The 70997-nt window shown below is 34.4% G+C and overlaps 7 protein-coding genes and 1 long non-coding RNA gene across 12 annotated transcripts; 3 read left to right on the top strand and 5 right to left on the bottom strand.

Moving 5' to 3' along the window:
- Nucleotides 1–13007: 13007 nt before the first annotated feature.
- Nucleotides 13008–14696, top strand: LOC136208158 (uncharacterized protein At5g39865). Its single transcript, XM_065998971.1, has one exon. The coding sequence runs from the start codon at nucleotides 13338–13340 to the stop codon at nucleotides 14520–14522; it is 1185 nt and encodes a 394-aa protein (XP_065855043.1). The 5' UTR covers nucleotides 13008–13337; the 3' UTR covers nucleotides 14523–14696.
- A 3515-nt stretch (nucleotides 14697–18211) lies between these two features.
- LOC136209405 (protein FAR1-RELATED SEQUENCE 7-like) lies at nucleotides 18212–26470 on the bottom strand. Of its 3 annotated transcripts, XR_010677519.1 has the most exons (6): nucleotides 26231–26470; nucleotides 26056–26129; nucleotides 19589–21950; nucleotides 19341–19493; nucleotides 18585–19164; nucleotides 18212–18476 (listed from the first exon to the last, which is right to left on the bottom strand). XR_010677519.1 is itself a non-coding variant. In XM_066000860.1 (5 exons), exons 3-5 carry the CDS (start codon nucleotides 21941–21943, stop codon nucleotides 19081–19083), a joined length of 2592 nt encoding a protein of 863 aa, XP_065856932.1. In that variant the 5' UTR covers nucleotides 21944–21950; nucleotides 26056–26129; nucleotides 26231–26470; the 3' UTR covers nucleotides 18212–19080. The 3 variants fall into 3 exon arrangements, 1 of the variants encoding a protein (XP_065856932.1); XR_010677520.1 differs by lacking the exons at nucleotides 26056–26129; nucleotides 26231–26470 and having other exon boundaries at nucleotides 19589–21753; nucleotides 21827–21920; XM_066000860.1 differs by having other exon boundaries at nucleotides 18212–19164.
- Nucleotides 26471–28890: 2420 nt separating this feature from the next.
- On the bottom strand, nucleotides 28891–29765 carry LOC136209424 (universal stress protein A-like protein). Its single transcript, XM_066000885.1, has 3 exons — nucleotides 29546–29765; nucleotides 29235–29454; nucleotides 28891–29134 (listed from the first exon to the last, which is right to left on the bottom strand). Exons 1-3 carry the CDS (start codon nucleotides 29760–29762, stop codon nucleotides 29041–29043), a joined length of 531 nt encoding a protein of 176 aa, XP_065856957.1. The 5' UTR covers nucleotides 29763–29765; the 3' UTR covers nucleotides 28891–29040.
- Nucleotides 29766–33674: 3909 nt separating this feature from the next.
- On the top strand, nucleotides 33675–34484 carry LOC136209273 (uncharacterized). The gene is made up of 3 exons (XR_010677441.1): nucleotides 33675–33913; nucleotides 34066–34158; nucleotides 34246–34484. It is a non-coding gene; the product is annotated as an uncharacterized lncRNA (long non-coding RNA).
- Nucleotides 34485–46828: 12344 nt separating this feature from the next.
- Nucleotides 46829–48040, bottom strand: LOC136208481 (universal stress protein A-like protein). 2 transcript variants are annotated; one of them, XM_065999393.1, is made up of 3 exons: nucleotides 47780–48040; nucleotides 47116–47338; nucleotides 46829–47040 (listed from the first exon to the last, which is right to left on the bottom strand). In XM_065999393.1, exons 1-3 carry the CDS (start codon nucleotides 48006–48008, stop codon nucleotides 46947–46949), a joined length of 546 nt encoding a protein of 181 aa, XP_065855465.1. In that variant the 5' UTR covers nucleotides 48009–48040; the 3' UTR covers nucleotides 46829–46946. The 2 variants fall into 2 exon arrangements, with proteins under 2 accessions (XP_065855465.1, XP_065855466.1); XM_065999394.1 differs by having other exon boundaries at nucleotides 47116–47317.
- Nucleotides 48041–50724: 2684 nt separating this feature from the next.
- Nucleotides 50725–57528, top strand: LOC136209517 (DNA-directed RNA polymerase V subunit 5A-like). Its single transcript, XM_066001008.1, has 4 exons — nucleotides 50725–51181; nucleotides 55308–55484; nucleotides 56781–56894; nucleotides 57184–57528. Exons 1-4 carry the CDS (start codon nucleotides 50870–50872, stop codon nucleotides 57307–57309), a joined length of 729 nt encoding a protein of 242 aa, XP_065857080.1. The 5' UTR covers nucleotides 50725–50869; the 3' UTR covers nucleotides 57310–57528.
- A 1843-nt stretch (nucleotides 57529–59371) lies between these two features.
- LOC136209403 (pentatricopeptide repeat-containing protein At2g35030, mitochondrial) lies at nucleotides 59372–61512 on the bottom strand. The gene has a single exon (XM_066000856.1). The coding sequence runs from the start codon at nucleotides 61510–61512 to the stop codon at nucleotides 59605–59607; it is 1908 nt and encodes a 635-aa protein (XP_065856928.1). The 3' UTR covers nucleotides 59372–59604.
- A 275-nt stretch (nucleotides 61513–61787) lies between these two features.
- Nucleotides 61788–66226, bottom strand: LOC136209404 (uncharacterized). Of its 2 annotated transcripts, none has more exons than XM_066000858.1 (3): nucleotides 65924–66226; nucleotides 65105–65169; nucleotides 61788–61856 (listed from the first exon to the last, which is right to left on the bottom strand). In XM_066000858.1, exon 1 carries the CDS (start codon nucleotides 66083–66085, stop codon nucleotides 65939–65941), a length of 147 nt encoding a protein of 48 aa, XP_065856930.1. In that variant the 5' UTR covers nucleotides 66086–66226; the 3' UTR covers nucleotides 61788–61856; nucleotides 65105–65169; nucleotides 65924–65938. The 2 variants fall into 2 exon arrangements, with proteins under 2 accessions (XP_065856930.1, XP_065856929.1); XM_066000857.1 differs by lacking the exon at nucleotides 61788–61856 and adding an exon at nucleotides 64123–64196 and having other exon boundaries at nucleotides 65924–66225.
- Between the last annotated feature and the right edge of the window lie 4771 nt (nucleotides 66227–70997).

Genomic DNA, 70997 nt, shown 5'->3' with positions numbered 1-70997 from the left:
GTGGTCAGCTTCGTCTGCAAGCTTTAGTTTAGAGAAGGACTTGCGTTTCACTCAGCTTCTTTGGTCAGCTTCATCTTTGAATATTTGTTCTGAAGCTTGCTTTTCTTCTGTTCTGCGGAGTTTCACTCCACTCAGCCTATGCTGAGTTCTCATGCTGACTTCGCCCTGTCTTACTTTTTGATTCTGTTTTCATTTATACTTATACTCACCATTGAACAAACATATTAGTACAATTAAATCAAAGCACTTAAATTTAATTGCCTCTTAATCATGGATTAACTTAAATAATTTTGTCAAATCAAAATTATGTGGAAAGGTGTTTCAACACTTTACACTAGTGAGTAACTTGAAGCTTCTCCACATTATTGATCCAACCAAGGGGTGGCTCGGGAACCAAACCAAACTTGCTCAAGGCGGCTTGACTAATGATATTCTCTTAGCTTCCTCCATCAATTATCACCTCACATTTCTTCCCAAGACTCAAGAATCGAGTTTTAAATAATTGATGTCTTAGGTTATGCTTTTCCTTATTAGACATTAGCACCCTCATCCCCAAATGAACAACACGCTCATCCCTAAAAGTACCACTCTCAAGCAGGTCACATATAACACCCTCATCACCACCACCACCACTACCACCACCACCACCACCACCACCATCATCATCATAAGTAACCCCATATCGGTTCCACTCAACATTGACAAACTCATCCTCATCATAATCAAATTCATCATCACCATTTAGCTCATTCTTGGAATTTTTCTTCTCTTTATAAATCTCATTTTCGAACTCATCCTCTTCCTCCTCAATCTCATTTTCAAACTCGTTCTTATTTTCCTCAAGCAAATCTCGCTTACCACAAGTTACTTTCCCATTATCTATCTCTTCAAGCTCGTCACTACCCTCATTTGACATTAACACATTTGTCATATAAAACTCCATATTCCTAACTTCCATTTGCTTATCGCCATATCTCAAGCCGATTACTCCATTTTTCAAGTTTCCCAACCTAAGTAACATGATACTTCCTAACATAGTTGATCTACCAACATATCTCTCATCACCATATCCTTTAACCTCCATACATAAAGTGATTTCACCCTTCTCCTCAAGGAAAATATCAAGCCCAAAGTCACTCTCCCCTTCTTCAAGACCAATACTCTCACTTCCCCTAAGCATACAAGTGAAGTGATGCCTAAAGGGCATTTTATCAAACACTTAGGGCACCCTTTCCAACATGAGCTTTCTCAATATTACCACATACAAAATCAACATCCCCAATGTCCTCACCTATTGACATTTTTTCCTCCTCATTCATACAAGAATTCAAATTCTCACCTACAATTTCATTACCCACCAACTCAAAATTAAAATTTAAATCATCATTAAAAACATAAATATCCAACTTCTCACTAGTAATTTTTATTACCGGTAAATTCAAAATGAGAAAATAAAAAATTAAGATTTACCTCTTTAGAGTGTAATGGAAGAAAGATTAGCGATGCCTCTTTAAAAGGTACGATTGGGTCTTGTTGGCATGATGAGAGAATTTATTTCCTTCTCCATTTAGTTGCTTCAATAATTGCTCCAATTCTCTTCTTAACTCTTGTCTAAGGCTTTCTAACATGTTCTTCGTATTTTGTTCTTCATTTTTTTTATCTCTTGTCTGATGCTACTAATTTTCCTATCCAAATACTACATGGATGTTCTTCCAACTGTGACGGAATCAAGTGCTCGAAGAAGTCTAGGATTAGAAGATGATTAAAGCTCTGATACCATATGATGCAGAGTAGGGTTGAGAGTATAAATTGTTTGAAGGTTTTAACCTTAAATAATAAAAAAGAGATTCTCAAGCTAAACTTGCAGGAGCCTAAAGCTTTAAATTGATAAAGGGATGAACCCTAGCCTTCATTTTGATAAAAAGATGCATTACAAGATGAAAATTAAGCTTTATATACTCACCAAGCTCTACAAATGAAACTACAATAAAGCCCCTAAGAGTACCTAAATTTAACATAAATTAAAAGGGGATAGATGGGACAAAGCATAACGCAATGCAACTTAGTAAATACTAGATGACAGAACCATAATTAAGCTGATGATAGAAGTATAAATAATTAGTGGCTTAGTTGTAATTATGTGGCAACTAGAAAGGAAGCGGCTTTGCTAGTTTTAGAAGTTCACACGACGTGTCAGAACAGTCGCATGTCGTGTGAATTGAATTTTTAGGATCAGACGCTCATAGCTACACGACGTGTTGATTCTTGACACACCATGTGAGCTTCTCACACGATGTATTGATAACATGATGCACCGTGTGAACTATGTGTGAGCATGGATTTTTCCAGCTCTAGTGATGAGTTTATGCTGCACTCTAGCTAACAATTAGTGTAGGTGGGCTTCACACAATGCGCTGTGCGAGATACGAGCCAAGGATATGGGCCCCGTTTTTTGAGTCATTTTAGTTTGTTTTACCTTCTTTTATCAAATCTATTTTGATTAATCATTTCTGAAGTCAAAAAATACTCGAAGTAAAAATAATCTTCGATCGAAGACCTGTTCCTTGATCGAGGACTAGGATCTTCCATCGACGATCCTTGATGGTTTTCGGGCAGTTTTTAGTCAGTTTCCTGGAAGTTTTCGTCCACTTCCCATTACTAAAGGAGGAAGAAACTGTCAGATGAAAGAGACAGAATAGAAAACACATTTTTGAGAGGAAGAACCAAACTCTTTGTGAAATTGAGTGAAAACCACTTGAAAGCACCTGAAGGTGAGTGGAAGTGAGTGAAAATTGTTAGTTTTCTACATTATTCTTAGAAAAATACAACTTTTGAGAGATTCAAGCGCCCAAAACACACAAATTACAAGTTTTAGTTCGAAGAAACACGTTTATTACAAATGTTCTTCACTAAAAACGTCAATTATGAGTTATTACACTTCCAGAATTGACCTTTTGGGGTCAAATATACTCCAAATCGGAGGTCTTTTCGGTCTAAGTACATGGGATACCACATTTTGATCATTACCGCTACTTGCTGCACGGGTCCGGGTTGATGCTTCAAGTCTCAATCAGGTGTTCGTCGGCCTACCTAACACCAATAAACTGGAAAAGCGTTTCAGAGATAACATTTAAAGGGTTTTAAAAGCCTGTTCCCTACTGTCTGCTAATTGTTTGTTTATTTTCATATTTCTCCCCTTGTTTTCTAGTTCTGACACTAAAACACAGGGTCTGCCCGAAAGGTCTTCCTCGATCAAAGATGTCTTCTTCGATCGAGGATCCACATCGTCGATCGAGGATCTCCCCAGATCGGTGAGAGAAAACTTTTTGGGTAGAATCATATTTTCTTGTACGGGTATATTAGGTTTTCTATTTATTTGATAAATTTAATACATTTTAGCCAAATCTTCAAATGAAGATAAAATCAATCCCAGGATAGAGGTATTTTAGGCATTTCTATTGAAATATGTCTAGACATCTAAATTAGGCTTCAGAATAAATGCATGCTACGTGTTAGATCTTAGGAATAAATGAGTCCTATTTGATCGAGTCCGACGTCGTATAGTTTAAATCCGAAAGACGGGTCCCAAAGCACTCTCAGCTAACCTTTATTGCCTTGCAGGTTTAATAGATTTAATTCCTAGGACTAGATTTAATGTATTAGGGCAGAATGATGCCATTTGTGAATTGATGTAATAATTTTATATTCCAGTATTTATTTATCGCTTTCGAACAATCAAATGATATATAATTGAAACTGGAATAGAATTATTTGAAATAATTATAAACTGGAATATATAATTGTCCTCTTTTTTTTTTATAAACCATTGTATTGTCCTCTTATTTCTATAGGCAGATATCTTCATATTTGAAAAACTCAAAACACATTATAAGACATTAAAATAATTGTTTCATATTTTACTAAAAAACCCTCAAAAAAAAAATTTATTAGAAAGATATTGGACAACAACAATGAGAATTTTTTTTTTAATTATTGTACTAACTTTTGTTATTAATTAAAATTTGTATCTTTTTTTTCTTTTTGCATTTTTTCATTTATATTCATTTTATCAATATTCTTTCCTTTCGAGTCAATTTTAGTGTAGCGAAATATGTTAATAGCTTCAATAACTTTTTAGCATAATGAAATATGTTTTTTTTTTGAAACCAGAAATATGTTAATAATAGCTTCGATAAACATCTAAATAAGATAATTATATATCATTCATTATATATTGTTCAAGTATTTGTTTCTAAATAATATTTTTTCCGAAGCGTAACGAGAGTGACAGAATAGTTTTAGTTATTATTAAAAAAATGGGCTAGTTTATTAATTAATGCTGTTAAAATTAGGTAAAAGAGAGATTTATTTGCGAAAAAAAAAAACTAAGGACCAAATTTTAATGGAGTTTGTTAGTAGCAATAATTGAAGGCAAAGAGATGGATGTGTTAGTCATTAATGAATTTGGCCCGTAGATAGCAACTATTTATGTGTATACATAATTAAACAATCAACTTAGATATATATTGCCTTAATGTTATGGCTTTTTTTTTTTCTAGATTCTAGAGAACACAAGTTCACGCAATCCAAACGAACATAAAAATCGAAAGTATCCAATTTTTTACCTTTAATGTGGTATCAATTAATTATATCCTTAACTTGCAACTTTGATTAACTTTATCTTTAAATTATTTATATTCTATATGCATTCAAGGATTTTGTTATCTTCATTCTATATATCTTTGATAACAGTCTAAATTTCCTTGCCCGAAATATCTTCTGGGATCGGCGTGATGCCAAAGTCAATATGAGATTTGAGAATACGAATAATTAACAAAAGCTTTAGAAGACTTAGTGAATATAACTAGAATGCATTGGAGTTAAAGTATTTATATAGTTTTTCCTAACATTTTATCATTAATGATGATGCTATATCTGAATAGTCACATCATCAATGTCTAATGACGATTAAGTGTCATTTAAATGTATTAATTACCAACTTTAACGACGTTAATGGCAATGTCCATTGGTCTCTTTTGAAACTGTTCATAATAGACGTGATGGCAGATGTATGTTGAGTGAGATGGGATGGAAGATCCTTCTCATTCAACTTCCTTTGTTTGTGTCTTGCTCGGGTGGCGTATCTTATTTCATTCTACGTGATGTGACATAACACTCAAGATCTTTTCTCTTCCTTCATTATTACGTTTTTGCCCCAGCGATAATATTCGGATGTTATCAATATCCATCGTGTTATTGGTACCTAATCAAATATACATGTACCCACTCTAACTACAATTATACTTTATGCAAACGTGGATTTCGTTATCTCCACTTAACTTGTCCATCATGTTATCACTCATTAGTAACAAATCAAATATATACATATGAAAAAATAAAAATAAAAAAGCTTAATGTATGTTTACACCCTTAAACTTGGCAAGTTTTGCCTATTGGCACCCTGGACTTTTTAAATAACCTATCACACACTTATAGTTGTCTTTAAAAACCTATCACACACTTATAGTTGATATTAAAAACCTATGACACACCTAAAGTTGGTTCATTCGGACCTTATGCACACAAAATTATTGATCTGCCATCTTTGACATATGAGGGGAGATAGCGAATGAACTAATACGCTTTTCTTTTTTCTATTGCATGCACAATGACCTCGTCTGTCAAAGATGACAAATCAGCGATTTTGTGTGCAATAGGTCAGAATGAGTCAACTTTAGGCGTGTGATATGTTTTTAAAACCAACTATAAGTGTGTGGTATGTTTTTAATGCCAACTATAAGTGTGTGATAGGTTATTTAAAAAATTCAGAGTGTCAATAGGCAAAACTTGCCAAGTTTAAGGGTGTTAATATGCATTAAGCCAAATAAAAACGGTTGCTTGAAATATATAGTGTGTAACTTTATTAATTTGATGCAGAACATGCGATATTTTTTTCTTTTTATTTACATGTGTGCATATGTCGTCCATATATTATTGACGAGTGATAATACATGACACGAGTAAAGTAAGATATTAAGATTCATGGATGCGTAGAGTGTTTCTTTAGTAAAAACTGAAAATTGGTCAACTTTGAACGGTTAGAGATAGAATTAGTCAACTTATAAACATTAGTGATATAATTGCACTATTTATAATGTTAATACGAGTAAACTTGAGAATTGTGTTGTGAACTCAGTTGATATTACTTCAATGCTTAGATAACATAGAAAATGAGATCAATGAGGAGTTAGAGACCAGCAACCTCACTCTGATGCTAAAGTTAGCAGAGTTTAGGAAAAGTGAGCACTGAACAATTAAGTCTAAATTGTAGAGAATGTGTGCATGTACAGTAGTTGTGTGATATCTAATCACCACGATCTTACTAAAATTGTCTCCTTTGATTCCATGCACGGAATCAGTGACCTTATCTAGAGTGATTTTGGAACTCTCCTCCCATTAGTTCACATGTCCTCACATTTTGCACATTCTAATTTATTTCGATCCGGATGCTCTTTATGTAACACGTGTGTATTTCTTGGGTTAAACACCAATTTGGTGCTCTTTAAAAAAATAATTATTAATACGTAAAAGCTAACGGACGCTCCCGGAACGCTTGATAAGAAATATATTTTACTATTTTTTATATAAGTGGTTTGACACAAATTAATTAATTAAAGGAAAAGGCTTAAATAATTATGCCAAAATAATTAAAGTAATTAGGAATAACATTTTCCAATACAATAACATTTAATGTGTGTTATATAAAAAAAATAAAAAATATATTTCTTATCTAGCGTCCGTTAATTACATCCATTATGATTAGAAGATTTCACCTAAATACCATAAAAACACTTTACCCCCCAAACTAGAAGTACTTTGTCATAGAATTTTTCACACCGAGGATAAAAATAAAATAAAATTCATAACAGCTAAAACATTGATAAAAGAACTCGCCCCTAAGCTAGAAGTAGAACTTTGTCAATACACTTGATAACTCTGAATGGGCCAAACTGGGAAAAAAACAGCAGATAAATTGGACCAAATTCTTAAAATCAATAAAATATAACATTGTTATTTTGAAAATCAGAGATGCATACCATTTTAGACCTGTAGAGATAAGATCTAATCATCCAATCAACGTAACAATACAACATTTAGATAGAAAAATGTCTAAAGATCTTAGTGGCTAGATTTTCATCCAGAGTCCTCTACTGATAATACCTTAGCCATTTGAATTAGGATCAACTTGAGTGTCCATTGAAGTGGATATGAAGCTATATTTGATAGTGCTCCAAGCACGAACTCTACTATATGTATCATTTGGTGAACGAATACCTTGCTGAACTCAAATTCCTCATGTTTATTGGAATGAGAATACGAATCCATTTCAAAAGAGTCATCGGATGGTGCATAAAATTGACCTTGGTGCATCTAATCATGAAATTATAATCCAAGAAGCTTATGAGTTTTTAATTTTCCAATCAATAATCAATATTCAATCTTGCACTTGAGTAGTACAATGCTAATCAGAAGAGACGATGAACAGAAAAAGAATCTGATCAAATCTTACAAGAGAAACTCTAATCAGAAGAGAAAGATGATGTTTGGTACCCTGAATAACAAGCTAATCACGTTAATTCTTTAACCAGAGTTTTAATTCATAGGTTTAACACAAGTTAACAGAGTTTAAAGAAATTAAATATAATTATGATTAAAATTACACATGTAAAAAAATAAAAAGGGACACGTAAGGGGACAGATAGGTTGAGACATCAGATTATTTTTCAAGTTTGGCATATGAAGCTTGATGTGTCACTCTCTTAGTATTTGATACCAACTTAGCTTACGCAATAAGAACGATTTTCCTACAAAAAAAAAGAGAGAAAAAAGGAACGGTTACACCTACAAATTTAAGACGTGACTCAGTTTGGTTGTAATTAAGAAATCTTTTAAAGAAATTAAATAGAATTATGATTAAAATTACACAAGGAAAAAAAAACAAAAAGGGACACGTAAGGGGACAGATAGGTTGAGACAGCAGATTTTTTTCCAAGTTTGATACATGAAGCTTGATGTGTCACTCTCTTAGTATTTGATACCAACTTAGCTTACGCAATAAGAACGATTTTCCTACAAAAAAGAGGAACGGTTACACCTACAAATTCAAGACATGATTCAGTTTAGTTGTAATAATTAAGAAAGTTTTTAAAGAAATTAAATATAATTATGATTAAAATTACACATGTAAAAAAATAAAAAGGGACACGTAAGGGGACACATAAGGGGACAGATAGGTTGAGACAACGGATTTTTTTCAAGTTTGACACATGAAGCTTGATGTGTCACTCTTTTAGTATTTAATACCAACTTAGCTTCAGCAATAAGAACGATTTTCCTACAAAAAAAAAAGAAGAGAAAAAAGGAACGGTTATACCTACAAATTCAAGACGTGACTCAGTTTGGTTGTAATTAAGAAAGCTTTTAAAGAAATTAAATATAATTATGATTAAAATTACATATGTAAAAAAATAAAAAGGGACACGTAAGGGGACAGATAGGTTGAGACAACATATCTTTTTCCAAGTTTGACACATGAAGCTTGATGCGTCGCTTTCTTAGTATTTGATACCAACTTAGCTTACACAATAAGAACGGTTTTCCTACAAAAAAAAAAGAAAAAAAAATAAACGGTTACACCTACAAATTGAACACGTGACTCAGTTTGGTTGTAATTAAGAAAGCTTTTAAAGAAATTAAATATAATTATAATTAAAATTACACATGTAAAAAAATAAAAAGGGACACGTAAGGGGACACATAAGGGGACAGATAGGTTGAGACAACGGATTTTTTTCAAGTTTGACACATGAAGCTTGATGTGTCACTCTTTTAGTATTTAATACCAACTTAGCTTACGCAATAAGAACGATTTTCCTACAAAAAAAAAAAGAAGAGAAAAAAGGAACGGTTATACCTACAAATTCAAGACGTGACTCAGTTTGGTTGTAATTAAGAAAGCTTTTAAAGAAATTAAATATAATTATGATTAAAATTACATATGTAAAAAAATAAAAAGGGACACGTAAGGGGACAGATAGGTTGAGACAACATATCTTTTTCCAAGTTTGACACATGAAGCTTCATGCGTCGCTTTCTTAGTATTTGATACCAACCTAGCTTACACAATAAGAACGGTTTTCCTACAAAAAAAAAAAGAAAAAAAAGAGAAACGGTTACACCTACAAATTGAACACGTGACTCAGTTTGGTTGTAATTAAGAAAGCTTTTAAAGAAATTAAATATAATTATGATTAAAATTACACATGTAAAAAAATAAAAAGGGACACGTAAGGGGACACATAAGGGGACAGATAGGTTGAGACAACGGATTTTTTTCAAGTTTGACACATGAAGCTTGATGTGTCACTCTTTTAGTATTTAATACCAACTTAGCTTACGCAATAAGAACGATTTTCCTACAAAAAAAAAAAAAGAAGAGAAAAAAGGAACGGTTATACCTACAAATTCAAGACGTGACTCAGTTTGGTTGTAATTAAGAAAGCTTTTAAAGAAATTAAATATAATTATGATTAAAATTACATATGTAAAAAAATAAAAAGGGACACGTAAGGGGACAGATAGGTTGAGACAACATATCTTTTTCCAAGTTTGACACATGAAGCTTCATGCGTCGCTTTCTTAGTATTTGATACCAACTTAGCTTACACAATAAGAACGGTTTTCCTACAAAAAAAAAAGAAAAAAAAATAAACGGTTACACCTACAAATTGAACACGTGACTCAGTTTGGTTGTAATTAAGAAAGCTTTTAAAGAAATTAAATATAATTATAATTAAAATTACACATGTAAAAAAATAAAAAGGGACACGTAAGGGGACAGATAGGTTGAGACAACATATCTTTTTCCAAGTTTGACACATGAAGCTTGATGCGTCGCTTTCTTAGTATTTGATACCAACTTAGCTTACACAATAAGAACGGTTTTCCTACAAAAAAAAAAAGAAAAAAAAAAGAAACGGTTACACCTACAAATTGAACATGTGACTCAGTTTGGTTGTAATTAAGAAAGCTTTTAAAGAAATTAAATATAATTATGATTAAAATTACACATGTAAAAAAATAAAAAGGGACACGTAAGGGGACAAATAGGTTGAGACAACGGATTTTTTTTCAAGTTTGACACATGAAGCTTGATGTATCACTCTCTTAATATTTGATACCAACTTAGCTTACGCAATTAGAACGATTTTCCTACAAAAAAAAAGAAAGAAGAGAAAAAAAGGAACGGTTACACTTACAAATTCAAGACGTGACTCAGTTTGGTTGTAATTAAGAAAGCTTTTGGTGCTATTTACTTCTCCTCCGTGCATCAGTTTGGTTATGTCTTACAATTGGACAAGTTTGAGGGGTTATGTTTTACAATTGGACAAGTTTGAGGGATAAGTTGTTACAATTGAAAGTTCGTAGGGGGCAGTTGCAATATTTGGACAAGTTCATGGGGTTATTTGTGTATTAGGCCTTAAATAAAGTGAATTACTATACCTAGCCCTTGATTCCCCACTTAGCCTTGGGAATAGTCCGAAATACCCTTTGGACAAATTTGAAAAATCTCAAAACCTCTCAAACACCCTAATGTCTCTTCGATCAAATCCGGACAAATTTATCAATGAAAGCATGGATCGGGGGAGGGGCGGAAAAGGAAAAGCACTAATGGTACGAATTAATGTTTGATTTTGGTGATTTTTGGTTGTTTTTTGATTCATTTTGAAAGATTAGGGGAATCTTGAATCGGGGGGTGGGGCGTGAGGCTATCACGCCTGCACCTATGGTGCAGCGTATGAATATCACGTCATACGAGACGGTGTGGTATTGATGTATCAGGCCGTAGACGGAGAGGGGCTGGGACACAGCACGTGCGAGGGGCTTCGATAGAGCAGGCTGTGTTGGATCAGCCCGAGTTTGGGGGAGAGGAGGCGGATGATTCGGCAGACCGAGATCCTGGTCTTCACCTTGTGGATCAGTATTTTCAGGAGAGAGCCGAGGCACAACGACAGCCGGGATCTGATGGTGATGATGATGGTGATGGTGATGATGATGATGATGTGCAGCCGACCCAGGGCTCGAGCAGACAGCGCAGGGGTTTGTCGACAAGAGTGGCGATAGGATCAGATTGTCCCATCTCTAGGAGGTTCACGACGGTGTCAGAGGGGCAGCTGGACTTTCTTGGGGGTCTGCTACACTTGCCATGTTATATCGGCAGCTAGGGATAGCGAGTAGAGGAGAGTGCTCGGGTATTTGTGGATGTTTGACCCTACTCGAGGCGTGGATATATGAGTATTTTCCGGTGTTCCGGCCCCATCGACTACCACTCCAGATCCCAGATGATTCTTCCCAGGTGTGCAGATGGAAGGTCGGGGTTCCAGGCAGGAAGGTCGCCCGACTCGAGACCATACGTGCACAGTTGGACCGCATGACGACATCCGAGGTATTAATTAAAATTTTAGTATTATTTATAGTACAATATTATTCATAATTTTAGTATTATTTAAAATTTTAGTATTATTTATAGTATAATATTATTTAGTATAGTATTATTTAAAATTTTAGTATTATTTATATATAGTATTATTTAGTATTGTATTATTTATAATTTTAGTATTATTTAGTATAATATTATTTATAATTTTAGTACTATTTAGTATAGTATTATTTATAATTGAATATTATTTTTTGCAGGTGACGTGGTTGCCTTATGGTCCAGTCGTCGATGACGATCAGCTACGAGTCTCCTACGCCGGTTGTATACGGTGTAGAGACATCGTTGAGCCGTATATGCCTAATCAAGTCCTACGTCAGGTCGGTTATGTTCAGCCTATCCCGGCTGAGCGTATTAGACCTGATACGCATTCCGGCCATGGAAGTTTATATCGTACAGACTCGCGCATTCATCTATCACAGTTGATGATACCTGGCGGAGATTTTCATTGACTCGTAGTGTTGATCGGAGGAGATGCCAGTCAGTTGGAGCCGATCCCACTGCTTGTGATGCGAGGTACATGGAGTGGTACAGACGATATTCACATCCTCATCTCCTTCATGCCCCTTGGGATGTACCGGTCCAGCATGCTCGCTCCAACAGCGAATATGTAAGTTTATTATTATTTTGTTATTTATTATTGGTTTACATATGTTTGTTTTCTAATATTTAATTTCCTGCAGTGGGTTAGCCGTTTGTGACGTATCACTGAGCGGTCGGTCGCCGGACGACATGATGAGGAGGCTCCACTTATTAGGACTGATATGGATTAGTTTATGAACGAGTGGCGCCGGATGAACTGCTATATGTTGTCATTTACTGGAACTTATTGTTTTTAACACATTTTAACACTTTTGAAAATATATGTAATATTTTATGTATATTAATTAATTTTAATGTTAATGTTGTTAATTTTTATGTCTAAAAGGTTAATCCGCAATAAACCGTCTAATTCGAGTAATCCGCAATAAACCGTCTAAACCGCAATGAACCGTCTAATCCGAATAATCCGCAATACACTAAGGTGAGGTGTGATTTCCTCACATCCGTGTGGCGGGAAAGGAAAAAATCTCAATTTCTCACCCTAAAACTTTAAAGGATATTTTCATCCTTTTACGAAACTAGAGGTGGAAAATTGAGGCTATGTTTAACCACCAACTAAATAAACAAACTCTCAACTTTTGTTTTTCTCAATACACTTTTAACCCATATTTCTTCCAATCAAAACATGTGTACAACTTCTTCTATTTACGTGATATAAACATTAAAGATAAAATAAATTTTAACTACCAATGTTACATAGCATTTTTTATATCTCATGCCTACTCAAATTAATACCAAAAGTTGATCACACATCTTACAATCAACTTTAGGTGATTAATAAATAATTAGTCCTTAGGAATTGTACAAAGTAGAAATTAATAAGTATAAAAGAAATCACATTTCCCAAACAACATTTTCTTCCCCAAAAAGAGCATTAATTATCATCATCTTCCCCACCCAACTTCCCATGAAAGCTCTTTTCTTCCAACTCTATTCCAGCTTCCAAAACCCTCCACTTCCTCTTGTGTCACATTTCATTTTCTTCTCTATCCAAACCCAACAAATATCCAAACTTCCCCATATGCCCATCTCCATCAATCCTCATAACACAAACAAAAATCCTCTCATAAAAGAAACCCCCAAAGACAAAGACAAAGACAAAAACCACAAAACTTAGAACAATTCAAAGGAAGGAAGAAAGAAAGAAGGTAGTGGCATTATCAATTTGTCTCCATTAATGGGTTGCTCTGCTTCAAGACCCTCTACCTTTCTTCAAACCAAGGAAGATAATAACCTAGCTTCTTCTTCTTCTTCTTCTTTGGAGAACACTTCATCTTCTTCTTCATCTTCTTATTATTCACAAACTCCTCCTGTTGTTGCTAGGGCTTTCTCTCTTCAAACCCCTCTTGTTCATCATCCTCCTTTAAGAAAAGGGGATTCTCATCATCTTGTTTCTCTTACTTCTTCCACTTATGGCTCTCTTCTCCTTGTTAAACCCAAGTTAACTCCTCCTCCTCCTTTTCAGCCTCAGTCTCTGCCCAAACCTACAATCCAAGACAAAGGTGAGTCCTTTTCCCCTGATTCTGTCATCAACACTTGGGAACTTATGGATGGACTTGATGATGATTTGGGGTTTCAAATGGGTAATCAATCTATTTCAAAATCTACTTCTTTTCAGCATCTGGGTTTTGATTCTTGTACTGCTAAAAACCTCAATGCTTCTTTTGATTATGCGAAACCTAATCAAATAGAGAAAACCCCAATTCCAATTCCATTATCAAATTCAAAGCCACTCTGGAAGCATTTATCTGAGGAATCATTCCTCTCTAACATGGATCCCAATGTGGTTTCAAGCTACAGGCGGGCATTATCATCCAGGCAATTAGGGGGAAACACTAAAAAAGAGTCCAAAACTGTAGGATCAAAGGGATCTAGTCCTATGAAGAATAAAAATGGTAACTTTATTATGCAAAACCCAGATGAGAAAATAGTGGTCTATTTTACAAGTTTGAGAGGAATTAGAAAGACATATGAAGATTGTTGTGCAGTGAGAATGATATTAAGGGGGTTTAGGGTTCCAGTAGATGAAAGGGATATATCAATGGATTCATCATACAGAAAGGAATTGCAGAGTATGCTTAAAGGGAAAGCAATGAGGTTACCAGAGGTTTTTATAAGGGGAAAACATGTTGGTGGAGTGGAGGAAATTAGGGAATTAAATGAAGCTGGTGAATTAGGGAAATTGTTTGAAGGTTTTCCTGTTAAAGATCCAAAAATGGTGTGTGAATGTGAGAATTGTGGAGATGCAAGATTTGTTCCTTGTTTTAATTGCAATGGAAGTAGGAAAGTTTTTGATGTTGAGCTTAGAAGATGTTCTAATTGCAATGAAAATGGACTGATTCGTTGCCCTAGTTGCTGCTGAATTCATCAATCTTCCCCAAATTGATTATTAGTTTTTGTTTTTTTGATTGCTAATGCTGTTGAGATTTTATATGGCTTTTTATTTTTGTGATGTTCAGCTGTTGGGTGGGTATTATTGTTGTTCATCATTTGTCTCTTTGAACAGATTGAAATAAAACAAGTAATCTTATTTTTCTTTTCTGTGTTCAAGAAATTTACTGTGTTCAAGAAAAAGGTGGGCTCCGATAGGGACAGAAAATCCCCGATTAGAATCTTTGTTCCGGTTTTGTCTCCGTAGGTGGGGACGAGGCGAGGACAAGAATAGGCATTCCCGTTTAGTGGGGATCGCCGTACGGGTCTCTAATATGTTTTCATGGGTATTCGCAAATTCTCTAATTAATTCTCCATTTAACATTTATTTCTTTTATTTTTACATATTTTGTTGTGATTCTTTTTAGAGATTAATTTAAGTCAAAAAAATTTTCTGCCACTCAACTCAAATTTAATTTTATTATTTTTCGTTATACTACATCAAATACCAAGAAAATAGAGAAAAAATATAATAAAGTTTTATATATTAAGAAACATAATAAAACAAGAAGCGGAGATCCCAGCCGGTGAGGGACGAGGACATAACTTTCCCCGTTTAAGTTTCAGAGATGGGGACGGATAATCCCAAGTAGGTCGGGGAGCGAGGATGGTGAATGTAATCCCCACCATGCCCGCTAGGGGTGGACACGGTTCGGTTAACCGGTCCATTAGGCAAAAAAATTAACCGAACCATCCAAACCGAAACCGGTCCATATCAATCGGTTAACCATACAACCGGTTAACCATTAATTTCAGTTAGGCTTTTCGGTTAACGGTTTTTAACCAATTCTCACCAGTTAACCAAAAATCAACGGTTAACCATAATTTTTACCCAAACCTAAATCTTTAAACAATATTAAAATACACATAATTTCAAAAATTCAAACGAAATGAATTCATATAAAAGTTCAGAATTCAAACATAAGTACCGAACTAAAAAACAATTCATCAAGTTTACATTTAAAACATAAAGAAATGTAAATAATATTTCATCAAAGTACTTATTACAAGATTAATCCATCAAGTTTACATTCAAGTATAATCTATGCTATATATTTATATTAATATATGTTATAATCTATGTTAAAGACTTTTTTTTAATCTTATAATCTATGTTATATAATTATATATTAATTTTTTTTAAAAAAATTTATATTTATTAAACGGTTCGGTTAACCGTTAACCCCGGTTTTTGAAACTCTAACCCGAAACCGAAACCGGTACCTATATTTTTTTTAACCATTAAGAAAACCACCGGTTCGGTTAACCACTTTTTTCGGTTCGGATTACCGGTTTTCGGTTCGGTTACCGGTTTGACCGATTTTTTTGCCCACCCCTAATGCCCGCCCCGTTTACATCCTGAACTAGACCGCCTAGCCTCCATATACGTTCTCAAAATTGAGAATTTGTTCTGATTTTTCCTACTTAGGCCCCTGGCCTTTTTTGTCTGTTGACCAGGTGATCAGTACAAAAAACGTTTTTTTTTCATTATTGTTTTGATTTTTTTGCTTTATTATAATTTACTTTTGAACATTAATATATTATTATGGATGAATTATGTTCAATATTTACTTTAATGACACTATTTAATAGTTTTCGGTGAATTTATGGACATTATATTTTACTTGTTTCAATGATATTGTTGAAATAATATTTTTGAAACATTTTTCATAAAGTATATTACAAATATAAATGTTAATCTATATAAAATCATTTTACAAATAATATAATACATATTTTAATTGCATTTATATAAAAATTTGTTCATTCATGTAAATACAAAAATACAAATTTGATTAATTTTCAAATAATCTCCAATTAATCTTTAAAAACTTTATCTGTCCGACTAGGGCTTGAGGATTTTGTATCTTACTTTTTTTTCATGATTCATTTTTGCTTAGATCTCCCAACTAACTTAACTACTCTTCATTATTCATAAACCTACAAATTGAATCAATTTAATTGAGCACTAGATAATCAAAAGCTGTATAGATTTATTAAATTTGCAAGGGTGGAAACAAAAGATTAGGGGACTAAATGTATAAAAATAGCAAAGTATAAGGATTTAATTTAGGATGGTGCTTTATTATCCTTGGAATTATTGTTCCTTCCAATTCCATTTAAATATAATATAGTCAGTCAGTCCAGATGGTTATTTAAGTGGAAAAATGGACCAAATTGAACTGATTCAGTTTTCAGTTTCTGAAATGTGCATCTTTTGATGAATTATTATTTATTAAAATAATAGAAGAAGAGGACCATGCCATAAATAACCTGACACCAACTATATCTGTCAAATATTTATGCATGTACTGCCTCATGAGAATTCTTGTCCTAAAACAATTGGGAGGTCTTAGGTTTGGTTATACACCTAATCTCTTTAATTTTGTTTGTATTTTTTTTAGGGTAATTAATTTATTAGTCCCTATATTTTGACAAAACACACTGTTTAGTCCCTGTATTTTCAAAAACACATGGTAAGGTCCTTAACCTTTTTATCAATGAACTGTTTAGTCCTTCCGTCTGTTTGTTATATTTTTTTTACCGTTTATGACTTCAGAAATGACTAAATTACCCTTTACTATTTACCTTCAAACTTTAGAAGAGAAAGTCTAATTTAAAAGAAGCTATTTGTATGGAGAACAAGAAAAAGAAAAGACCCAATGCATACGAATTTGAACGATTAAGAAGAAAATCAAGAAGAAGAACATTCAAAGTTGATTTCAGATGCATTAGAGTTTAAAGGAAATGAAAAGAAGAACGCAAATCCAAATTGACTAACAAAATCTTCATGAGAGTCTAACGGCAGGGACTAAACAGTTCACCGAGAAAAATGTTAGGGACTAAACAGTTCATTGAGAAAAAAGTTAGGGACTTTATCATGTGTTTTTGAAAATACAAGGACTAAACAGTGTGTTTTGTCAAAATATAGGGACTAATAAATTAATTACCCTTTTTTTTAACATATTTATACATTTATTACTTAATTATACATGAAAAATATAGAAACTAATAAATAATTTACCTTATATTTTCTTCTTTTAATTTCTTTTTTAGAAAACATTCAGATCAACCAAATCACTTATCAAATGATACCTCATTAATAAAATTGTAATAATTGTTGGAAATGAAATAAAATTTGAATTAAGATATTGTAAAGCATTCAAAAAGTTACGGTCTTTTTAAGTTCTTTTAAGTTTTTTTTATTAAGAGGTAAAGGAAAGAAAACCTGGAACATCCTAACAAGGTTGGCACCCCAGATAACTACCCCCGAACCCAAATCAATAAAAAAGAAGCAAAAATACAATCAATGTCAAAGAGTGAATAGTCAAATCTAAACAAACCGATACAAGTCTCGACCGTTACAGTTATCCCAAATAAACCTAGAACAAAATTGAGGATGTGAGTCCTACCAGTGAAACTCCGAACTGATCGTGCCAAAGTTGACCAACGCATCTACAACCTGAATACCTTCCTGAAAAAGGTGTGACACAACGATATACCAGGCTCTTTTAAGTAAATTCATTTTGATTGAATGAAAACAAAGATATATTATTTTTCAATTTCACATCAACCAAATCACATCTATAAAACTGAAAAATTTGCTGATTAATACATAGATTGGCATCAAAATTAAAATCTATTATTGTATATTAGATCATTAATAGATTTTGTTGATCACTCAACATCATTAGTATACATTAATAGATTTAGTTGATCACTCAACATCATTAGTAATCAGATGGACCTCAGATGGACCTGAATGACCAAATAAATTTTAGATTCTTTTCCGGTGTTGTTCCTCTTTCTTCAAGTGCTTTCATCACTTGTTTCTTCTTAAGAAGCTCAGCAATACTGTTGCGGTCTGCACTGGACAGTTCCATTCCTGCAAAATCGAACACGATTTCGATTCGTAACAACACTTAGCTTTAACAACCCAATAAAGAGATATAAATGAAGGTAAAAGAGATTTGCACGCTAAATTGCTAATTACCACCACCAGTCAATTGGTTTGATCATCATAGGATCCATCCGCAAGATATACATTCACGAAATCAGTAATTCCAGAATCATTGACGCGCCTTTCTCTTCTTCCATTGATGTCAATTTCCCAAACGCTGAACATGTCATTCCCGAGATGGATCATTCAAGCATGCTAAAGAGTTTTATGAACTCCAATATTCCTTTTCTTTTCTTACAGAGCATGCGTTTAGTTCTCAATCGCCTTAGTGCAATCTTGATACGCCAGTTATCAACTAGTATATCAAATTTCGGACACACTAGGGAAATGGTGGAGCATGTGATCTAAAGTCTCCATGCTCCATCTGCTTATAGCACTCACCATATCAACAGTCACATCGCTGTTCCGCTGATTCTGATGGCAGGCTTGATTTCAAGCTTGCTAATAAATACATCTCATCTTTCAGGATGTATGAAAATTGGGCTAAAACTCATTCGCGTTAATTGCTCCATAATATTTCATCCTTATTTCAGGCCAAGCTATCTGAAGCTCTGAATCTTTGATCAAATAACAATAATGAAGGTTGTGGATGTTGGAGATCAAGATCCACTCCCTACGATAAAAATCACAATAATCAGTAAGCAAAGTTGCAACCAAAATTAAATAACATAACATGTAACGCCGTTTTTGTAGCATAATTTCGATTATCTACTGTCCGGTCTGAGTATTATTTGTTTGAGTGTTGCAGTGAAGCGAACTCCATGACTGAATGTATAAATCAAATAATACCTGAACTAACAGAGTTTTGTGAGGTGAGTCACGCTGGTCCGAACAAAAGTTAGTTTGTTGGCACATATTAGGATTATCTTGATGGTTCATGACTGGATTGTGCTGCTGGTACATGCCCCGAACTCCCTGGTTAGCCTCAAAATTATACAAGCCCTGCATAGTTCACTTGTAAGGATTCCTCAATTGAAAGTAGCAAACCAAAAATTAAAACAAAATGGATCAAGCCGATATAAACTATAACAGCTCACCTGCAAAAGAGGATTAGGTGGAGGGGCTTCAGTTGAGACACGTGTTTCAGGGGTATTAGAAGCAGCAGTTGCAATATATGACGTAGTTGGTGGTGCATTTGGGGATCTTTTTTTCTTACAGCTTTTTTCCTTCGTATTTTTCATCCGAAGCCTATCGGGAAAAATGCTCTCCTCTTCCACACCTGGTAATATGTTCTCCTCATCCTGACCCTCAGCCATTGTCTCATCCGACAAGGCCTTGGCATTTTCACTTTCAGAGCCATTTGTAGCAGTGCAACTTGCAACGATACCATGAGCCTCCTCAATATTCAATGTCAAGATCTTTACCACCCCTTCAATCATCTCATCAAACTGTCTTAAAGCAAACTGAAACGCTTCCTCTGATTCAGCAGCTCGAGCTGATAACTGTAGTAGTTTGTAGCACAATACTTTGTAACGACTAGCTGCAACCAACCTGGGATTCTCATGTACAGAGACTTCACTTCTAGCTCTCATAAGACCAATGCTTGCATCTTTTGTCCATCTCTTCAATATATATCGTGAAGGTACCACCTTTATATTCCTAGTATCCAGCACTTTCAGGGCATGGCCACATAGAAATCCGACGTTTTCGAATTTCATACAACTACAAAAGACCGTGTCATCTGAAGGATTGAATGTGACAGAGCATTCTTGAGTTCTTCCAAACATACTTACTTTGTACTCCAGAAAAAGCCCATTCTCATTGCACTGGCCAACAACAAAATTTAAACATCTCTCATATTCTCTCTGAAATATTTCAAATGCCTCTGGGGTGTAAATATCGCTTGCATGCTTTAATAGAACCACATTTCCCATTAACCTTGGCATGCATCTAACCATCTCATTGTTAGCTTGTATTTCTTTGAAGCGTTGCTCATCCACGATTCTCTCAAAAAACTTGAAAAACTGGAGTATATCTGGCTCGGAGCTTAAGTGATTTCTCAAAGTCATATGTAAATCCTCAGCCACATAAGAGCCTTTGGCATCGATGAAAAATGTGTTTTTGCCATATATAATAGCCCACTTCTCTCTTTCTCTAAACATCCATCTTAACCACTCATTTTTCTGTAGACCATATTTGTCTAGAAAAGCCTCCCACGCATGAATGAATTCTTCCTCATCCTTGTGATCATAGATGCAACTTCTAAAATCACAGGAAAAGGAATCAGTATCCTTCAATGAATGGCTTAGATGCTTCAGAGAATTCTGGTACATCTGCCAAACACAGATATGATGACTTGTTTCAGGCAAGACAGCATTTATTGCTTCAACAATTGCAGCGTCTTGATCAGTGAGAATAAATTTTGGCTTCTTACCAGACATTGCCTCTATAAAAGTATTAAATAGCCACTTGAGCGATTCAATGGTGTCATCGAATAATAGTGCAGCAGCAAATATTATAGGTTGATTGTGATGATTCAATCCTATAAATTGTACAAATGGCAGAATACCTTTATTTGTTCGGTAAATTGTGTCAAAACAAACAATGTCACCAAAATGGTAATAATCCACTGCCATTTTATCATCAGTCCAAAATATGTTGCTAACTTTATCATCAATATCGACCTGTATTGCATGAAACAGCATAAGATTTTCAAAATGCTGCCTCTGAAAATAACGCAGTAACCGTCCTGCCTCTCCCCTTTTCATATCCCGTAACCTCTCAGAATGTAGGTAATTGTCGAAATCCATGGCTAAAATATCAAGAGATTCACATGCATCTAATCGTTTGTTCACAAGTCCAAGTGCAGTATTTGATTCTGTAACCAAATTGTTTTTAGAGTCAGCTTCGACAGCTTCAGCCAGATATAATTCCTTCTGTAATGGTAATGTTTGAGGACTATAAGGGTTTATGTTATCATGATTGTGTTCTGCTTCAAAATGTGTCACCTGGTATTTACCAGCAGGTTGACTAGTGATGATCATATGTGCCAAGCAACCAGTTCTTGTTTCCTTTCGGTGCTTCTTCACATTGATATCTCTCTTGTCTTTTCGCCGATAGCCTTCCTTAGAGCATGTAAACTTTCTCGATACCACGAGACCGTGCACCTTACTTCTATTTACCCAATCTTTCCGAACACTGAAACCGACCAGTCTAGCATACTTGTTGTAAAAATTATAAGCATGTTCATCTGATTCAAACTCTGTACCAATTTTCAGCACCCCATCAGTAAGAGAATCAACTTCGGAGGATGGACTATATTGAGTTCCACTAACCTGGGGCACATCTGGACTACAACAATCTTGATCCATATTTAAATCTAAATTCTCTGATGTCTGTAGTCCAATAACCATGTCGTCACCATGAAGTTTACCAAGCTCATCTGTGCTCATTTTCCTTCTGAAAGAATAAGGTATTAATACAATATCACAGCAGAGAAGGGGAAAAAAAATATCCATTACACAAAATTTGGTGCAACAATGGAACAAGCATGGACATAAAAAGAGAACTGGTGAACAAGAGCGCAAGGTATAAAACTCATGCAGATAAAGAAAGATATCTTGCTATGTGTCCTGTTTCTTAATTTGAAGAAATCAACCAAATAAGAAAGAATTTAGCTAACAGTTCTACTAATAAATATAAGCAGTTCAGAATTCAACACAACCTATCATTTATATTCACAAATATACCAAATCAAATTTATTTACCACACTGAACCTTCATCAAAAGCAAACTAATCCTTTCCACCCGCTTCTTTGTTATTTGACTCTCACAGTCATAACGTTGGCGGAGATCTGTATACTCTTCTTCATATCTCTCATAATTAATTGTTCACAAACCCTTCCTCTTTTCACATTTCTCTCACAGACCTTTCATCTTCTTTACTATATTCTGTTTTTATTTACCCTTTGGAGTATTTGATGACAGAGACCTTTGATATATTATCTCTTCTTTCACATCTCTCTCAAAGATATCCTATGGACTTCTCAATCTCTTTCTCATCATCCCGTGGGCAGAAACCTCCCTTTATGATTATCTTTGTGCTTCACCATTTTTTTCCTGCGACCAATCTCTTCTTATAGCCGACCTGCAAAAGTCTCTCTCAATGACTGATTCCTGTCCACGGTATGTATTTCTCGTCCTTCTCATTCGGTTAATTTCCTTTTGGTCACTATTCTCACCACCTTTTACTCTGCTTCTCTTTCTCACCAAGAGTATAAGATAACCAAAATCCATTTCAAAGGTTCAGCATTTGAAACCACAATCCATAAGTTTTGAGGAAGTACCAAAACCGGAATTTATGGTTCAGTATTCTTAAGGTGTTCACTTTGATTTTTATTCTAAACATTTATGTCACTATTGTGCTTAATTGGTCTGTAGCCAGAGCTCAAGGGTTTTTCATATGCTTAGTGTTGTAGGAAGTGGTATTGTTCTGGTGCTAGATAGTCACTCTTTCTCGGAGAAATAAGCTTTTCAATTTTTCTTTTCTAGAAATTTTGGATATTTGATGCCTGAAATATCTAAGCCTGTTCTCAAAAATATCTTATCCACTTCTCAGTCAGATAACTCTACAATTGTTTGATATAAAAAACGTTGATTAATAATTATATCTTATTTCATTGTGAAATAGGACCTCAAAATTCTATTAAACCGTTTGGGTTGTGCTCTGTGAATTGGATTCAAATTTAGGTTTGATATGTGGGACATATAAGCAGAGCATTGAGAATGCACCTACATTGAAGGAGTTGCTTCCACCAAAAGGGCAGTTAAAATTTCAAATACAGTATGAAAGAGGGCGATGAAAGAACGGAACAACATGCAGTTTCAGCAAAGTTAATTAAGGGAAGGCAAACAACTAGAGAAATAATTCAATTGGTAGTACAAATGCTTCTCAATATTGGGTCTAAATGTTTTACTCATTTGATGATCGTTTTGGAAAGACATGGCCAAGTTTTTAGCGCGAATATGACCTGATCATGTTAAGTAGGTCATGCTGATAGCTAAAATAAGTTGATATTAAATGACTGCAATGCAATTCCAATTGACAGAATGTTGGGCTATAGGCTTATATCTAATTTTGCTGTTGTGTGATGGGTCTTATCCACAGCAAAAGTTGAGCAATTTCATACGTGTGATCACCCATGGGAAGTTCTCCTAAATGCAGTTAGCAAGACTTACAATTGCATGTCAGATTTAAGAAAAGAGACGTCATCTCTTAAGAAGAGTGTTGCATCAGCAGAATCAGCTCCTGTTAAGGCAAAAGCAGACTTAGATGCTGCTGAATTGAAGCTAGCTTTGGTGGATGGTGAACCTGTTGAAAGTGAAAATCATGCAAGGATGAAGTGTTTAAAATAAAATTACAATATTTAAGTTATTTTAAATCTAAAAAAGTACCATCCATACTGAATAATTTAGATTTAAAATAACTTAAATATTGTAATTTTATTTTAAACACTTCATCCTTGCATGATTTTCACTTTCAATAGGTTCACCATCCACCAAAGCTAGCTTCAATTCAGCAGACTTGGAGCATCTAAGTCTGCTTTGCTGATGCAACAACACTCTTCTTAAGAGCTTAAGTCTCTTTTCTTAAATCTGATATGCAATTGTAAGAATTGCTAACTGCATTTATGAGAACTTGATCACATGTATGAAATTGCACAACTTTTGTTGTGGAGAAGACTCATCACACTACAGCAAAATTAGATACAAGCCTATAACCCAACATTCTGTCAATTGCAATTGATTGGCCATTATTCATCCAATATGAACTGATTTCAGCTATCAACATGACCTGCTTATCATGATCAGTCATATTTGTGATAAAACTTGGCCATGTCTTTCCAAAACAATCATCAAATGAGTAAAACATTTAGACCCATTATCGAGAAGCATTTGTACTACCCATAAAATTATTTCTCTATATGTTTGCCTTCCCTTAATTAACCTTGCTGATGAGCTCTGCTGAAAGTGCATGTTGTTCCGTTCTTTCATCGCCCCTCTTCCATACTGTATTTGAAGTTTTGACTGCCCTTTGGTGGAAGCAACTGCTTCAATGTAGGTGCATTCTCAATCTCTGCTTATTTGTCCCACATAGCACTTGTTAACATCAAATCTAAATTTGAATTTATTCTCAATCTCTGCTTATGTGAAAAGAGGAAGGGTTTACAATTATAACAAATTAATTATGAGAGATATGAAGAGAAAGAGTATTAAAATCTCCGCCAACGTTATGACTGTAAGAGTAATTTTATATGCATATTTGCCAATGTTGAGCTTTTTTCTATATTCATTGTTCTTTTAGACAAGGTAATTGCATATTAAATTTGTGCAGGGACAAAATTTGTCTCAGTAAGGATAAAATTAAGTTATTTTAATAATGTTTAAAGCTAAAATTGTATCATATGTTATATTGAAACAGAATCAACAAACATAGAAGATTGGTATTTTCAAGCCAAAAAAAAAAAGTTCGCTATTCTCATAAAAGTTCAATAAAAACTACTCCGGATTTCCACAGGTAAATAACCTGACATATAAAAATGGCTAAAACTTGTTTTTTACTGTTATAAAATGGTTTTCTAGCAGCATAGCTTCCGTCATACACCTAGAAAAATCAGCATTGAAAAGAACCTTCACCAGCATTTAGACCACATCATCTTCATTGATAAACCATCACGATTGCTACTAGTGCTATCAATAACTAACAGAGTTAGGGCTCTAGTAACTTCAACTAAATCTCGAATTTGATTTCTAGTATGTAGGAGATTCAGAAGACAGGAGCAATGATAAGCTTCAAACATATTAAACAGATAGACCTAAACATTTTTAACAAAACGACACCACCATAAACATTACCATACACCAAAACGTTATTACTGTTACTAGAGCTGGGTATGGTTCAGCTCAACCCGTATAATTCCGATAACTGTCTTGATAAATTGGAGCAGTTCAGTTCAAAGGTTCTATTCCAGTCAATATTGTAATGAATTTTAATTAAAAATATCTATACATTACTACACGCGCTTCTAGAGTTCTTATTATTTGGAATTTGAATTCCAGTTTGATTATGTCAAGACCGAAACTTTGTAAACTGAAACTTTTAACTGAACTTGAATATGTATCCTCAAAGGCAATTAAACTGTATTATATTTATGACATATCTCCAGACCCTTGTGGATTTGTTGGCCAAAATTTTTTGGTTTTAAAGATTACTACACATAGTTCACCCTAATACATTAAATAAAAACTCATTCAATTGCCTGAACTACACGCAGTTCACCCGGAATGAGGGCATAAAGCTGAGCAGAATCAGTTCACTATTTATGCTAATTGACAATAACTAAGAGTAGCAAACAGAATTTTTTTTAAAAAAAAAAAAAGAGTAGCAAACAGAATCAGTTCACAACATTTTATCTGCTAATTCATTTGGAAAGAGCTTTGGATAAAGTTGAGCATAGAAGAATAACTAATAACTAAGAAAGTGTGAAGCAATCCTAGAGCATACCTTGTTAATTTCTCAAGAAAGGAACTGAATTTTCAAATTGCTCGATGAAATTCGAGATAACTGCTTCAAATTTCCTGCAAAATCAGACAATGAATGCAATTATGAGTGATTGACATACACAAAATTAATCAAATTTCAGTATAAAAACTTGTTTCTCAGCCGGGGGGAAACTAACCATCAATGACGACAGTGCAAACGGTGAACGGCTGAAATAGTGATAGGTGAAACAGGAAGAAAACGGCGTCTCCAAACCGCGAACAACCAAAGAGAGTACTGGCAAAGAGGGTTACAGAGAAGCACGGTGGTATTCGAGGAGGCAAAGAAAAACTTCAGAGGACGGCAAGGGAAGGAACGATGGCAACGGCGAGCGGCGGTAGATAGATGACAGCCTGGAGCATAGAGAGAAAAGGAGAAAATGTAGAGCAGTTTATTTTAGTTGGACAAATAATTTAGGGTAAATTACAACATAGCCCCTGAATCTTACTCATGTTATGTTATTAAACTTCAAAATATAATATAAAAGTACCTTAACTTCATACTTTGTAATATTATGAGCACTAAACATAAATCAACGTCTCAAAATGATATATACCTTAAAATAAAAAAATTTATAAATTGATGATATTCTAAGGCCCTGTTTGGGAATTAGCTGTTAGCTGTTAATTGATTACATTAGCTGTTAGCGGTTAGCTGATTACATTAGCTGATTTGACTAGCTGATTTGATTGGCTGTTTGTGTAGACCTGTTTGGTAAAAATTAGCTGATTGATAATAGCGGTTTGTTCGAAAAGACGAATAAGGGCATTAATTTTGGCGCAGGAGAAGATGGAGTCTATCTATTAGGGTTAAAGAAGTCCATTAATTTTAATATTACAAAACGCTAATTGAAAAAGCTCATTTTAAGAGCTTTTTCTAAATTAGCGTTTTCATCCCAAAACTCTCTCTCAAACCTCTCTCAACCAAACACTCCAATTAGCGGTTTCAGTGGTCAAACCTCTAAAGTTGGTCAAAATCGCTCTTTTTATCCCAAAACGCTCTTTACCAAACAGGGCCTAAGAAATTTTATTTCTTCAAACATTTTTATTTTAAGGTGATCTAGGTGTTGTTTGGTTAAAAGATATACTAAATTTTTAGAAAGAGAAAGCTTCGTGTAAATTGTAATTTTAAAAAATAAAAAATGTGATATAATCATAAATGTCATTGTAAACAACTTTAATGTTTGAGTATTTCTATTTTGAAGTCGTCAGCGGTCACTTTGAGATATTAATTAAAATTTAATGATTATAAAAAAGGGCGGCCCGGTCGCATTACGCGTCCCCGCTGAGCGAGGGTCCGGGGAGGGGTCCCACCACAAGGGTGTATTGGGGGCAAGCCTTCCCTTGCCAATTTAATTGGCAAGAGGCCGCTCCTAAGACTCGAACCCGTGACCTCTGGTCACACGGCAACAACGTTTTACCGTTGCGCCAAGGCTCGCCCTCAATTTAATGATTATAATATTAAAAAATATAAAATTAAATGATTTTTATATTAGGTGTTACTCTGAAAATAAGTAAAGTTAGCAAATTCTTTTTAAATCACCCTCTCATTTTCATCACATTCATTTATCCTCCTCTCATTCCTTTTCCTATTTTTGCCTCTTTCTCCACCTATTTTTTAACCAAAAAAGAGGTTTTAATGTTTATGAATATAAATTTATATTATTTCATTTGCTAAACATGCAATGCATTTACTTTATTTTATATTATTTTGTTCGCACTCGCAAACAATAAACATACTTAACAAGTTGCTCGCGAACAAAATAAATGAACAACTTGTGAGCTAAACTCGTGAGCAAGATAAACGAGTTAACTTGTGAGAAACTAGTGAACAAACGAACTGAGTTCAAACACAAAAATTTAAACTCGAACTTCGTTAATATTATAACAAACGGAACCTGAACAGTGCAGTCCAGCTTAGTTAGAATGCTAGAAAATCCCATTGTGTTAGAAAACTAATTATGTGAACATTCCTGTTATACGATATTAGTGTTGGTGAAATCGATTTCATCTGAAATAAACATTAGCCTGAAAGGAAGTTGAGAGCAAATCATTGTGAGAACTTAAAGAGAGAATTTATACGATGAAAATTAAGGATTGCAAATCTTTTAAAAAATATGTAACTCCTTTGTAACTGACAGAACCTTAAATTTCTTCTGGTCTCTTTTCCGAAAGCCTCTTCATTTGTCAAATATATAACTTTCCTTTCCCCTCTTCTCTCAAAGCTATCAAAATCTACTTTAAAGAAGAAGTTCTTCCTCAAGTCAGATTTACTATGCTTTTTATTATTGTTATTTATGCTTTTTATGGTTGTTATTTTTCTTTTTACTATGCTTTTTATTGTTGTTATTTATGTTTTTATGGTTGTTATTTTTCTTTTTATGCTTTTTATTCATCGGAATTCATCAGAATTATATCGTATTGTATTTACTCTCTATTATTTTTTTGTTTATACTTTTTTTTTTTAAATTTAGCACAAACGGCAACCATTAATCTTGTTAGTGAATTAATGGATCTATATAGATACGACAAAAAAAAAAAAGATTCACATCGGAATGTTCAAAATGACTTAAAGGTTAATGGTTAATCGTATCTGAATTGCAGATGCTTTTCTACGGATTTGGATTACAAAAAAAAAATAAAGGTTTCTTGTTTTGTATTTTTAATACCTTTTATCGTTATTTTTTATCTGTATAGTCATCTTAATACCTTTTAGATCTTGTAAAGTTTTATTACTTGTTGTTTGCGTTTCCATAAAAAAAATTACATATATAATTATTAAAAAAACAAAAACTAAATGTAATTATAAACTTGTCTCTTTTATTTAAATCCATACAGTATTTTACATAGACCATTTTAAAACATTCACACCCTAAACAATCTCCATATATATAATGATACATACATACATACGTACATATAATTAAAACTAACTGATCACATGACTGAACTACTTGGTAAGTAGTTCCCTCGGTGGCCTGACGATAAGGATAGGACATTTTGCATGATGAGAACAGTAATCACTTACACTCCCTAAGAATGCCCTACAAAATAACCAAATCACATTTTAATTTTTGTAAGTCAAGAGCTATATATATGTATCTTCCCTAATACAATACAATACAGGTTTGGGGAGAAAAGTACCTCTTAATTTTACCAAGCCCTCGACTGCCAACAACAAGGAGATCAACAGGATTCTGCTCAGTAGCCTGACAAATCATGTCTTTTGCATCTCCTTCAAGAACCAGAGTTTCTGCTTTCACCATCTTGTCACTGCACATATTCAGTGCACGGGATAGCAGTGCTGCAGAAGTATCTTGCTGAGACTTCCTCACTGATTCCACTAACGTTGGGGTATAAAAAGCTGCATTATCAATGAATACAACAATTAATTAATTAGTTCAAAACGCAACCAAAAGAACACAAACTTGGGTTGAGTTAGCAAGCAGTACTACCAGCTCCTCCACCAGGAATAATGGGGTAAGCAGCGGGGTTAAAAGGCTGCTGAACATGAACCAGAGTGATCAAACCACCTTCAATGCTAGGTTCATTAATGAGGTTGTCAAGTGTCCATTGAAGTGCATAGAAACTTCCTTCACTTTCATCTATTGCAACCATCATTTTCATCTTTTTCTTCCCAATAATTTCTCCTTCTCTACTCTCCTCCATCATATCTCTCTCTCATTTAATATTATCAATTATATATAGTGATGTTGTATATATGACTGTGTCTGTGTGGATGCCATCTGGATTCTTAATTTAGACAGATGGAGTTCATGCAGATATAAAATAACAAATTATAGACATCAGCTCAATATGTATAAAGTTTTGCTTTCCATTCACGTGATTTTGCACTTTTGTCCTTGTCGTTATTATATGCTTCTTCCATATCATATGCATATTTTCATCCCTTAGATAGGGCACCAACAATGTTAGCAAAATCAGATTGGATCTCACCGGTCCGCTCCAGTATTTTAGAGGTTCTAAGTTGAATCGGTTCTGATATATTATGGGTCTTAGACGAAAAAGAGATAAAGAAGTTTTTAATAAAAAAAATTGTATTTAAAAGTTTAAAATAGAAATTGAGACCTATTTTAGACCTAAAATATCATATTACTTTTCATTTTCTAGGTATGAATGAGTATTATAACTACATTTAAAAAATTAATATATATATATATATATATATATAGTAAAAAACAATTTGGATCCCTTGTAGGTCAGATCCTAGGCAGTCGCTCTATTGACCTATGTTCAGAGCTGGTCCATAAATATTTGGGTTTTTTTTATGAATTATTATCCTATTATATTACAATTTTCATTTTGAATTTGTAAGAACAACCAGTATAAAAAAATTTGACCGGTACAAATTGTTGTTTAATTAATTCAATATGTTATATTACAAAACAAATCATTTTTTTTATTAAATCACGTCATGTAAAACTCAAATACCGAGCCTACCCATATAAGCCCACAAAAAATACATATATTATTTTGAAGGATAAGAAATGGTTTACAGTGCTCCATAACGTTTTGCGGTGGTCTATAAATATTCGGACTTTCTTATAAATTGTTGTCCTACTAGATTATAATTTTTATTTTGATTTTGTAAAAATACTCACCATAAAAATTTGATCGATACATGTTGTAATGTAATTAACTCAATATGAGTAAATTAGTGAAAATTAATTTTGTCATAAAATATATTGTAACAATCAATATATATATATAGATATTAGTCATTTTAGATTGAATATATATTAACATTTTTTGTTTAAGGAAAAAATTAAGATTGTAAAAAAATAATTATTAAAATTATATAATAATAAAAATAAAAATATTTTTTTTGATAGAAATTGGGACGAGACAGAACTAGGGCAGGGTGAGCACCCATGACCCAAGGATTGTCAAACCCGCAATATATTAATAAAAGAAAAAAGTGAATGTTTGAACAAGAGGAGAGGAAGGAAAACAAACAAAAAGAAGAGGGGAGGAGAAAAGTTTAGAGAAAATTAAGAGAAACGCAAATGTGAAATACTACAAATGTCATCATTGATAAACCTGTGGTAAAAATCAGGAGCGGAAGCCCACCAATTGATCATTGAAGAAGAGACTCCAAATTTTGCCAAAGCATCAGCAACTCTATTTCCTTCCCTAAAGATGTGAGAAAAGAGAATATTCATCCTAGAGCAAATATTGAGACAGTGCAACCATTCTTGTCGAATACTCCAAGGAACATCCATGGAACGATGTCTAAACAGATTAACAACGTACATTGAGTCTGACTCAACCCAAAGCTGATGCCAATTTTTCTCCCAAACGAGTTCAATTGCGAAAATAGCGGCTCTCAATTCAGCCATATAAGCAAAAGAAGGAGGGGTAGAAAAAGCAAAACAACCTTTGGAAAAACCTCGATAGTTGCGAAAAATACCACCCGCTCCAACCTCGCCAGGAGTGCCAAAAGCAAAGCCGTCCACATTGACTTTAACCCAGCCCGGAGGAGGTTTAAGCCAGTGGACCGGAATAATGTTGGGAGCAGGAGGTGGCCTATGAGAAGCAAGAAGACTGGATAAGATAACAGCATCTCTCCGTGAAGAGCAAAAACCTTTAGAAAAGGCAAAGGACTCGCGAATCATTCGAAATAGTTTGATCTTCGAGTGCTGAATAGAAGGAGAAACTTCCTTAAAGATTGCTTCATTCCGACAATGCCAGATTAACCAGATGCAAGTGATAGCGGCAACACGCCAGATTGTCGACACCTGGGAGCCAAAATGAATGCTACGGAGATTGCTAAAGAAGTGGATGAATTGGGAATGTCGAGGTAAAGAGCAGGCAAAATGAATCTCATGGGCCCTCCAAAGAGAATCTGCAAAAGAGCAGCTAATGAATAAATGATTAATGGACTCAGCATCCCTGCCACAAAGAACACAGCAAGAGGCAATGGAGAATCCAAGGCGCTGCAGGAGATCATGAGTCGGAACCCGTCCATGCAAAACTCTCCAAAAAGTAAAGGAGCGAGAAGGGGGAGTGTGAGCATTCCAAACAAATTTATACCAGTCCACCGAAGAGGAACTGGGGCTGATAACCGAATAGTATTCTTTGGTAGAGAAAATACCCTTTGTAGAGGGTTGCCAAACGCAGAAATCAATAACATCTCTACCCCTGTGAATAGATCGAATACTGACTTGAACAACCGAAGGAAGATTTCCTAATTCAAGCCACTCTGAATTTACCAAAAAGTCATCAACAGAATTATAGCGGGAACGCTTTTCCTGATGATCGAGACCCAATCTGTCCGCTACTGAAGGAATTATCCACGTATCAGTCCAGAAGTTGAGCTTTGAAGACTGGTCAATCCACCAAAAGGTCTGTTCCCAAATGGAAGAATAAACAAACTTACAAGAAGACCAAATCGAGGAAGGAGCAATGGTAGCTTTAGACAAACCAGAGACAGCCAGAAATCTAGATTTCATCAGAGAAATAGCAAGACTGGATCCTTGAATTAAATCCCAACACATCTTACCCAAGAGAGCCTGGTTAAAGATTCTAAACCTTAATCCCCAAACCTCCATCCTCCAAACTTTTGCAACAAGTTTGCCAGGGAACCGTGATTAGCTTCCTCTGATCAATACAACCCGTCCAAAGGAAGTTCCTAACACATCTATTGAGCTTTTTCAACAATCCCACTAGCCACTTATAAATCAAGAATGAGTGAACCAGAGATCCAGTAATAGCAGACTTAATTAGAGTTAAACGCCCTGCAAAGGAGAGAGAGCTTCCTTTCTACTTGCTAAAATGAGAGAGAAATTTGTCTGCAAGGTTGCTAAGATGACGAGCCCTACACTAGTATAGAAATGGCCTATCGCCACGCCTTATTGGCCACTTGCAACTAGTAACCGTGGCTAAAGGTCATTGGAGTCGGTTGTTCAAATAACCGACTCCAATAATACCTTAAATGGGTTTTAGCGTCGCTATATCAGCAATGGTTTCTGTCTTCAACCGACGCTAAAGGTCATTAGAGTCGGTTGTTACAAACAACTGACTCTAATGATGCCTTATTTGGCGACGGTCAATATAAACGCTGACGCCAAAAACCCTTAATTTGTCTACAACAAGAAATTAAAGAAAAAATGACTTAGTTGCCCCAAATACATCATGAACAATTAATTTAAAATAAACCTATAACACTTAGCTAATTAAATTAGCTTTAAGATAATGAAAAAAAATAGTTAAATAAGTGAATTTAATTCGTAACAATTAAATTACACAAACTAATAAAAATAGAAAGACTTAGCTAATTAATTTAACCGACTCAACTGAACTAGATTAAACTAATAGGAATTACAAATTAACAACTAAATTAATTACTAATTAGAATTGGATAATTAAAATGAATGGGGTGTGATAAAAATCCTAATCCAAAATCATGGATTATTTTGAAATTATGGGTGAAGTTAAATCAATTTGAGTAAGTGAGCAGATTTGTAAGAATTAAAAAGAACACAGGGTTAAATCAGGAAAATAGAAAGTTAATGCCTAGTGAATGAAGAGTATAAGGATCGATTTGAGATAATTTTGGGTATAAATTTCATATTTTTTTAGGTTAAATGTAACCCTCCTGCACACAGCCCCCCTTCTTATTCTCTCTCAAAACATCGAGCAGCAGTTGCTCCCTGCACCGCCGTCTCAGTTTGTTGTAGCTTCCACCGTTGCCTCGTTTCCGTTTAGCCTTGATTCGCAACCGTCATCGTTTGCTCCGCCTCGCCTGTCATAGACCGCCTTCCTCCATCTTCTTCATCACGGCTCCATCATCCGTCCTAGAGGTAAGGTTATTTTTTTGTAGCCGTTATTGTTTGCTCCATCTTCCTCCATCTTTTTGCAGCCGTCATTGTTTGCTCCGCCTCGCCTGTCATGGACCGTCTATCTTTTTTGATTTTGCTGTTATTTTAAGAGTTTTCGATTTTCTTGTTTCTAGATCTAGTGATAATTGCAGATCTGTTTCGGGGAAGGCTATTTGTTTCTCACTCTTTCGGCTACCCTCGCAGATTTGGCGATCTGCTGCTCCGAGGTAAAAATCAGCCTGAATCTTTCTTAAACAATTTATTTTAAATTTCGTTTTTTCTAGCCCTCTAATCTTAATTTATTTTGTTAACAGAAATGATACTCGACTTTGATTTAATGCTGGGAATGACGAGACTCCGAACAGGTGTTCCAAACATTGGTTTTTATGTTTGAGAAGAAGAAGACTGTGTACTGGAAGATGTTGAATGTTGAATGTTCTAGCTTTAAATTAAATGAGAAAGTATACAAAATTTGTAATCAAACCTCTTTATAAATGTGTGATTTGTAATTTTGTAGTACCGATTAATTTAATGTGTTTATGTTTTATTTTAATTGATGAACATCAGATTAATTTGGAAATGTGTCACCTAAATTCATTTTCCTTGATAAATAAGGATATATATAGAGAGATGGGCATCAGATTAACTCCAATATTCAGAGCATTAGAGTTAGGTGTTTGTACCGAAAGACCTTTTTAGCCATGGTTGTTAGAACAACCGACTCTAATGAAAGGGGCATTAAAGTCGGTTGTTATAAACAACCGTGGCTCAAGACCCCTTAAGTCACGTTTTTTTGTAACAACCGTGGCAAAAACATAATGCATTAGAGTCGGTTATACATAAAAACAGACTCTAATGCCCCTTTGGCCACGGTCGAGAAACCGTGGCTAAAGACACCAAGCATTTGCCACGCCTCCTATGGCCACGGTCGAACAACCGTGGCTAATGATGATAAACGACCGTGGCCATAGTCCATATCTGTACTAGTGCTATGAGCTCCAATAAATAGAGGGACTCCTAAGTAATTGAAAGGGAGGGACTCCAAACGGATGCCAAGACAGTGAGTCAGACGAACCCTTCTCGGAGGACTCACCTGAGACCCAAAAAAGACAGCAGATTTATCCCAACTAACCTGCTGACCGGAGATCTATCCATAGAGTAGGAAGAAATCCTTGAGTGCGTACAAGTTGTTTAAGGAAGCCACTCCAAAAATGAGCATGTCATCAGCAAAGAGAAGATGAGAGGGAAAAGAGTTTCCACCAGAATAATACATAGGAGATAACTACCCTCGCGTACCATTTTCGCAAGCCAACGAGAGAAAAAATCCTCAGCAATGTCAAACAGAAGAGGCGAGAGGGGATCCCCTTGTCTAACCCCTCTAGAACAAGAAAAGTAACCCTTTGGAGAACCATTAATCATCACAGAAATACGAGCAGATGCTAGAATGTTAAGGATCCAATCCCTGAAAGTGAGAGAAAAACCAAAGGAATCCAGCACAGCCAAGAGGAAGTTCCAATCTAAAGTATCAAAAGCCTTACGAATATCAATTTTTAGAGCCATGTGTCCACCAAAACGTTTTCTGTCAAGCATATTAACTCCCTCAGAAGCTAATGCAATGCACTGATGAATGCTTCTACCTTTAAGGAAACCATACTGGTTGGGAGAAACAATCCTTGCAGCATAACTGCAAGACGATCAGCAAGAATTTTTGAGATGATTTTGAAACCAAAATTACTCATTACAATTGGACGAAAGTTCTCAATTCTGTCAGCTTCAACAACTTTAGGAATTAGAGCCATAATACTAGAGTTTAAACCAGGCAGGATGCAACCATGATCAAAGAAAGTCTGAACCATATTGCAAACATCCTGTCCAACAATATCCCAAAAGGAACGATAAAAAGTTCCCCCAAAACCATCAGGACCAGGGGCACTGTCAGGATCCATGGAAAAGACCGTGTAAAACATATGTGAAAAATAAAGAAAAGAAAATGGAACATATTATTCTTAATGAGAAAATCGGGAATAAAAGAAAATCAGAATCAAAACATGCAAATTCAAGGATCAAACTCCGAACCTCACAAACAACTCCACTATGCATTTACCATTCAACCTAGTATTACATTTTGTTATAAATATAAATTTACATACTTTTTAACCATATCAATCTTAATAATTAACAAATTTTAAACAAATTCTGATCGTAGGCCCTTATAAATCGAAGGCCCATAAGCCAATCTGCCCCTAGAGCCGGCCCTAAAAACTAGTTAGATCTTCTGTTTGATTTATTTATGTTGGGTTTATTAATCTTTAACAATTAAAAAAAAAGTAAAAAAGATAAAAATAAAAATCATCATTTTTGAAATTTAGTTATTCATTGATTTTTTTCTTTACTTAAATAATAAAAAATTTAATTTTAAAGTAATAATAGTTTGATGTAAAACATGTTACATTCAGACTGAAATATAGTGGCAACGAATCAATAAATTCATTAGTCTATGCTTTTTTACGTAAAATAATATTTAGCCACTTTATTTTAAAAAAACATAATATAAGGTTATTAACTTTTGATCTTTTTGTCTATTTTTTAGATTTTTAAACCAAATATATTTTAGCTTCCAGGATAGCATAGTACGGTACAAAATGATCATGCTACTCTGTTATTTTCTGTTTGTCTGTTTATGTCGAATATAACGGTTAAAAACTAAAAAAACATGGAGAAAATTAACAGTAACAAAAGATAGAGACTTTATAATGTATTTTTCAAAATAGGGGGACTAAACATTGTGCAAATTTAACCCTAACGTTTCCAAGCAAGATCAATTTTAGCAATGCAATATCGAAAATTTGAAAAGACTGGTTTGACTGTTATTTAACTGTCACATTGGACATTCCAAACTTATATGTAGCAGATTTAGTTTTTAGCATTTCAACATAATTCTTGTTAATAATATGTTAAATATTTAACCTTAACGTTACAAGCAAAGTCCAGATTTAGCCTAATGTATGATATTGTGCAAATTTAACCCTAACGTTTTCAAGCAATGTAAGTTTTAGTCATGCGCTACAGGAAATTTGAAAAGATTAGTTTGACTATAATTTAATCGTCACATTGGACCTTCCAAACAAGTTTGTCGATAAGCAGTTTTGTACATTTTTTAGTGAGAAGTTGTGTGACTCGAGACAGAAATGGGTCACTTATGATAAGGAGTTCTATGCGTTGGTTCGGGCTTTGAAGATGTGGGAGTACTATCTCATTGATAAAGAGTTTATGTTGTAAACCGACCACCAAGCCCTCAAGTATTTGGGGAGTCAAAAGCAACTCTGAAACTCCATGCACGCTAGGTAGTCCACCTTCGTGGAAAAGTTCCCCTACAAACTTCTCCATAAGTCGGGTCAACAAAATAAAGTGGTGGACGCCTTGAGTAGGAGGGTTATGCTCCTTAAGACGATAGCCCTTGAGTTGGAAGACTTTGAGCATATCAAAGGGGACTATCGGGAGGATCCCGACTTTGGAAGCATTTGGAAGGAGTGTCAAGGCCAAACCGGGAGTGGTGAGTATCAAGTGGTTGTTGATGGATATCTCATGAGGGGTAGCCAATTGTGCCTTTTGGGTACGTCGATCCGGGAAAAGGGTGATTTGAAAATCGCATGCAGGAGTTTTGGCCTGACACTTTGGTAGGAACAAAATGTTTGGAGCCAAGAGCTTCCGTTATTATTGACCTAAAATGAGAAGAGATGTTGCCTACATTCTCGAGCGCTGTAAGAATTGCCAAACTAACAAAGGCCACACTTCTAATGCGGGTTTAATGATGTCGTTGCCGCTGGCGACTTCTATTTGGGAGATCTCTCCATGGATTTTGTAATGGGGCTGCCACAGACTCAACGGGGCATGGATTCTATTTTTGTGGTAGTAGATCGGTTCTCCAAAATCGCTGCGTAACTATTTCTTTAATCTTTTCCTTATGACATATTTATATTGCTTGCTTGTGTGCTTGAATCTATAACTTGTGCTTCTAACTATTGTACTCAATAGCTTGTTTATCAAAGTCACACAGAGGCCATTCCAATTAAGTGGCCTAGTGTTTTAAACGTTCAGAAACAAAATCAAGCTTTGTTCCTGCCTGATGCAACAAACGAAATTTGCCTCTAATTCCGAGCAGCCTTATGCTATTAAACTAATTCTGTGAGAAATTTTATAAAAGTTTAAATTTATCCGATAGTTCCATTTACCCTTTTTGAAACTGGATTCTATTTGACAAGGGGCTAATATATTATTCTCCTTATTTATACCTCTACCCTTTCTATTTATCTTCCCTATTTTTTCCCTTAAATTAAACATGTGTTTGTAGTGTAATGAGGCATTTTGATCTTTTTGTTTGATTTAGAAAGGGATATATACTCCATCATTTATAAAGAATAGAATTTTTTTTAATGAATTAAACTTTTTAACTTGAATTTTTATTCATTTAAAATTACTCATCCTTCAAGTTTATTTGAATTTTCTTTCAAAAAAAAAAGTTTGGATTTTTTTTATTAATTTAGATTTTTTTTATTAGTTTAAAATTAAAACTTACTCAAGAACTTTGGATCCTAAAACTTTTCCGTAATAATCAACCATCAATGTTTTTCCTGTGAAGGAAACTAAAAACTAAAATCTAAAAAGTTACACTCTCAATATAATCTCTATAAAAATCTGATGTTATATAGTGTCCTCATGTATGTTTTACATTTTTTAAAGTGAATTAAAATTTTATTTTGAAAATAATATCAAAATAAAGAAAATTACATGAAAAATCACATGTCATCAAAGGTGTCTTCTATGATTACTTTGTTTTTGACAAAATAAGCTGTTAGCGATATTTTCAAAATATGCTAATTTCAACCTTGTCACGTGTGGTTAGGGTGCGGGCGTGCCAGAGAAGATTACTTCTCAATTAAAATGGTTAAGTTTATGGAAATGCGTGCCAAAACTTGAAATCTAATCGAAGCGATTGGCGAGGGACGCAAGGATTGAAAAAGTCCCTCTTGGGTCTCTCGCGCCGTATAGAAACTTTGCGAGATAAATTGTTTTTATTTAAGCTAAGCGTATAAATTGAAGACAGAAAAATAAAGGAAATTAAAGTGCGAAATTGACACGAGATTTTGGAAAAATTGGTGTTTTATTGATATGAATATGTTCAACAAGCATGAAATTGAAAATGAATTACAATTGAAATATGTCTATACTAAACATATAGATAATCAATTGAATTGGGAAGAGACAAATCAATACAAAGAATTGAAATGCAATTAAAATAAATTGAAATTCAACAACAAACTCGGAGCCACAATAGCTATCTCGGATTGATGTTGAATTTTGGTGTCGGCTTGAGGTTCTTGGAGAGATGTGGTCGGTCGGGCCCGTACGGTATATGATCTTGGCAATGGCAAAACGTTGGTAGGCAAATGGTACAGATTTAATCTTCAACTTTGGGAGGCTCGTTTGGGCGTTTAAGAACACGGAATTGGACGAGTAAATAGGCTAAATTTAATTTCAGAATGTCAGGAACAAACTTCTATAAGGGATCGAAGGCTAAAACGGATGCTAAGTAGACGAAATTGGGAGTTGAAAATAACTGGACGAATCTGGAAAATTCTGGAAACAGAATGTCTAAAATAATTTGGGCTGTAAAGATCGGCTTGTAACTACGGTTTCTGGGCACGGAATTGGGCAAATAAATACACTAGATTGAAATTCAGAACGTCAGTAACAACTTTGTTGAAGGGATTGAAAGCAAAAAATGACTTTAAACGGACGAAATCGGGCTTTGAAAGTAGTTGGACGAATCTAGAAAATTAATTTGAAAACAGAGTTTTAGCTAGGAATTGAGCAAATTAAAGGCTTGGAATGCTAAATTGAATAAGAAAAACTTGAAAAGAGGCTATTGGAACTTGAATTGGAGCTAAAGAGAGCTAAAAAAGGAATCGAAGCTAAGAAAAACGAAGAACGAAAAGAAAAACTTTGAAGAACTAAGAACTTAAAACTAGAAACTTAAGAGCATTGGAAGGGACCTTAGGAAGGGGTTTTGTTGTGTTGAGTTGAGTGATTTTTTATGAAGGGGAGGGGGTCTATTTATAGTATTTTGGAGTGGTATTTTGGTAATTATTAAGTGGTATTTTGGTAATTATTCACCAACTAACTCAACTACCTCCATGCCACATCACCCCACTACCTCAACTTCCACTAACTACCATCAACTTCCATTGACTGCTTCCAACTGTTGTCGGAAGAGACGATACGCCCCGCGTATCCTTGGTTACGCCCTGCGTATTGGAGGTCCTGAAGCTTGTGCGTTTCGTTGATGGTATCTGCGCGTGGCGCCTCTGGTGTTACGTCCCGCGTAGGAAAGTACGCGCTGCGTAAGAGAAGGACGCCCCGCGTGTTTGTGCTCCTGAACTTGGAACGCCTTGTTGATGCGCTTTACGCGTGACGTGTCTAGCTTTACGCCCCGCGTACTTGAGCCTCTGAAGTGGAACTTCTCCGGATGTGTGGTATACGGCCCGCGTATAGGAATACACGCCCCACGTGTTTGATTGACGCCCTCATTGGCTGGAGGTGAGTTTACATATATATATTTATTTTATTTTTTTCTAGAAAAATGGAAACTATACCCTAAAATCAAATATAAGCTTTCTATATACATGAAAATAAAATTTATTTATTTTGGGCCAACAATTGCCCCCCTCTTTTGTGTATAAATTGACTAGGATTGAAAATTTGCACACAAAAGAATGTCTTTAGGATTTTTTCTTTCTTTTTTTTTTTTTGGAAAATTTGAGAAATAAAGCAGGAAAATTACAAAGCAATATGTACGCCGAAATTATTGGAGATAATTGTACAAAAATAAATAATAACAAACTTGACCTCGTGACCGATGAATGGTTTGAGATCAAAACAGTTGTTCAGAACAGTTGTTTGATGGGATTAAATTTGATTCAGATCAAATAAATACCAAAAGCTTGGTTCTGAGATAATTGGAACTTTAGAATCACGGATTGCTTTTGAAAAAGGTATGGAAATGGTTTGCAACAAGAGAATGGCTCGTAATAATGAAAAATATCTTGAAGCTATAATAATGATTAATCTGGACACAACTGGCTCGAATTGAGGAGTGGATAACGTTTGTTTAAGCTAAATGGACTTCTAGAATAATCAGATTGGAATTTGTCGAATTGGAGGAATTGGACGTGTCGGAATCTTTTTAAAATTTGAATACACGAGTTATCCGATGTAAGAAAAATCAAATGGCAATGGGGTGATTTCGAGTGAGAAAATTGAGGTTATAGGAAATCGTTTTGAACAAAAATGAAAGTTGAGAGTTATGATTTGGATATCAACGAAGAAATTGAGATTGGTTTTGAACGAAAATGTGGTTTATGGCGGATGAAATCAATTTTGGGGAAAAAAGGCTAACCAGAACAGTTGTTTGATGGAAATTATGATTTTGAGATCAATAATTACCAAAAGCTTGGTCCTGGGTATTTTAATTAACCGGAATCAACTAATAGTTAACAAGTACGATTTAGAAATGGTAATGATTGAGTGTTCTGGTTTGTGAGTTAGAGTTTGAAACAAATGAAGAAGAAGATGTGATAACAAAAGTAGAAAATATGAACCAAATGGAAGCATGAACATAAATAATTTATTTTGAAAACTGAAATATTTTTTCATTTTTTTTTGTGCTGGCAAAAACGCCAACTTATTTTGACCATAAATGGTCTTATGGGCTATGTTGTAAGTACAACATTATGTTATCGCCTCATACAACAAAATGCTCAGTAACATCTCTCTACAAGAGGGATATGAGTTTCCATGTCTAGATTCTTATTTTCATGACTCTCTTTCCGCATAATAAAAAGTATTGGTAAACTAGAGTCTACATAAATAAACAAGGTTAATAAGTAGAAACCTCGTGACTTGTTCGGATGGTAGGAAAGTTGAAGTAGACTGGCGAAAAGAAGAATCATGGTCTGCAAACTTGGTCCCCAATTTGAGTTAACAAACTTCATGGTGATCATAGGCTCTGGAAAAACATGAGTTGTTGGAAGAATCATTAGAGGTATTTCTGGTGTGGATTCTCGATTAATCCCTTGATCTTGACTGCCCCCCAAATCACGATCATAGAAGTTTTCTTCATCATGACTGAGTTGCGAATTACAATCATAGAAAACTTCTTCATGTGTTTCTGAAGCCACTTCTTCTTCGATATTACAACTTTTCATAAAGTCTTCTGATTTTAAAGACTTCACAAGAATGAGAGATTCTTTCAGAATAAATTCTTGTTGAACCTCTTCCAGTTGGATGTCCCTCGGGTTGGATACCTCATCGTCTTGACTGGATTCTGAATCATAGCTCCAAGAAACATCTTCCTTATCTTCTTGAATTTCTACAGGTGCTTCATGGATGCCCCCCGAGTTAGAAGTGCTTGACGGGTCGTCACCCTCCCGACTGAAATCCGAATTGAGGTTATGAGATATATTTTCCTCTTCTTCCTGGGCTTGTACAACTATTTCTTTGTTCATGTCGAGGCTCCATAAAAATCCCATTAACCTTTGGGGATTTGCATATATGGGCAGTACTTCTAGAGTGGGTTCTTGTTGAGTTGCTTCCTCTATGCTGCCCCTGCATCAAGATCACTAGACGCTACATCATCCACTTCGTTGGATTCTGAGTCATAGCTCCTAAGAACATCTCCTTCTTCTTCTTGAATTTCTATAGGAGTTTCGTGGATGCCCCCCGAATCAAGATCATTGGAAGCGGCGTTATCCTCTTGCATGGACCTAGAATCATAGTCATAGGGGTCATCTCCATGCTCTTGACTTTCCATTATCGTTTCATCATTAGGCATCTTTGTTTTTGGAGGAGTTGGGAGTGTGGGAGATGCTTCTAACTTCGTATTATGATGAAATTCTTGGATTGCCCCCCAATAGCTTTCAATGCAGGCTCTTAAAGAAGCCACTATGTTAGCCGCTGTAATGTCCGTCTGTTTCTCGAGTTGGTCCATTCTTTGTTGATATTCATCGTCCTTTGGTTGGTTCTCCTCCATAAGTAATGATTCGATTTCTCCATCATCCTCAACCACTTGGACTGCTTCCATCTCTGCCACACGACTAGAATCCTCGAAAGAATTTTGGTCGTAGCTCATATCGGAGCACTCAAACTTTTCATAGGTCTTATGCTCGACTGGTGCCATGATCGTACTTCTTTCGAAGCAAGATTGCCGACAAGGACGATGGAAATGGAGGTTTTCATCCCTATAATTGCAAATATAACTACCTCGGCAATGAGGATTACTCATTCGAAGGTGCTCCCATACCTCAATATAATCAGGACCATGTGGATTTTTATGGGATTCCTGGACTTGCTCCACGTAGCAACCATATTGATCATCATAGAATGACGCGGTTTGAACGTAAGCACAACATTTGCAGTCGATATTATGTTCGTCGCTATGAATAAACTGAACATAGCCATCGTCGTAGCATCTAAAGACGGTGTACCAATGGACCCACAATCCGGTTGTACTTATTGTAAAATGTCGATCTCGATTGAAACCACCAAAATACACTGGTATTGTAGCATCCCTTGCATCTTCGTATGTTGTCCTTGTCATGGTTTGATTGCTTTGCACCTATTGATATTCAAAGGCATTCTCCGTGAATAAATAGAAAAAATGATTAAACAAAATTTATTATGAAAATCAAGTAAATGAAGCGAATAAGTAAAATTGTATAAAGTAAGAGCATGGAATAATAAGCTAAATTGAAAAGTTGAGTGTAAAAAAAATGTACGTGATGTAAAAAAGGTTTTAAATTTTTTGGCTAAGCCTAAATAAAAATATAGGTTCCACTGGGCGTGCCAAAAATTGTTAGCGTTAGCTAATAAATTTTGGTAAGGTAAAGTGGGGCGAGAAAAAAAATGAGTCGTGTTTATATGAAAAGGGTATTGAAATTTTTGGCAAAGCTTAAATAGAGGTCCCACTGGGCGTGCCAAAAATTGTTAGCGATATTTTCGAAATATGCTAATATCAACCTTGTCACATGTGGTTAGGGTGCGGGCGTGCCAGAGAAGATTACTTCTCAATTAAAATGGTTAAGTTTATGGAAATGCGCGCCAAAACTTGAAATCTAATCGAAGCGATTGGCGAGGGACGCAAGGATTGAAAAAGTCCCTCTTGGGTCTCTCGCGCCGTATAGAAACTTTGCGAGATAAATTGTTTTTATTTAAGCTAAGCGTATAAATTGAAGACAGAAAAATAAAGGAAATTAAAGTGCGAAATTGACACGAGATTTTAGAAAAATTGGTGTTTTATTGATATGAATATGTTCAACAAGCATGAAATTGAAAATGAATTACAATTGAAATATGTCTATACTAAACATATAGATAATCAATTGAATTGGGAAGAGACAAATCAATACAAAGAATTGAAATGCAATTAAAATAAATTGGAATTCAACAACAAACTCGGAGCCACAATAGCTATCTCGGATTGATGTTGAATTTTGGTGTCGGCTTGAGGTTCTTGGAGAGATGTGGTCGGTCGGGCCCGTACGGTATATGATCTTGGCAATGGCAAAACGTTGGTAGGCAAATGAGACAGATTTAATCTTCAACTTTGGGAGGCTCGTTTGGGCGTTTAAAAACACGGAATTAGACGAGTAAATAGGCTAAATTTAATTTCGGAATATCAGGAACAAACTTCTATAAGGGATCGAAGGCTAAAACGGATGCTAAGTAGACGAAATTGGGAGTTGAAACTAACTGGACGAATCTGGAAAATTCTGGAAACAGAATGTCTAAAAGAATTTGGGCTGTAAAAATCGGCTTGTAACTACGGTTTCTGGGCACGGAATTGGGCAAATAAATACACTAGATTGAAATTCAGAACGTCAGTAACAACTTTGTTGAAGGGATTGAAAGCAAAAAATGACTTTAAACGGACGAAATCGGGCTTTGAAAGTAGTTGGACGAATCTGGAAAATTAATTTGAAAACAGAGTTTTAGCTAGGAATTGAGCAAATTAAAGGCTTGGAATGCTAAATTGAATTAGAAAAACTTGGAAAGAGGCTATTGGAACTTGAATTGGAGCTAAAGAGAGCTAAAAAAGGAATCGAAGCTAAGAAAAACGAAGAACGAAAAGAAGAACTTTGAAGAACTAAGAACTTAAAACTAGAAACTAGAGAGCATTGGAAGGGACCTTAGGAAGGGGTTTTGTTGTGTTGAGTTGAGTGATTTTTATGAAGGAGAGGGGGTCTATTTATAGTATTTTGGAGTGGCATTTTGGTAATTATTAAGTGGCATTTTGATAATTATTCACCAACTAACTCAACTACCTCCATGCCACATCACCCCACTACCTCAACTTCCACTAACTACCATCAACTTCCATTGACTGCTTCCAACTGTTGCCGGAAGAGACGATACGCCCCGCGTATCCTTGGTTACGCCCTGCGTATTGGAGGTCCTGAAGCTTGTGCTTTTCGTTGATGGTATCTGCGCGTGGCGCCTCTGGTGTTACGTCCCGCGTAGGAAAGTACGCGCTGCGTAAGAGAAGGACGCCCCACGTGTTTGTGCTCCTGAACTTAGAACGCCTTGTTGATGCGCTTTACGCGTGACGTGTCTAGCTTTACGCCCCGCGTACTTGAGCCTCTGAAGTGGAACTTCTCCGGATGTGTGGTATACGGCCCGAGTATAGAAATACACGCCCCGCGTGTTTGATTGACGCCCTCATTGGCTGGAGATGAGTTTACATACATATATTTATTTTATTTTTTTCTAGAAAAATGGAAACTATACCCTAAAATCAAATATAAACTTTCTATATACATGAAAATAAAATTTATTTATTTTGGACCAACATAAGTTTTACTTTGTTTTTTTCACCATTGGACGAACTTAGTTTAACCATCTAATAGTGGAAAAAACAAAAGACAAGCTTACTTTAACCATCTAATGGTGGAAAAAACAAAGTATGACTTACTTTGTTAAAAACAAAGTAAACACAGCTTAACCCGCCATTAAATATTTATGATTATATCAAATTTTATTGATAAAATAAAATTTTATCAATAAAAAAATTATCAATAGCTATTTATTTTAAAAAAAAATAAAAAAGACTTAAAGCATTATTTGGTCCATGACCTATCCAAAATTTTATCATTTAACCACTGAACTATTATTTGGTCACATTTGACCCCTGACCTATCCCATTTGGTAAAATTTCACTAAATTTATATTCAAACTTTAACCGAATCGTTATCTCATTGACGAATAATGATATTTTAACATTTGAACTTGAAACGTGATATTTATTAAAGTGTTTTTACCACATTATATGAAAATAATTAATTAGATTAAAAAAGAAAAACAAATCCTAACTAACATCTATTAAGTTCAAATGTTAAAATATCGTTACTTATCAATAAAATAACGATTCGATTTAAATTTAAATATAAATTGGATGAAATTTCACCAATTGAAATAGATCAAAAGGCCAAATGTGATTAAATAATAGATCATGGACAAAATGATAAAATTTTAGATAGATTATAAACGAAATAGTGCTTTAAATCTACCTTTTAATAGGTGACATTTGTAAAATAAAAATAAATATATTTAATATAATACAAAAATTATCAATTTAATTAAAGATAAAATAAAAATATTATTATCATTGCGGTTGACGTGAAAGCCCACTTCATCTTTTCCTTTTCAATCAACTTGCCAAAATCAGCACCATCATCCTCTTATGATGTGCTAAACTGATTTACTTAAATTTCTTTCTAAAAAGAAACGTTTTTTAGAGTATCATTGTTTGCTACATTTTTTTTTTATATAAACTGAATTCTCTCCTTTATTTATAAATCCATACATTATTTTACATATATAGACCATTTTAAAACATTCACACTCTAAACAATCTCCATATATATAATAATGATACAGTACATATAATTAAAACTAACTGATACTACTTGGTAAGTATCTCCCTTGGTGGCCTGACAATAAGGATAGGACATTTTGCATGATGAGAACAGTAATCACTTACACTCCCTAAAAAGGCCCTGCAACCAGTCAAACATAAACAGAAATTTAGACATCTAATTTTGTAAGTTAAGAGTTATGGGGAAAAAAAGTACCTCTTAATTTTGCCAAGGCCTCGACTGCCAACAACAAGGAGATCAACGGGATTCTGCTCAGTAGCCTGGCAAATCATGTCTTTTGCATCTCCTTCAACTACCAGAGTTTCCGCTTTCACCATCTTGTCACTGCACATATTCAGCGCACGGGAGAGCAGTGCTGCGGAAGTCTCTTGCTGAGCTTTCTTCACCGATTCCACTACTGAGGTTGGGGTATAAAAAGCTGCATTAATCATCAATACAACAATCACTAGCTAATTAATATATCAGATTTCGAAGGTGTTTATTTACTCCATTTTTATTTCCCGTTTGTTTGCAAACAGCAAACAGCAGAGCTCGAACTGATAGTTAAGGCTCAATCATATATCTTATATTAATTGCCGACAAAGCTCAAACTGATAGTTAAGACCCAATCATATATCTTATATTAATTGCCGACAGTAAACAATATATAAACTGGCAACATGTAAACACAGCCGTAAACAGTAAACAACATATAAACTGGCAACATGTAAACACAGCCGCAAACAGTAAACAACATATAAACTGGCAACATGTAAACACAGACACATACTTACGTAAGTAAATAGTAAACAACATATAAACCGTAAACCCGTAACCGCAAACAACAAACAATACACGTATACATGTAAAATGAAATTACCAGCTCCACCACCAGGACCAACGGGGTAAGCACCGAGGCTAAAGGGCTGCTGAACATGAATCAGAGTGATCAAACCACCTTCAATGCTAGGTTCATTAGAAGCACTAAAAAGGGAATTAATAAGGTTGTCAAGTGTCCATTGAAGAGCATAGAAGCTTCCTTCACTTTCATCAATTGCAACCATCACTTTCATCTTCTTCTTCCCAATCATTTCTCCTCCACTCTCCATCTCTTTCTCTCTAATTAACCCTAATTTAAGATTCTAAGTCATATATATAGTGATGTGATATGACTGTGTGGATGGGGGTATGGGGTAAGAAACTTCCACGTGGATTGTCAATTTAGACAGATGTAGTTCATGCAGATACTTAGTTAAACAATATTATGCTATTGCAAACATAAAATAACAAATTGTAGACATCAGCTTTCTTTCTTAGGATCAGTATGTATTAAATCTTGCTTTACATTCACATGTCATTATTATATATGCTTCTCTCATATGCACCTCTTCATCCCTAAGATCGGGGCAGCAAAAATGTTATCAAAACCATGATATCAAAATTAAAACGCGTAATTTGGTACCTGCGATAAATAGGGTGGGATAGGATAAAAACAAGAGTCAATTATTTCATTTTTATTAAAGGGATAAAGTATGAAAATAAGAAAGTAATGAACTTTTTATCTTTCAAATTTTATATTTAGCACGGTGATATAGAAAGTGGGATAAACTTCTACCATTTTGAGTAGAATGGAAAAATTTATTCTATCATTCAAGTTATAATGTTTCAAAGTTCAAATAAGGGGATTATAGTAAAATATACTATTTTATCTCTATCTCTACCCTACGAAATAAATATGATGAATTAATAATTCTCAATTATCTAATTTTTATCTTATTCCTATCTTTTATCCTTATCAATATCTCCATATACTTATCCAATATCAAAACTCACCCTCAAATTTTCAGTTTGATTTATATTGAGTTTGTTAATCTTTAATAATATAATAAAATTCAGGGACAATCCGGGTTGATTCTTTTTTTTTTAAATTTATAAAATTAAAAGAAAAAGGTAAAATGATAAAAATAAAAATCATTATTTTTTTTTTTGAATCTTGACATTTTTTTTTTCTTTCTATCTAATTTAATGTAAAAATCGTTATAATCAAATTAAAATACGAAATACGACGAATCAATCTAATTTATTAGGTTTCAATTTGAAAAAAAAAATAATAATCTCAATTTCCAAATGATATACCTAGTTTATAATTTTAAATTAAATATATATATATATATATATATATATATATATTATTTCGTTATTCGGTCTGACTAATCCAAGTCATTTAATTGAATCAAGTTATCCATAACTCAATTATAAATCTGGTTTGATATTAGATTTGGTTCTGACAATATTAGGTAACAAGACGCCTTTTACATAGGACCTATAATTATAAGGACTTTAAAATTTAGAATATGTTTATTTTTTTAAGAATAGAATATATTTAATTAAATATAGATATTAGCTTAAATTAAAACAATATATAATAGAATTCATTTTCTACCATTTCTCAGTATTAAGGTGCATATGTTATTTAGACATTTAACAATTCAAAACACATTTTCAATTCATTTATTGTTTTTATATCTTTTTAATACAAAATTTAACTTAAAATCCCCCCAAAAAATTGAAATGGGTCGACTGGGCTCAGTCCGACCCAGGTCGCTAAAGCCCGTCTATATTTTGAGCTGCTTGGGATTTATAAAAATAGCACAGCCCGCCTATTAATATTAATTAATAAATTTATATATTAATATTTATCTTAAGTTCAAATTTAGTTTTTTTATTTGTAGAAATTATACATATATATTTTAGGTAGATTTATATGGACTATGTTTGGGATGTGATTTTTGAACTGAGCTCAGCCCGATCCGAAACCATCTAAATTAACAATAGAACTGAATTGGATTTGGGATGAACTTTTTTAGATAAAAGCCTAGTAGGACCGACCCATATCGGAACACTGTAAAAATTTACAGGGCTGATCAATTTTTTTTTTTTTGAAAAAATTTAAAAGACAAAATGATGTATTAAGTGAAATTAGTATTTTGATCTTTACTCTTACCAAAAGAAAAAAAAGTATTTTGATCTTTACTGAGTAACTGCAAGTTTGCAACATTTATCACTTCATAAATAGTTTTAAATCCCAAACATACAACATCTTGGATGGATTAAATGAATTCATTAAACAACATAGTATGGAAGTTTTCAATGTAGTCAAGCAAATAAAACTTTTGCAATATATAATTGGGTAATTAATTTATTAGTTCCTATATTTTGACAAAACACACTGTTTAGTCTCTATATTTTTAAAAACATATAGTAAGATCCCTAACCTTTTTTTCAGTAAACTGTTTAGTCCTTCCGTCTGTTTGTTAGATTTTTTACCGTTTATTACTTCGGAAATTACTAAATTACTCTTTATTATTTACCTTCAAACTTTATAAGAGAAAATGAAATTTAGAAGAAGAAGCTGTTTGTATGGAGAACAAGAAAAAGAACAGACCCAATGTTTACGAATTTGAACAATTAAGAAGAAAATCAAGAAGAATAACACTCAAAGTTGATTTCAGATGTATTAGAGTTTAAAGGAAAAGAAAATAAAGGAAAAGAAAAACGCAAATCCAAATTGACGACCAGAATCTTCATGAGAGTCTAACGGCATAGACTAAACAGTTCACCGAAAAAATGTTAGGGACTAAACAGTTCACCGAGAAAAACGTTAAGGACTTTACCATGTGTTATTTAAAATACAGGGACTAAACAGTATGTTTTGCCAAAATATAAGAACTAATAAATTAATTACCCTATATAATTAACTGAAATAATTAAAATGTAAACAAAATCGGAAATTGCTATTAAAAAGGGAAAAAGCTCAGACAAAATCTGACGACTCTCAGAATGAGTCAAATTCGATGCACAATGACCAATGCTGAGATACTTAAATGGTGAGACAGACAGACAATCTACACCCAAACTCCAGCCCCCAATTTCAAAATTTTCAGACTCACTCAGTCAGTAGTAGAGAGATATGGAAGAAAGTGGGATTGAGAATGGGAATGGAAATTTAAATCTAAATGGAGATGAAGGAGGAGAAGGAAGCTTTAACATGGTGCCATTGCGAAAGTGCTTGAGCAGTTTCGTCGATGAAGGTAGTGTTGAAAGTCACAGATACTATCTCTCACGAAGAACTGCGCTAGAGATGTTAAGAGATAGAGGATATTCTGTTCTCCGCTCTGAAATTGATCTTTCTCTCCAAGAATTTCGTGCTACTCATGGCCAGAATCCAGATCCTGATCGCCTCAGAATTTCCGCCGTTCACAAATCAGATCCCTCTAAAAGGGTATTTATTTATTTATTTTTATTTTTGTTTTTCCTCTCTTCAGTTCTTCTTGTTTGGTTGCTGAGAATTCTTACGAAATTGAAAAGAATTCAACTTGTTAATTTAGTTTGGAAGAGTGGCTGATCTTTGCTTGCTGTTAGTCTTGACTCAGTTTTTGCTTAGGCGTTTTCACCTGAACTTGGTTCGCTTTATACCATTCACTGCATGCAATTGCTTTTAGTTATTCCTCGCTAAAGGGCGGCCCGTTGCACTACACTTCCCCGTTAAGCGAGGGTACCGGAGGGATACCACCACAAGGTTGTATTGGTGGGCAAGCCTATCCTGCCAATTTTTCGGCAAGAAGCGGCTCCTAAGTGACCACTCCTTCACAGGAAAACGACATTTACCTTAGCGCCGCCAAGACTTTTCCAAGTCTCGGCCAGCCAACTCCTACCGAAGGGGTTTATCCCTTTAAGCGTCCCGTCAACGCGTCTGTTGGTATTCCGTTCCGGTGGGACTCCCTGTGTGTAAACACGCACTATGGGCTAACTCCCGAGCCATTAGTGTCCATAGAATTCCACTCTACATAGACATTCGCTTCTCTTCACGAAGGTCGAATGCCCCACTCTCCTAGTCCCTAGTGGTAAGGCCGACAATGATGGTGGTGATACTAATAATGCTTGTGTTGTGGTGATAATGTTAGACATCCCACGTTGCTAAATGAGGAAGCTATATGGGTCCTTAAATATGTGAGACAATCCACACCTTTGAGGTACCTTTTGGGGTGAGTTAGGCCTTTGTTTACATGGTATCAGAGCCATGGTTCAATGTTGGGGCTCCCGCTTATATTAGCGTCACGCACCAAATGAATTGGGCGTGTTAGACATCCCACATTGCTAAATGAGGAAGCTATATGGCTCTTTAAATATGTGAGCCAATCCTCACCCTTTGAGGTACCTTTTGGGGTGAGTTAGGCCTTTGTTTATAGATAATAACCTTGGTAGGTGCATCTGATTAATAAGTTTGAGGCTGATCAGACAGCCTTTAGGGTGGCTCCTGCCCTTCTGCATAACTTGTATTTGAACTCGAGATCTAACTTAAGTAACAAGAGGCTCTTTATACTCAAGCCTGTTAGTTATTGATTTTGTATTAAACCCGAAACAAAATGAAAGAAAGAAGGAGGATCTGAATTTTCTAACCAATCCATAACAAGAATATGGTTAGAATGACATCAACATTGGAAACTTACTATTTACATTCCTAGTAATATAATAGGTTACTGATAATCTTAGTAGTGATGAACAATTATTATTGGGACTCTCATCATGCGCCACGCCATATGTTGCACAGACACTTCTCTTTAGTAGCATTTCTGCGTTTTGTTTCCATTTCGTATTGGTGTCTGTTTTCATTTGAAGGCTATTTTATGAAGGTTATGTTTTGGAAACAACACTTCCCGAGTCCATTTCCATGTCTGTGTCGGTAACGCTTAATGATATTTCCCTAAAACTAGTACTTTTCATCTCTTTTGCTATTATAACTACCACGTGATCATTTTTACTATTATAGCTATTGTTGGTCATGGAAGGATCCAGTGGGGGGCTCGAGCACCCACTGGTCACCAAATACACTAAAACTTCTATGAAAATTGTGTACGGGTTTATGTAAATCTATTTAGCACCCATGACCAACATAAGCACCCACTGTCAGTGAATCCTGGATCCGTCACATCATCCTCTTTTCATTCTAATAATATCTGTAGCTCATCCACAGAAATATTATGGTTTGACCATCTACCACCTTCATTGCCACTCCGTTCTTATTGGCATCTACTCATTATAACTAGCATACTGTATTTAAAGAAACAATGTAGTTTTCTGGAAATTGAAAATAGAACTATTGCTTTTGGGTGATTGGAGACAGAAAAATGTTTACAAGTAAATTCCTAGCGAACTTTTTTCTAGAAAATTGGAAAACCTTGCGTTTGGAAACTTTCCTGAAAACTGCTTATTTAGATCAAGTAAAGAGGTCCTTGGGAGCCTTAATAGAGAGAAGATGTTACCATCTATAGGTAACTTTTATTTTGTAATATATTTTCACAATCACTATTTAGGTTGTATAGCCGTAGAAGGTAAAATCAGACTATTATCACTGTATATTCATCTGTTTATTGAAAATATGATGATAATGGAATTGAGCCATTCAACCAAATTCTATACGCACAAATCTTTCCTCTCCCTTAAAGGTCGTCCTGTTGTACTTCATTGAAGATGTCTAGGGTAATTTCTGCTTCTTCTCTATCAATTTGGCTCTTCCCAAGTACTTCTTTGTATACTACCTCAGTCCATCCTTATTTTACTTCCATACTATTGTTCGTCTTAGACACATGTTCATAGAAGTTTGCAATAGTCTCCAATTCCCTATCATTAGCGTAATCTCACAAAAAGCACATTACACTAAACCTCCCAAAAGCAAATTGCTTGCAAAAACTCACCAATTGCATATCTTTTACTTGTCAAAAGGGACTGAATTGCTTAGGGAGGAATTGACACAGCAAATATACTCCTCCAAAATATACTGGAGAAAGTAGTTAGCCTTTACCTTCTTATAAATTACCGTACCTTTATATAGAAGTGGATCCAAGATAAAGTTTCAGGACAAACATATAATTTCATGGTCTAACACTTATAGAACTTGTAAAACATAAACAAGGATGAAAGGATTCAATAAGTTGCTTTGATATTTGGCCACAGAATTTTGTGAGAAATCACACAGTGGTTTTCTTTTAGGTGCACTTTGAGCTGAGATAATCAATTGAAGTTGAACTATTATTTTCACTAAGCCCCATGGAACATAAATATAAGTTTTAGGACCCTGTACCCAGATATCTTCTTTGACAGATCTCTTTGGTGTTTTTCTACCTTTACCTATTGTGTCAGAATTGGGTTACAGCTCATTAAGGGAGAACTCTACGATCTCTTAGGATGTAATTGGATTTTCAACTGATAGCAATTTAATTAATGATCTCCCTTTAAATAGACAGAATTACAATCTAATAAGGGCTGCGTGGGCAGCAACAAATTAGGAATATAGGAAATAACAACAAATTAGGAATAGAGAATAACCAAGTGTTGCCGAAATCAAAAGCTATCGTAAATGGTAGCTATCTATTGCGGAAAATCAAATTAATTCCTAATTCTATTAGGAATGAAACTTAGTAAATAAACAAAACATCAATCTAAATAGGATTCTAAAGCTTCCCGATTCCTGACACAATGCTTTATCTTTCAATGGGGGAACAAAGAAAATATATATTATCAGGGAAATTTTGAAGGACGGTCGGAATTTTTTTATTTTTCAGAGGTGACAACACAAAAATAAAACAATTAATCATGACATTGTTTTTGGAGCATTGCGTAAAGTGTAGATATGCCTTTGCCTTTATCCCACAAGCTACTCGCATCAGCTTGATATATGTTATATTCTGCAATTCATTTATTGCTGATATTTGACTCTAGATGCTTCGTTTCTCAATCATAAACCTAAACAAGTATTTGTTTCCTATCATATTCCTCTAGGAACATTTCTCTTAGAAGCGCTTTCTCACAAGTTACTTGATATATAATACCCGATTCTCCCTTTATGGTAACCCTTTAACATCCTTTTGTATTACCATTTCTCTTCTATGCCCTTGACAACAGCTTCAATTGTTTTTATTAAAAAAAATTGCTTCATGCTGTCAAAATTTCTTTTGAGAATAATGTCATTTTGAGTGGTTCTGAAATTCAAACAGAACCTCGGAGCATTGAGCATGAACAGCTGTAATGTCTTGGCGTATTCTATTTAAGCTATCGACATCATTTTTTAGCGGGCTTTTTACCATTTTGTGTATTGACATAACTTAGCAAATGGTTTGTATGTCAGGCTCACTGATATGATTGACATGTCCAAATGTAGGACTAAATTCTTTTGCTGCTGTGATCTAAATGTATATTATAAACAATGATAATGCTGTAATAAAATGTATGATTGCAATGGAATTTCTAATGTTTTGTCTAGTTATAATTTTTGTTAATAAGCATGTTGCCTGAGGACTTCATTTTGTTCCTATTAAGTGTAATGCTGTTGAAAATTGATGTCACTGCAGATTCTGGTTATTTTCTGTGGACCTAGTGCAGTCAAAGTTACTACGATTCGCGTCATTGCTTCTCAGATTGCTAACAAAGAGAGTTTGACTAGTCTGATTTTGATCTTGCAAAATCAAATAACAAACCAAGCACAGAAAGCACTGGATCTTTTCTCGTTTAAAATTGAGATGTTCCAGGTACATCAGCCAATGATACATTACTAGTTATTTCCATATTTACATATTATTAGAAAAAAAGAAGATAAAATGCAAGTTTGGTTTTATTCTATGTTTGTTTGTAAGAAAACTTGTCCATCTATGCAGGAGCAGATATGAATAGGCCACTAGAGAACAATCTGTGTAACTTTTCTTCATGCATCATTCCTTGAAAAACTGCTGCATTAAACGGTGTCAAAGCCATGTTGGAAAAAGCTTGTCGTAGTAGAAGAGTGTAGGGCAGCAATTAATTTTTGACTCTTAGGCCCCATTTTTTTGCCGGAAAATATTATGGAGGAAAATATTTTTATGATTTTCTAGTTTGTTTGGTTGGGAAAATAAGTCAACGGAAAATTTTAGGTTAGTCAATAGAAAAAATATATGAAGAAATTGAGTAAAATGTTTTACACTTTTGGAAAGAGTAAAACATTTTGGAACCCTATTCCATTTCTTCTTACCCTTTTAAAAATAGTAGCTATTGACCACTTATTGTTTTTGGGTGTTGTAGCCGAACACCGGAAAATATTTTATTTTCCAAGGAAAAAAAATTCCCTTTCCAATTTTTTTCCAAAACATAATATTTTCCGGCAAACAAACTGGCCTTAATTTAGAATAGGGTGATTGTAATGCAGAAATACAACATAGTTAGGTATAATGACAACCTGTAGAATAAAACTCTGATCAGAAAATAGAAAAATGAAAAATAAAATACATAGGCCTCATAAAAATCTGAAGCACTTTTCTCATCAAGTTGGTCACTATTTGGAAAGGGTAAAATTATACAGCTTTGATGCTTTCGCTGTTATGGTATACATTAATACAAGAAGCCTAGAAATCAAATAGTTGTTGTGATGTCATGCGCCTGACCGACACTACTAGGTGGATGTTTAGCTCTTGATTATGAGTGATGGCCCGAAAATAAATTATTGTTTCGAGTCTATTAAACATCTTCATTTTAGTCTTTTATTTTCAATTTAAGAAACATCGATCCCAGTTTATTGTCATTGTAGTAGTTTTTATCATGCAAGCTTAACTGTTGTCTTATATTTTTGTGTACTGATCTTAGTTTTGTTTTTTCGTGGCTCACCTCTATCAGGTGCACGCCCGCTCCTTTCTCTAGATGAAGGACCTCATAATGCCTTTAGTTACTATGTCCATGTTCTGGATAACATTTGAAATTTGAAAAATATATGAACTCTTACACGCTAGTGATATTGTGGTGGATGCAATGATCTTAATGTGTGACTCGATATCTTACCGTCATTTACTTTGTATTAGATTACAGATTTGCTTGTTAACATCACAAAGCATGCATTGAAACCAAAGCATCAGATTCTGACTGAGAGGGAAAAGCAAAAGCTATTAAAGAAGTTCAATATCGAAGATAAACAGGTTCGCTCGCTCGACAAAAGCTACAATATTAGTCTCTCTGTCTATATATGGTTAATTCATGAGTGAAACTGAAACATTATTTAGTAATTCTGGTTTATGCTCAGAGATAAAACTCATGATTGCAATCTCAAATACTACCTCTCTTGTTGTCGGATGTATACGACACTGCTAAATACTCTATTTTTCTCACATATATGTTTAATTTACTGAAGCTAAAGTATATGCATCTAAACTTTTTATGTTATTTGGAAAGCAACTATTGTATAATGACAATTGGTTATTCGGACAGCTTCCTCGAATACTAAAGAAAGATGCGATTGCTCGATATTATGGTCTGCAGAAGGGACAAGTGGTGAAAGATAGCTACAGTGGCGACATAACCGAATCGCATGTTACTTACCGTTGTGTCTGGTAGAAAATTGTAGTCACATATTTTCTTCAGCTTAAGCTTAATTAAGCTTCATCTACAGCTTGCTTTGCTATTTAGGATGAGTTTTCCAACTCTGGTAGTGTGCCATTGTATTTCATGTTTTGGTATTTTCAACTCTTTTTTAGTTCAATTTCTGTATGTGACAATGTAAAGTAAAGTGTGAATTTGACTTTTAATCTATATGTTTGAATGTTTTGCAGTAAAGTTTTTTAATTGTCATTTTTCCTTTTTCTGTTACAGAAAGTGGGGTATTGTGTTGGACAATATAGAGGATGATCCGTCTTAAATATTTTTGGGGTCTTATGCTAAATTAAATATTAGGGGTTTCAGGAAAGGATAAGGTAACGAGGAAATATAATTCCCTTCATCTTTTTTCTACTTTTAGGTCCTGTCTATTTGTTGGATAAAGAAATTTTTTGTTTTCCAAAATAAAATATTTTCTTACAACACCCAAAAATAGAAAGAAGTGGTGGTAAAAAAAAGAATGAAGTATGGTTCCAAAATTTTAAATAAAATATTTTCCTCACTTTTTTATAATTTTTTGTTAACCAATTTAAATTTTCAATTTTTTTATTTTCATAAGCAAATATTGGAAAATCAGTAAATATTTTACTGTATAATATTTTTCTACAAACAAACAGAGTTTTAGTCTGGTAAAATCATTCTGTCAACCTCTCCCTAGGTTTCCTTTCCTTACCTTTCCCTTTTTTTCCCTTTTTGCTGGCTGTCTCTCTTCCGTCGCTAGTACTTTCTCCCTCTTTTTCCATTTCTTTCTCTCTAAATTACATAGATCAAGGCTAGAGATTCTCTAGAGTTGAAATTCTCTAGAGTTGGTGGAGTTGTAATCATCTCAACCATTAATTACAAAATGAATGGATGAGATTTGATTGATCAATAAATGATTAATTAAATATTAAAATTTATCAATTAAATCTCATCCGTTAATGTTAGAATTAATGGTTGAGATTACAACTCCACCAACTCTAGAGGATTTTCAACTCTAAAGGATCCTTACGCATAGATCAATGGCTTTTAACTTTCAATAATATGTGTTTTCTACAAAATCTAATCTATGGAGTCCACTTTTGAGCATTTTATAGGGGCGGAAGTTTTCTAAAAACAACCCATCAAAACGAGCCAAACACTCGTGTTTGCATGTATGTTTTTTTTATCTACAAATGCATTATTTTCACTAATAAAAATTCCCCACCTCATTCCCTCTCACAATAAGCATTTTGAAATAAAAATATCTTCTAGAAAGAAATTCATTAAAAAATAGAGTAATATGTATAAGGATAGAATATGAGGTATTTAATGTGTTTTTTATGATTAAAAATTCTTAAGACTGAAGAAAAATTCTCATATATAAAGGTTTAAATTAATTTGCCAAAAGGTTTAAAATAATTTGCCAAAATAGGTAAATGTAATAGCAAATTTAATTAAACTTCAAGGAAATTTAATTTATTTCAATTTCATAGCACTATTGGTAAAAAAAAATTATAGAAAAATAACATTTCCAGAAAAGAAAGTTAAAATCTAATGAATTTATTAATTATAGCATAATTAAAACGGGGTGCCTTCTATATTACTTGGTGTGTTTTCACTATTGGATGATGGAGTATAAAATTAATCCAATAGGTAAGCATGACCTTTACCTTAAAACAGAAATAACTTAGTGTCATTTGAATCCAAACGTATTGTTTTAATACATTTGTTACTTCCTATTTTTTATCCAAAACTTCGACTGCCCCCTAAATTTTCGAAAGTTCCAAATTACCTCCAATCACATTCAATAATTCCATCAATAACCTCGTATTCTTATGCAATTGTATTCAATAACCCCAAACTTCAATGATTTGCGAGATTTCAAAAGTTCATAATTATTTATTACACATGACAAGCACTTTGACATGTGTTAGAATGTATCTCTCATTCTCAACATTCAACAAATTTTATTAAGAAATATAAAGTTATTGAATGCAACTGAATAAGAATTGAGGATCATTTGAAGCTTTAAAAGTTCAAAAAAGACAGTTACACTTTTGGGTTAAATACGAAGAACAACGGATATATTAGGCCTTACATGCCCAAATGACAACTTTTTAACCATGGTATTATGTACATGTATAAACTAGAGGATTGAATAGATATATCAATGTGCAACTGTAAATCAATGGTTATCCAGAGCTTCATTTTCCAGCATTCCTGTCAATTCTGGGACAGTTATAAGCTATCGAGCACCGGTCTTTGAGATTTCGAGTGCCACGTAAAAAAACTTATTCAATTTTCAACTATGAAATCATTTTTTTCCAATGCCAATTCAAACTTGTTCATCCTTGCATAAAGAACCCAGAGCAAAGAATAGATAAGATGAGACTGAGGATGAGACTTGTCACCAGCTAAAAAGACATTAACTCTATTTTCAACTTGTATCCAACTGCAACCAGGTTGCTTCTTCAATCTCTGATCCTTCATTTTCAACCATTCTCTTTCAGCTTCTTTCCATTTTCCACTAGACGCGTATATGTTTCGCAGCATTAAATAAGTGCCTACATTTTCTGGCTCCTTTCTTAATAGCTCTTTAGCTGCTGTCTTCCCGATATCCAGATTCCCATGGACATTGCATCCGGCAAGAAGGGCTCCCCACATTGATGACGATGCTTTACTCCCTAGCTGCTGAATTATATTCAAAGCCTCCTTCAGTCTACCAGCTCGACCGCATAAATCAACCAAACATGTGTAATGATCTTCTCGTACTTGTATTGTTTTGTCTTTCACGAGCTCATCGAAGTATAATAGTCCTTCCTCCACCAAGCCAGCATAGCTACACGCTGAGAGCAACCCCACGTAGCTAATATCATTAGGTTTGAAACCTAGATTGCGCATTTCAGTGAATAATCGCATTGCTTCTGTTCCGCATCCATGGTGTGCATAGGCTGCAATCATACAGTTCCAAGAAACCAAATCCTTAACCGTTCCATCGTTGAACATCTTCGTAGCTGTAGCCAATGCTCCACATTTTGAGTACATATTGATAAGTGCAGATACTACAAATGCCATATTCTGATAAATGGTTTTAGTTATCATCTGATGAACTTGTTCTCCCTCACCAAGACCAGCCAAGTCACTGCAAGCACCTAAAATATTCACGAAAGTTCCGTCGTTGGGCTTCACTCCCCCATCTCTTAACATTTCTGCAAAAATCTTCAATGCTGTTTCATTTTCACCCTTTTGGACATACCCAGTAATCATTGTAGTCCAGGATACAACATTCTTTTCAGGCATGTCGTCGAACACCTTTCTTGCCTGCTCGAGCTCCCCATTCTGAATAAAGCCTGTGATCATCGTATTCCATGAGGGTAGATCCCGTTGTGGCATTCTCTGAAACAATTCGAAAGCCTCAACCAATCTCATATTCTTTGCATAACCAGTAATCATTGCATTCCATGACACCACATTTCTGTCAGGCATCCTCTCAAAAACCTCCCTAGCCTCATCGACCCTGCCATTTCTGGCCAATCCTGTAACCATTGTCGTCCATGAAATCACATCCCTTTTAGGCATATCATCAAACAACCTCCTCGCCTCCTCCACCGTCCCACGTTGTGCCAATGCTGTGATCACTGTGTTCCAGGAAACCACATTCCTCTCTGGCATTCTCTTGAACAAGTCAACAGCCTTATCTACTTCCCCATTTCGGACATACCCATCGATCATTGTGTTCCATGAAACCACATTTTTCACCGGCATCACCTCAAACAACCTCTCAGCTTCCATAATTTGATTGCGTCTCACATACCCATTAAGCATAGCCGTCCATGTGACCACATTTTTTATCGCATCAGCTCTGTCAAATAACCTTTTCGCTTCACCAATCAATCTACATTTGATATATCCAGTAATGACTGTAGTCCATGTAACCACATCCCTCTCGTGCATCTTATCAAACAGTTGCCGTGCATCATTGATTTTTCCTTCCCTGCACAAGCTAGTTATAAGCCAATTGGAGCGAGCAACGTAGGAACTGGCACTGTAATCCCTATCACTGTCAGGCAAAGAAATCTTAGGAGTTACTGTATGGATCATATACAGTAGATGATAGAAATGCTTGAGATTACATGGTATGGATTGTTTATTGGGTTTCCATAAATGTGACAACGCAATTGACACCCTAAACAACGAGTGCATCTCAAAAAATTTCCTTGCTGAAATTGTGGGTGGTTTCAGATGATGACTAGCTGAATACAAAAATATCACTCTATTCTATTATCTATATAACTTCTGAAGTTCTGAAGATTCCCACTTGCTCTCTGCTTCCCTTCCCTCAAATACTACCACTCACTCTGTGTGTGTATTTCTTCAACTCCTTCACTCTTCACCATGTCACCGCTCCAAATCACCATCCAGCTTAAATTCCTTTCAACTTCAATCATGTCGCTACTTCAATTTTTAAATTCCCTTCAATTTTTATGAGATTACTATCCCAAAAAGTTCAAGATGGTTTGAAAGCGCTCAAATTATGTCAATATGATCTGCATAAGTTGAATTACAATTCTAAGAATGATAAAGATAACGACATATTGAAAAGGTGTAACTAACTAAGTCTGAGGAGAAAGACATAACATATCAAACCAGCTTATTAAAAGAAAGACCACTCAACTACTGTACCTGTACCACTAAGTTATTCCACCCAACAACCATAAAAAACAAGGGGACCGGGCCGAAAAAGCTTTATCCACATTTACATGTAAGAGACCACAAATAAAGAAGACGATAATCTTCTAATGAATGGCTGAGCTGATTGATCAAAAACAAACAAGCTCATTTTCAAAATGATCATCTGTTCCTCTGCTAGAAATGTTCCAGAAACAGAATGATCACTGCAGTGAGAATACAATGCCCAAAAACAACCAAAATCTGCCACGGAACTATTCAAAACATCCTTCAAACTGGGAATCCTATATGCTTATAAGTTATACTATTGATGCTGCATACGGAGTCCACCTTAGATTTAGAACAAAGCATGCATTCTACTGATACATTGCATATCCCCCATTTAGTAATCACATATATTGATGACACGCCAAATAGACACACAGACATGGAAGAACGAGTAACAGATATGAAACAAGACTTATATTCATCGTTCTCAATGTGGATCAGAGAGTAAAGATAGTAAAGGAAAATAATACTAAACATAAACCTATGTCCATGCGCAGCCTAGGGAACACACTTGCCCTTCTCCTAACAGAGAGCTAAGAGATCCAAAAGCCAAAATGACATTCCAAAACTACCTTGCCTTGTCACCCCACACCTATATGTAGTTGTAAAACAGCTCTCTCCTATAAGGCGATAACTAACTCCAACTGGACCCCAAAACCATGTATCCTCTGATTCCCAAAATAACCTTTATTACCATCATATGTTCTCATGCAGATAAAGAAAGATATAAAACTCATGCAGATAAAGAAAGATATCTTGCTATCTGTCTTGTTTCTTAATTTGAAGAAATCAACCAAATAAGAAAGAATTTAGCTAACAGTTCTACTAATAAATAGTTCAGAATTCAACACTAACTATCATTTATATTCACAAATATTTCAAATCAAATTTATTTACCACACTGAACCTTCATCAAAAGCAAACTAATCCTTTCCACCCGCTTCTTTGTTATTTGACTCTCACAGTCATAACATTCTAAAGACAAGAGTCACCAAAAGAAGAGATATGAAGAACAAATTTATTTACCACATTGAACCTTCATCAAAAGCAAACTAATCCAATAACCATGTTATAAGATAACGAAATGCATTTCAAAGGTTCAGCATTTGAAACCAGAATCGATAAGTTCTGAGGAAGTTCAAAACATGAATTTATGGTTCGGTATTCTCAAGGTGTTCACTTCGAGATTTATTCTAAACATTTATGTCGCTATTGTGCTTAATTGATCTGCTCTGATGAGTAGCCAGAGCTCAAGGGAAGTGGTATTGTTCTGGTGCTAGGCAGTCGCTCTTTCTCGGAGAAATAAGCTTTTCAATTTTTCTTTTCTAGAAATTTCGGATATTTGATGCCTGAAATATCTAAGTCTGTTCTCAAAGATATCTTATCCACTTCTCAGTCAGATAACTCTACAATTGTTTGATATAAAAAATGTTGATTAATAATTATATCTTATTTCATTGTGAAATAGGACCTCGAAATTCTATTAAACCGTCTGGGTTGTGCTCTGTGAATTGGATTCAAATTTAGGTTTGATATGTGGGACAAATAAGCAGACATTGAGAATGCACCCACATTGAAGGAGTTGCTTCCACCAAAGGGCAGTTAAAATTTCAAATACAGTATTTAAGAGGGCGATGAAAGAATGGAGCCACATGCAGTTTCAGCAAAGCTCATCAGCAAAGTTAATTAAGGGAAGGCAAACAACTAGAGAAATAATTTTCAATGGTAGTACAAATGCTTCTCGATATTGGGTCTAAATGTTTTACTCATTTGATGATCGTTTTGGAAAGACATGGCCAAGTTTTAGCGCGAATATGACCTGATCATGTTAAGTAGGTCATGCTGATAGCTAAAATAAGTTGATATTAAATGACTGCAATTCCAATCGACAGAATGTTGGGTTATAGGTTTATATCTAATTTTGCTGCTGTGTGATGAGTCTTATCCACAGCAAAAGTTGAGCAATTTCATACATGTGATCACCCATGGGCTCATAAATGCAGTTAGCAAGACTTACAATTGCATGTCAAATTTAAGAAAAGAGATGTCATCTCTTAAGAAGAGTGTTGCATCAGCAGAATCAGCTCCTGTTAAGGCAAAAGCAGACTTAGATGCTGCTGAATTGAAGCTAGCTTTGGTGGATGGTGAACCTGTTGTAAGTGAAAATCATGCAAGGATGAAGTGTTTAAAATAAAATTACAATATTTAAGTTATTTTAAATCCAAAAGTACCAAAATTAATTCAGAAGGACAGGTGCAACGATAAGCTTCAAACAGATTAAACAGATAGACCTATACATTTTAAAAAAAAACGACACCACCATGAACATTACCACACACCAAAACATTATTACTGTTACTAGAGCTGGGTATGGTTCGGCTCAATCCGGATAATTCCGATAACTGTCTTGATAATTTGGAGCAGTTCAGTTCAGAGGTTCTATTCCACTCAATATTGCAATGAAATTTAAAATATCTATATTACTACACGTGCTTCTAGAGTTCTTATTATTTGGAATTTGAAATTCCAGTTTAATTATGTCGAGAATGAAACTTTGTAAATTGAAACTTCTAATTGAACTTGAATATGTACTCTCAAAGGCAACTAAACTGTATTATATTTAGAGAATGACAAATCTCCAGACCCTTGTAAATTTGTTGGCCAAAATTTTTTGGTTTTAAAGATTGCTACACATAGTTCACCCTAATACATTAAATAAAAACTCATTCAATTGCCTGACCTACTAAGCTATATTTAGATAAATATTTGCTCAACACATGAACTGCTACATTTTTCGAGTGATTCCATTTTACAGAAAAACTTCCAATAGCTACTCTAGATCACAATTCAATCGAACAAAGAACCAGCAAGCGGAATGAGGGCATAAAGCTGAGCAGGATCAATTCACTATTTATGCTAATTGACAATAACTAAGAGTAGCAACAGAATCAGTTCACAACATTTTATCTGCTAATTCATTTGGAAAGAATTTTGAATAAAGTTGAGCATAGAAGAATAACTAATAACTAAGAAAGAGTGAAGCAATCCTAGAGCATACCTTGTTAATTTCTCAAGAAAGGAACTGAATTCTCGATGAAATTTGAGATAACTGCTTCAAATTTCCTGCAAAACCAGACAATGAATGCAATTGTGCGTGATTGACTTACACAAAATTAATCAAATTTCAGTATAAAAACTTGTTTCTCAGCCAGGGGAAAAAAACTAACCATCAATAACCACAGTACAAAAATAAATCAGTAATTAGAAACTAAAACTATAATTGGCAGTCACTTTATTATCTTAGAAAGATTAACAAATTTTTATTACCCATTTGTTCATGATTCTTAGAGAAAATTGTAAACCAAGTTCTTAGTCTGAGCTTCCTGTTGAAGGAATTTGAAGGAAACCAAAAACTTCTTTGATCAGCCCAAATAACGGGGAACTTCCAACACTCGGTAGCTTCTGATATAAAGCCTTATCCCCTCACAAGTGACTTTTGCTTTTATGAAGTTATGGAACTTTCAAGATTAATCAGTAGTTAATAAAGTCAACTATCCAGTTACAATAAAGTGAAATATCATGAATTACACTTAATTCGGTTCCAGAGAATTTGCAACAATCAATTCAATGAAGAAGCTTCACTCATGATCATGCCTGGATGGTCCTAAAACCTCATAACCATAATGTTGAAGAATTAAATATTAATCACTAAAAAAAAGGCCAAACTGAACCAGACTCAACAATACTGAATTCAAAAAAAGAAGGATAAATTCATAGTGAAGTGAACTAGTGTTTTTGTTTAATTTTCTGATAATCAAGTAGGTGTAGAAAGGGAAAACTGGAATTAATAACAGGAAATGCAAGAAAAGAGACAAACCAGATATTAATAGAATCAACCAACATGAAAAGGGCCAATATCTCCGGTTCTGAGAGAGGCGGCGACTTCATCGGCAACAGTCAAGCAAGATGAAACCCATCCAGTAAGAGCAACATATACCATCTTAACTATCCACAAAGCCATGCCCCAGGGCATTGCCATGAAGAACGGCTGTTTCTTTTGCGAAAGTTGAAAAGTGCAAAAAGAAATGGAAAAGTAAAATTGGGTTTTGGATTATTTATTCAGGGTTTAGCGAGAGAGAGAGAGATTGTGGGGCTAGTGTCAAAGAGCACGAAACGTGGACTTGTTTTTGGGGCAATATATGCTCTCTTATTGCATTACAAGCCACGGTAGGTACCCTCTTACATCATTCATTCATCCCTACCTTTATTTTTATTTTTATTTTGGTCTGAAACTACAAAAATACCATTATTGTTTTGGTCCTTTAACATCTAAAATGGTATAATTTTACTTCTAAAGTTAGTAGTTAAGAGTAATTTTATCCTAACGTTGATAATTTTAGTCAATTTCGGACACTATTACAAAATATATTTTGTTCCTTATTCTACACCAATTACATATCAGTTAGTTCTAAAAAAAAAGATTTCATGTTTTTTATAATTTAATAATAGAATTTGAGATTAATATTTATATTAAATTTTTTTGTCCAATTCGTACAAAGACAATATTTTTATTATTTTTATTACTTTTATTTTTTCACTTCACAACATATGTTTATGAAGTGAAAATGACAAGATTCATGATCGAAAAGACAGTTTGATGAATTATTTCTCAAACTAACCCAATTTATCAATATTGGGAGTAAAATTGTTATTGGCTTCCAACGTTAGAGGTAAAATTATATCATTTTAGATGTTACGGCTAAAATTGCTCTTGACCCAAAACGCTAGGAGTATTTTACACCTTAACCTTTTTTATGTTTTTTTTTCTCCTGAATACATTGGTTGTACACTGAATTTTTCAAAAAGTTTGATTGACTCTCAAAATTTACATGGTATTTTATTAGTCCCTTAAACTTACTTAAAGTGTTATGACTAAGTCACTAAATCTATAAAAACGTCATAAAGATATCACTTTAAATAAATTTAAATAAATCGCAAGTTATATCACTTTAAACAAGTTCAGGAGCCAAATGAATCACTATAAGCAAGTTTAGGGGGGCCAACATGTCGCTTTAAACAAATTCAAGTGGCCAATAGGTTATTTTAAGCAAGTTTAGGAGGCTAATAAAACAACATGTAAATTTAGGGGGTCAATCAAACTTTTTGAAAAAGTTCAGGGAGTTGTTGATGTATTAACCTTTTTTTTTCTTTTACAATACATCACCTTCTTAGACTTGGCTAAAGAAAACTTGTTGGCCCGAAATTTTAGCCCTAGTTTAGAAGCAGGTTAACAAAAGTTAATGGAAGTAAGACTTGGTGATCTTTCCTTGAGGATGGAGTCATCTCTTTCCCTTCTTGGAATTCTCCTTGCAGTTCCATCTTCCTTGGCTTAAGGAGCAACTCCCCTATCACAAACATCACCGGAAAAGTCTTCTTGACCGACTATTTTGCCATCTTGAGAATCTCGTGGAGCTCAACAATAGTCTAGTTCATCCATTGTATGTTATAGTTCACGACGAACTGGTCAAAAGAGTCTGACAATGATCCGAGAATAAGATTAGTAGCCAACTCCTATATGATGGGAGACTCAAGCCTCTCAAAGGTCTCTAATATACCCTTCCATCTTGATCATATGGACACTAACTAAAGTGCATGGTGCCATCTTACAGGAGTGAGAGCCTTGGTCGTTATGAACCATTCTTGATGAGCAAGCTCTTGGAACTTCTCCTTAAGTTGTTCCATAATCCCAAATGCCTCTTGATCAAATAATTGCTTCTGTAGCTTAGGGACCATAGTGGCCAGCATGAGGCAGGTAACCTTAGTGGAGTCTTTCTTATGCCTCTCAAAGGCTTCCACTATGTTAGTTGTTTTCGGGATAAGGTGGGAGGAATTGCATGCTCTAAATGTACCCCTTATGTTCTTGCTTAAGGACTATCCTCAAGTTTTGAGACCATTCAAGGATGTTCTTGAGAGCAGCCATATTGTTCTACAAAGAATTAAAATGAAAGTTGACTAATTAATGAGGACTTTGTTATTTCTCCCACTAATTGAATTAATATCCTAGGTAAATAATTCATGTTAGTATACATACTTATTAGTGCGTCGAGACCTTTAGATGACTTCGACTTAGTCAAGCGTTGGCTTGTACACCTAAGTCTAGGTTAGTTACCTAGGAAACTCACTTCCAATTGTAACCTGGTGCAACTCTCATTTTGGAAGGATTAATCTTTAGGATTATGGCACATCCCATCATGTGCTTAGGGATATGGTCTGCCTGAGGTCCATGTTAAGTTAAACTACAAACTTAATATTAAGGTGTATCCAGTACCCTTAACCATTACCTCACAAAGATAACCTGAATGCATCCGACTTTGACATGATCCTTGTTTGAATGATCGACACCTTGACCAGGTTTGTTTGTGGAAAGCATTTTCTGGCTTACTTTTTAGGGATTTATTTTAATTAACAGCTTATTAAGCAACTTATATAGCACATGGGATTAAAACCATATAATCATATATATACATATAAAAATAAGCACGTTATAAACTGGAATTTAAACGTGATATGACGTTGGGCTTTCCTAGTACATCCTAATGTAAAATTTTAAACTTTACAAAAGGATTTTTTTTCCCAAGGCTTCATTTCTAAGATTGGGCCTCCATCTTCAAAGGGGTTGGACCCAGAACATATGGACTCCATGTTTTTAAATGACATTGAAAATTGATAATTTCATATTCTTAGAACATTAAAGTACAAAATGAAGAAAAATGGTGCACAAACCGTATTTAATCTTTACATTCCTTGAAGATAAAACTAGATACTTAAAGGCCAATGCATTCACCATACAAAGAAATAAGTATATCACACCAAAAACGAGTACATACATTCCAATTAAAGTAATCCATAATCGGTTAGTGAAATTGCATCATTTTAAGTTCTACTTGATAATCTTATCCAATAAGATTAACTTAAAATATGACACTGGAATACTTTGTACCTTAAAATATTCCTAAAATTGCTAAATAAAACAAGTTTTTAGAGATTTTAAAACATATAAAACAAAACTTTTGATTCAATTTTAATCTTAAACTAGTTAATCCAATTAACTGAATGGTATAAAAATCATTGATTCGTGTTCAACATGTATCACTAGATTCAACGATTTCAACTATAGTGATTTGATTACTCAATTAACAAATGATTAGAACTTTAGGAACTAATTGTTGTATCATGTCTAAAACACGGGGTTTTCATTAATTTAGGTGAAACACCATCACAACCAAGATACATGCTAATATGTTATTCATTACCGTTCCCATTGTAATAACATATCAGAGACATTTCGAATTAAGATCTCATTGGCTCCCAAGTCCTCAACCTGTCAAAATGTGAGCAGATCGCTAATTATGGATACTATGTATGATTGATTCGCATAAGTAAAAAACTATTACATATTCATTACCTTATGATTATGGCATTTTCTAGACTATAATGTCTCGGGACTAGCACATACACCAACAAACTTCTCCTTGCAAGGATCATTTGAAGAACTTCCTGAAGCAACAGTATCGGAAGCTGAAGACTTAGCCACCTTCAGATCTTTTTTGGGCTTCTTCATCTGAGAAATCTCCTCAATAGTAAGAACCCCAATCTTGGAAATGTCAAAGGACTGATTGAGGTATATACTTTAAAAGTGATGAGTAATATTCACGCCAAAGAACATGGTTTGGGTAACAATGTTTTTATATTCCTTCTTCTCCCTCACCTCTCCGCCTCAAGCTCCTAAGCGTACGACTTCTTCAAGTATTGGAGGTCCTATTAAAATCGACTCTTTTACGCTTCCTTAACATTCACTTTATCATGGATGACCTCAACCTTCTTATTCAACTGCTGCTTATCCTTCCCCACCTTTGCATCCTAGTTTGCCTCAACATTTAGGCCGCTCATTTATTCATCATACGAGATTTGCATGGCTGCATCTTTTCTATTGCAAACTGAATTCAAATGTAAATGTATCCATATGTATCATAAACGCTACTAGAGTTTATTTGCATAAAGCTTTAACATTTTCAACAAAAATTTAGAATTTTTCAAGTTGAAATAGTATTATGAGCACTTATAATATATGAACAGGATAAACCAAATCAACCGACTTTCTATCATGTTTTTCCATATACCTCTCAAATATATATAATTTAACAAACATGATATTACCATAAAAGATTCTTACAGATTCAATCGATTCAAATGCTACATCACATATGATACAACATTCAAATTTCTTTAATTGACTAATAGAAATATGCAGTTTATGAACAGCTGATAAGGCTAAAAAAGAAACTTAATTAATATACTAGTTCTTTTGGTTTTTGTTACAGTATTTAATTCGTTTGTGTGCATATGAAGGTTTTCTAACCGCATCTAATTACCTGGAAACCTTACATATTTTTATATCTTAATTCTCTATTGTTTAGTGTTAGTTTCATCATTTAGATGCATATTTACTTTGTTTTATGTTTTATAAGTGTTTTTGGAGATTCAATTCAAATTGGAGATTAAAATGCTAATTTTATGGAGTTTGAAGTGAAATTTGAGAAATATGTAAGGTCCTACCCCACGCCCATGGCTTAGGCCATGCTGAAGAATGAGATTTTGCACTAAAAGCCGATCTTTCCTAACTCATGTCCATGGATAAAGACCAATACAAATTTGGGAGCTGAGTTGTGATTAGAAGACTTCTATTTTAAGATTTTTACTATTTGTAATTTTCCTTATTAATTTTAAATATGTTATGACATTATTATAGGATTTAATTCTATTAGGATTTCATAATACATAGTCGTAGTAGGAGTTTAATTGTAGATAAGATTCTATTATTAGATTTTTATAGACAGTCATTTAGTTTTTTCTTGAGAGAAAAACATGGAAGATGGGAAAAGTGAATTTTT

The sequence above is a fragment of the Euphorbia lathyris genome, chromosome 10 (assembly GCF_963576675.1).
Source record: "Euphorbia lathyris chromosome 10, ddEupLath1.1, whole genome shotgun sequence".
NCBI lineage: Eukaryota > Viridiplantae > Streptophyta > Magnoliopsida > Malpighiales > Euphorbiaceae > Euphorbia > Euphorbia lathyris.
The sequence above is the reverse complement of the archived record's forward strand: the minus strand, read 5'-3'. Positions and strand labels throughout refer to the sequence as shown.

What these genes read in the sequence shown, in the direction of transcription:
- LOC136208158 (XM_065998971.1), top strand. Translation starts at nt 13,338, where the DNA reads ATGGGTTGCTCTGCTTCAAGACCCTCTACCTTTCTTCAAACCAAGGAA.
- LOC136208481 (XM_065999393.1), bottom strand. Translation starts at nt 48,008, where the DNA reads ATGGAGAGTGGAGGAGAAATGATTGGGAAGAAGAAGATGAAAGTGATG. An exon ending in TGGTCCTGGTGGTGGAGCTG is followed by an intron (nt 47,339 to 47,779) that starts GTAATTTCATTT and finishes TGATTAATGCAG; the next exon opens with CTTTTTATACCCCAACCTCA. An exon ending in GGCCTTGGCAAAATTAAGAG is followed by an intron (nt 47,041 to 47,115) that starts GTACTTTTTTTC and finishes GACTGGTTGCAG; the next exon opens with GGCCTTTTTAGGGAGTGTAA.
- LOC136209405 (XM_066000860.1), bottom strand. Translation starts at nt 21,943, where the DNA reads ATGAGCACAGATGAGCTTGGTAAACTTCATGGTGACGACATGGTTATT. An exon ending in CACCTAATCCTCTTTTGCAG is followed by an intron (nt 19,494 to 19,588) that starts GTGAGCTGTTAT and finishes TGAACTATGCAG; the next exon opens with GGCTTGTATAATTTTGAGGC. An exon ending in ACAAAACTCTGTTAGTTCAG is followed by an intron (nt 19,165 to 19,340) that starts GTATTATTTGAT and finishes TTTTTATCGTAG; the next exon opens with GGAGTGGATCTTGATCTCCA.
- LOC136209403 (XM_066000856.1), bottom strand. Translation starts at nt 61,512, where the DNA reads ATGCACTCGTTGTTTAGGGTGTCAATTGCGTTGTCACATTTATGGAAA.
- LOC136209404 (XM_066000858.1), bottom strand. Translation starts at nt 66,085, where the DNA reads ATGGCAATGCCCTGGGGCATGGCTTTGTGGATAGTTAAGATGGTATAT.
- LOC136209517 (XM_066001008.1), top strand. Translation starts at nt 50,870, where the DNA reads ATGGAAGAAAGTGGGATTGAGAATGGGAATGGAAATTTAAATCTAAAT. An exon ending in TTAAAATTGAGATGTTCCAG is followed by an intron (nt 55,485 to 56,780) that starts GTACATCAGCCA and finishes ACTTTGTATTAG; the next exon opens with ATTACAGATTTGCTTGTTAA. An exon ending in TCAATATCGAAGATAAACAG is followed by an intron (nt 56,895 to 57,183) that starts GTTCGCTCGCTC and finishes TTATTCGGACAG; the next exon opens with CTTCCTCGAATACTAAAGAA.
- LOC136209424 (XM_066000885.1), bottom strand. Translation starts at nt 29,762, where the DNA reads ATGATGGAGGAGAGTAGAGAAGGAGAAATTATTGGGAAGAAAAAGATG. An exon ending in TATTCCTGGTGGAGGAGCTG is followed by an intron (nt 29,455 to 29,545) that starts GTAGTACTGCTT and finishes TTGATAATGCAG; the next exon opens with CTTTTTATACCCCAACGTTA. An exon ending in GGGCTTGGTAAAATTAAGAG is followed by an intron (nt 29,135 to 29,234) that starts GTACTTTTCTCC and finishes GTTATTTTGTAG; the next exon opens with GGCATTCTTAGGGAGTGTAA.